At 37.3% G+C, this 72,089-nt stretch overlaps 4 protein-coding genes across 6 annotated transcripts; all 4 read left to right on the forward strand.

Moving 5' to 3' along the window:
• The first annotated feature begins 1,102 nt into the window (after positions 1-1,102).
• Positions 1,103-22,424, forward strand: pias1b (protein inhibitor of activated STAT, 1b). Its single transcript, XM_052582656.1, has 14 exons — positions 1,103-1,236; positions 9,898-10,342; positions 14,509-14,593; positions 14,914-14,961; positions 15,333-15,423; positions 15,765-15,899; positions 15,974-16,079; positions 16,339-16,412; positions 16,715-16,875; positions 17,223-17,353; positions 18,545-18,731; positions 18,996-19,135; positions 19,808-19,848; positions 20,017-22,424. The coding sequence occupies exons 1-14, from the start codon at positions 1,213-1,215 to the stop codon at positions 20,332-20,334; spliced, it is 1,986 nt and encodes a 661-aa protein (XP_052438616.1). The 5' UTR covers positions 1,103-1,212; the 3' UTR covers positions 20,335-22,424.
• A 5,186-nt stretch (positions 22,425-27,610) lies between these two features.
• Positions 27,611-29,122, forward strand: rxfp3.3a3 (relaxin family peptide receptor 3.3a3). The gene has a single exon (XM_052582919.1). The coding sequence runs from the start codon at positions 27,705-27,707 to the stop codon at positions 28,746-28,748; it is 1,044 nt and encodes a 347-aa protein (XP_052438879.1). The 5' UTR covers positions 27,611-27,704; the 3' UTR covers positions 28,749-29,122.
• Positions 29,123-31,714: 2,592 nt separating this feature from the next.
• On the forward strand, positions 31,715-41,692 carry morf4l1 (mortality factor 4 like 1). 2 transcript variants are annotated; one of them, XM_052582525.1, is made up of 13 exons: positions 32,410-32,508; positions 34,139-34,185; positions 34,917-35,261; positions 35,759-35,826; positions 36,001-36,087; positions 36,280-36,360; positions 36,514-36,539; positions 36,798-36,886; positions 36,998-37,099; positions 37,597-37,685; positions 37,855-38,027; positions 40,234-40,318; positions 40,626-41,692. In XM_052582525.1, exons 6-13 carry the CDS (start codon positions 36,302-36,304, stop codon positions 40,708-40,710), a joined length of 708 nt encoding a protein of 235 aa, XP_052438485.1. In that variant the 5' UTR covers positions 32,410-32,508; positions 34,139-34,185; positions 34,917-35,261; positions 35,759-35,826; positions 36,001-36,087; positions 36,280-36,301; the 3' UTR covers positions 40,711-41,692. The 2 variants fall into 2 exon arrangements, with proteins under 2 accessions (XP_052438484.1, XP_052438485.1); XM_052582524.1 differs by lacking the exon at positions 34,917-35,261 and having other exon boundaries at positions 31,715-32,508.
• A 671-nt stretch (positions 41,693-42,363) lies between these two features.
• On the forward strand, positions 42,364-57,270 carry uacaa (uveal autoantigen with coiled-coil domains and ankyrin repeats a). 2 transcript variants are annotated; one of them, XM_052582523.1, is made up of 16 exons: positions 42,364-42,466; positions 43,875-44,002; positions 47,282-47,370; positions 47,863-47,927; positions 48,742-48,799; positions 50,602-50,672; positions 50,827-50,933; positions 51,324-51,505; positions 52,104-52,141; positions 52,643-52,723; positions 52,843-52,870; positions 52,998-53,038; positions 53,966-55,159; positions 55,300-55,428; positions 56,471-56,536; positions 56,647-57,270. In XM_052582523.1, exons 2-16 carry the CDS (start codon positions 43,908-43,910, stop codon positions 56,716-56,718), a joined length of 2,316 nt encoding a protein of 771 aa, XP_052438483.1. In that variant the 5' UTR covers positions 42,364-42,466; positions 43,875-43,907; the 3' UTR covers positions 56,719-57,270. The 2 variants fall into 2 exon arrangements, with proteins under 2 accessions (XP_052438483.1, XP_052438482.1); XM_052582522.1 differs by lacking the exon at positions 42,364-42,466 and adding an exon at positions 42,680-42,953.
• Positions 57,271-72,089: the final 14,819 nt, after the last annotated feature.

The raw sequence follows: 72,089 nt of genomic DNA on the forward strand, positions 1-72,089 counted from the left end.
AGGTCACATAAATAGAATTTTGCAATTATACCTACAATCTATTTTGTTGATTTGTACTTATAGAATTGGTTAAGGTTAGGAAGACTTTAGCCTACTGCATACTGAACAAATCCCCCCCCCCCCCAAATAAATAAATAAATAAACATATTACCACAGTCTCTGGTTTATCAATTAAAGTCTTTGCAATCATGTATTATAAATAAGCAGAATCATTAGATGCAGAATTGTTATTATTATGGCTATGTTCTGATACAATGAAAAAACAAAATAAAACAATTTGATGCTAATACAACTAAACGAAACTGGATAAAATAATAAATCCACACTTATTCCCTCCCGAGTTTGACTGCACTGCTACAAGAAAAAGGAAAGAAAACGTCCGCGAAAAGTCGGAATAACAATAAAAGGTGTGCTTCTGCCATCTAGTGGACATCCATAGACTCGAAAAATAGGATTCAAAATAGTTATTACACTCTGAAACAAATGCGGAATATTTTCATAAGCATTATTGTATAAAGCTGAAAAATCAAGAAGGCAATACTTCTTTAACGTGCCTGCTTAAAAGAGTGTTTGATTCACCCTACACGCTTATGTACTACAAATGTATTCATTTGTTTAGGCTGATGGGATACAAAGTAAATGGCCTAGCAAATAGCCAAACAGCAGAAATGTTACAAATAAGTTACTAGATGTTAAGATTAGATCAGAGTTCAGCTGTCAAACTCATATCCGTGTTTTATTTTTTATTTATCAAAGCCAGCCAAAAGATGTAAAGGATTTTAGCATTGTTTAATATAAATGCATATTATATTTGGTTTAGATATTGAAAGATGGATCATGGTTGTAAAAAAAAAATCGCCAAACTTTGTTTACAATTTATTTTTTACATTTTTTAAATTAGATTTGTGGAAATGACTCGGACTTCCCGTCACTGAACGCAAATCCCATCCGATTTTCTGGAAATTATGTACCGTTACCTTTTTGTTTAATCAATACAACAAAAAATGTATGAATTGTATAAATTGATAAATCTAATCTGGTTACAGGAGATCTGGTCGATGCCATATATTGCATTCAGGCAATGAGAAATCACGTAATCCGCGCGCTACTTTTTGAACTAGAGAGGGATTCCTGCACATTTGAACCCGCACGCGTCCTGGTCACGTGCCAAGACAACGATGAGCGCGATCACGCTTGCGCCAGAGAAACAAGATGGCGGAGAGTGCGGAATTGAAGGTAAAGTATAACCCACAAATTACTTTCAATACAGCCTTTATCCAAGACCTGTTCGGCAATGTTTTTCTTCCGACCCTTTCCTGTGATTTACTTTTGAACGAGGCGCCGTTCCGTATTAATTTAAACGCGCTCTTTGAGCAGTTCTGAGGCCGGTTAAAGGAACAGTGTTATTGTTGTGATGGATCCAGCTAGCTGCCAGCTAACCCGCACAACTACCTGTCTGCTAGAGTAAAAATAGCTGTCTTCCATCTGAATTAGGATATTTATATTGCTAATTGTTGTTTTAACGTTTAAATGAAGGGATTAAATGGTCCATGGGACGTCAGAGGAGTCGGTCGTAAGTGTGAAGCAGCATGTGGGTGGTGCGTAGGCTGCTAACAGCCTGGAGATTCGGTAACGTTACTTTGGCAGTTAGGACTTCTGTTAACCTGATGCATTTAGAAGAGCAGACAACTGCTCAGACTCATGACCTAAATATCTGACAACCAAGAGTGAATTTTGGGCATCATAGACACGTTTGAACCTTTGAACTTAGTATGTGACATCCAAAAATACTACTGTCTCTGTTTATACAGCACCAGATTTTGATGCACTATGACTATCGATAATGGCCTGTTTCTTTCACTGTGATTTCGTAGGAAGTCCTGCATTGAGACAAAAAAAATATATATATATATATATATATTTTAATGTCTTTTGTCGTTGTTGCTTATTTTGATGTAATTTGATTGTGCTTGATTTTCCCACTTACATTTTTTTGTTATAATCATGATGTGGATTCCTAGTTATATTAAATTCATTTGGTCAGCTATAATGTTATTTCTTAAGGAGAGAAACATGTTGACCTCTACTGGCATTGATTCTGTCACTTAGACCGTATACTGTCAAAAGTATCTGTTAGTTCATTTGAAAGAGTTATGGATCAGACCATTTGGCAACAGTATTTTCCAAAAAGAGAAGACGAGGCACCATACCATGCCCCCTTATATAGTAGATTTTTCTTTTTCATAAAATTAGTAGCTATGTTTGGCAATGGCACATTGTACCATGATACTCTTGTTGACAGTAATAAAACATATATTTTTCAGAGAACAAAATGACCTTTACTTATGATAATCCAAATAACTTTTTTTGTTTGTTTGTTTGTTTTGAGCCGTGCGTTTTGGATTTGACATTATAGGAGGCATTTCCTGTTCTGTTTTCAAACAATGACACAAACAATGAGCCACAGATTTAGTTGGAGTGATAGTTGTCTTTAAATTTTAATACCAGTTAAATTTATATGAAAGTGTAAAGTTATGAAATATTGACATTCTAAGATAACTTATTTTCACCTTTTGACTCCAGAATCAGGATTTTATTTATTTATTTTAGTTTTATGTTCAATGACAGAACCTTTTGACCCACCACTGTCTGAAATAACTCATCTAATAAAATCTTATCTTAAGATGATGATCAAATGTACACCTGTTGTAGTACTTCTAGTTAGTGTGTTATTGAGATTTTAATCCTAGCTTTTGCAGTTGCATTGCAAACCTGTATCATATTGTTTGATGTATTGATTAAAACAAAAAGCTCATAGTTTAAACCACTTCCTGGTGCTTAATGAAACTGGTGATTTTTAAGCACGAATTCTCTTATAGTTTTATAGATTCTTATAGATTTATTTTATTGTTATTGTGCATCAGTGCATTTGTGGGTTATGCAGGAAGGAAGTCTGCTTCATGCAGGTACCAAAATTACATCCTTTCAGAGAAGTGCTTCCTATGGTTATGTCTTTATCATAACTGAATCTAGGCTTCTGATAACCACACTTATTGAAACTAAATCAGTAACCTTACTAGTAATTCAAGCAGTTGTTTAATTAAATACACATTTTCTGAGAAGTAGTGTACTATTTAGACCATTGGTCTCAAACTCAATTCCTGGAGGGCCACAGCTCTGCACAGTTTTGCTCCAACCCTAATCAAACACACCTGATCCAGCTAATCAAGGTCTTCGGGATTACTAGAAACTTCCAAGCAGGTGTGATTTGGAGCTGGTTGCAGCTAAACTCTGCAGAGCTGTGGCCCTCCAGGAATTGAGTTTGAGACCACTGCTTTAGACTGTTCTTAATTCCTAATCAGACCATAGAACAGAGCCTGCTATTGTATTGCTTTGATGTTTTTGGAAGTAGTGCTGGAATTATCTGAGAGCCTAAAAAGATATTCTATCATCATTTATTTACCCTCATGTTGTTCTAAACCTGTAAGCGGTTTGTCTCTTATGGTGCACAAAAGAGAAATTCTGAAGTCTGTGCTAGTCACTCACTCTTCATAATGAATGGGTGCAAAAGCTTTCTAGATTAAATTTCTGTTTGTTTGTTTTTCTTCTTCTCAAATGTCTATAAAGTTTGTAGTGCAGCAGAGCTTCGGACAGCTTGAGTTTGATTCCTGGACCTTTCCTGATCCCACAGATTTTGTGGAAACAGAAAACGCACAACAACAAAAATGCCCCCTAAAAATAGAACTTCAAAGAATGTTTCAGTTTTCTAAGAAAATGTTTGTGCTCAAATGATTGCAATGGCTGTTAAACAGTGGATCATGAATTAAAGTATAGCAACCTGCAGGGTTCCCTCGGCCATGTAAACCCATGAAATAACAGCTAACTTTCATTTCTAAGCTTGGAAATATAATAAAATCTAACGTCATGTAAATTTACATAGGTCTAGTCACCTTTTATAGCATTTTATACAATATTGATAGTTTCAAAGCAGCTTCTGGCTCTCCAGGACCGACTTTGTTCTACTATGTTTTGCAAGGTGTCTTTTTCTTTATATATTTATAATCTCTCACTTTTTAGAAGATTTTTTTTTCATGATCTGTGGTACTTGTTTTTAGCTGCTGATTAAGTGAAAGTGAAGTGACGAGTGGCAAAGTATGGTGACCCATGCTCAGAATATGTGCTCTGTATTTAACCCACCCAAGTGCACACACACTAGGGCTGCACGACGTGTTGTTTAAGCATCGATATCGTGATGTACGAATCCACGATAGTCACATCACAGGATGTGCAAGGTAGGCTGTCGTAGTTGATCTGTTATTCATTAACTGTACGGGCCAACTGCTGCCCGGCCCTTGACGAATGTGATTCGCGGATTAATTGCACAGCTTAACCATCATAGAGTGAAAGTTTATCATTGACAGGACTGAAAAACACATGCAAATTTAACAGGGCAGAGAGCGAGAGAGACAGAGAGAGAGAGAGCGTGAGAGAGACAGAGAGAGACAGAGAGAGCGCGAGCGAGAGAGACAGACAGAGAGAGAGCGCGCGAGAGAGAGACAGAGGGAGAGAGAGAGCGTGCGCGTGAGCGAGAGAGAGAGAGAGAGAGAGCGCGAGCGAGTGAGCGCGAGAGAGACAGAGAGAGCGAGCCGTCTTCAAACAACACGAGCGCTGTCTTGCTCTCGCTCCCGCGCGCATATTAATCTATTGACACGATGGTGTCGATGTTTAAATCATTTAAAATTACAATGAAAGTGTGTTCACCCCATTTTTGTTTGTAAGAAAAATCGCAAAATATATCGCAGAAAATCGCAGTAAAGTCAATTGGTTGTTCTTGGAGATAGCGGGTTAACTCCGTTTCAGCGCGCGCTCTGATCGATAAAGGGGCAGAGATTTCAGACCTCCGTTTAAGGAGATCTGTCACAAAACTCATCATCCGCGCCAACATTTTTTGAGCAAATTTCAAAGCCGCACCCGCCCGCCATCCTCTGATTGTTTTGCGGTCTATGGCGATGCAATGCTTTGCTGATGCGAGCCGCAAAAAAAAGCCATTGTCTGTTCTAGAAAGGATGCAGCAAAGATATTTAATGCTAATGTATGAGGCATAGGCCTACGCTGAGTTTCATTTATGATGAGATGCGCTCTAGTTCACAGTGCAGTGCAAGTGAACGCGGCGCGCTGGCGCTTCCATGTCACGGTTATCATTGTCTGCTATATTTGCTTTTTATTTATTAAAATACATGCAATTGGTTGATGAAACATTTATTAAAATTAAGATAAAATTTGTACAAAACGAAATTCGTTTTTAAGAAAGGTTTTCTACAAAGCAAAATTGTATGATGTGGTAAATATCATGTCTGACGATTTACAAAACTTCATTAAGTGGTAAAAACCATGTCTCCCGATATATTGCGCATCTTATGATCCTATCTAAAAAATGAAAATAATTTTTGATAAAAAAATGTTTGTAAAAAATATTTTAATGACACTGTTTTGGCGGTTATAGAGTTCTAATGACGGTGTTCAACTATAACCGCCGGTCTCACGGTTATATACTAACCGTCACACCCCTACACACAACCAGGTCGTGGTATTGAAGGTGGAAGAGAGTTCTGGTTATTCACTTTCCCCAACGACAATTCCTGCCAGAACTTAGACTCGAAACGGCATCCTTCGAACTACATGTCTGATTCTAACCATTAGGCCCCCACTGCCTGAATGGACTTAGCTTTTATAGAAACCTTGTCTTCAGCATCCTGCTGCTTAGAAGGGGTATATTTAGACGTGTGTTTACAGACCCAAGAGCCCATTTCCCATAGGTTATCTGTATCATTGATCTGTATCACATTTCAGAAATTTGGGGTTAGTAAGGTTTTTATTTTATTTTTTAGCTTTTTATTCAGAAAGTACGTATTAACTTGATCAAAAGTGACAGTACAGATATTTACAAAAGATATTTTCAAGTAACACTTGCTCTTTTTTTTTTTTATTATTCAAAGAATCATGGAAAGTATGTCACAATTTTCACAAAAGTATTAGCCAGTCCAGGATAACTGTTTTAACATTAATAATAAAAATGTTTCTTAAGCTCCAAATCAGCATTTTGGAATGATTTCTGAAAGAATGATGCTGAAAATACAACTTTGCCGTTTTCAAAAAAAAAAAAAAAAAAAATATATATATATATATATATATATATATATATATATATATATATATATATATATATATATATTAGTACAGACCAAAAGTTTGGACACACCTTCTCATTCAAAGAGTTTTCTTTACTTTCATAACTATGAAAATTGTAGAGTCACACTGAAGGCATCAAGGGCTATTTGTTGTTATTATTAGTGTTCCTGTAGCTCAACTGCTAGCGCAAGGTTGGGGGCTCAATTCCCCGGGAACACATGATAGGTAAAAATTGATAGCCTGAATGTACTGTAAGTCGCTTTGGATAAAAGTGTCTGCTAAATGCATAAATTTAATTTTAAATTTAAATTAAATTTATTTGACCAAGAAGAAGAGTGATGGGGTGCTGCGTCAGATGACCTGGCCTCCAAAGTCACCGGACCTGTACCCAATCGAGATGGTTTAGGGGTGAGCTGGACCGCAGACAGAAGGCAAAAGGGCCAACAAGTGCTAAGTATCTCTCGGGGAACTCCTTAAAGACTGTTGGAAGAACATTTCAGGTGACTACCTCTTGAAGCTCATCAAGAGAAAGCCAAGAGTGTGCAAAGCAGTAATCAAAGCAAAAGGTGGCTACTTTGAAGAACATAGAATACGACATATTTTCAGTTGTGTTAATTCATAGTTTTGATGCCTTCAGTGTGAATCTACAATTTTTATAGCCATGAACACAAAGAAAACTCTTTGAATGAGAAGGTGTGTCCAAACTTTTGGTCTGTACTGTATATATAACAGAAAACAGTTATTTTAAATAATTAAATATTAAAAAGAGGCTTTTCCCCCTTCTCTTAAAAAAACATTTGAAAAATCCTACCGACCTCAAATTTGTGAAGGTGGACTTAACCTGTAGCTGTGAAAAACCATAAGGTTTAGGATTCCTTAGAATCTCATGAAGATGCCTGAGTGCTTAATCTTCAGGAAGGTTTTTGCACAGCTAAGGGTCCACTTCCTATTCCTTTGTCTTCAGGATTATTGGGCTCTAATGAAGAGAATGAGCTCATCCTAATAAACCATTTACTTAATAGTGTTTGCTCCTTTCTTCCTGATCTCTCAGCTAGCTCACTGTTGTCTAGGGGCTTCAACTGTTGACCAAGAGTCCAGACTTTCAGACAGGTTGTGGGATATTCATTTGCTTTTAGAAGCATGAAAGAAAAACGTTCTGAAACCATTCATGCTATACCAAGCTTCTTGATCTCTTCTAGGTTTATACTAGGGGGCCTTTCCTAACTACAGTAGGACGAGAGCAAGAGTCTCATCATTTGTTTGTGTTAGGAGGTGGGTGGGTGGGAGGAAATTAATAAAGTGTGTTTGTGTCAGTATTTGTGTAAACAGTCCAATTGGCACTTGGCAGTAAACTGGGGAGGGGACTCTGGTCTCTCTGAAGTGGAGAAATATGAGCCTCTGCGGTTCTCTTGTTTTCCCTGGAGCTGTGCTCCACTGCTTTTGTTATGAAAGCTAACTGGCCCAGGCTAAGGCTTGATCTTCCCTTCCCCCACTATTGCACCCTCTTCACCTCTCTACTTGTCCATAGATTTTAATAGAATCCAAATGCCGGTAACATCAACACAGCCCTTTATATTCTCAGAATATCCAAGAACGACAGGGGAGGTAAAGTCTGCACATGAGAAGTGGTTTTGATCCCACACATGTAGGTGCTAACATTTACATATGTGGTCAGACGCCGTACATGAGGGCTGTCACAATTACAGGTCTGCATTGCAAAAAACAACAACAACACACTGCAAATGTTAACTTACTACCTAAAAATCCTACAAAAACCTGACTTGTTTTGCATTTGGCAAAATGAACTTATTGTATCATCACTGACTTGCCTTATGGCCAGTATGACTATGAATGACTTTTGGTTTATAATGAACACTCGCTGAAGCTAATTTAGTGCTAGTCGGTCTACATTGTGTATAAAGCGTATAAATCATAGGTCCTATGAACTGACTGGATAACCTCATATTAAATCACCATCATTGAAAATGAGGCACCTAGAAACTAGTTACCAAAAGTTAGGTTAACTAATGTTTGAGTAGAAATGATGACTCTGTGATTTCACCTTGGAGATATCTATCTGTCAGTAGTCACAAAATCTATTAAAAATACACCACTATATAGAAGTAAAAAAAAAAAAAAACATTCTTTTTTTAAAACAATGTATGTTTTTGTTCAGTAAAGATTAGGAATGCTCTGTTCGATCCCCCCGAGATCGGTATCGGCCGATAATCACATTTCTTGACTCGATCGGTACACACTATTTGGCCTATCTCATGAACCGATTGCAATTTGATGACGTCAACGCCTGACCATGTACATGATGCGTGCCATAAATGATTTTGAGCAGTTATGACAGTTCGAGAAACAATAAAAAATTAGCATTTTGTCATGTATGTTTTGCATGATGATATGATGAATGGATGGTTCATTTTTAAAAGCAGTTTCAGTGACGTTAGAGCTGATCTGCGTCTCACTCCACACGTCTGTGGTGCGTTACGTCTCCACTTGAACCGGAGCTGATCGCAGACGCTCTAGTCAGTTCTTGTGTTTATACTGCACCCGCGGCATGTTTCTGAAGCAGCTCTCCATGTTTCTTGGCTAAAAATAGTCTTTTGTGAGTTGGCACAGCATAGAGAATGGAACAAAACCTTGTGTGAGTCGTAAGGGATAACGGTAACATAAGCTGATCGTGGGCTGCTTTTAAATGAGCGTTTATTTATAAAACAAAATATCTTATCTGGCCATATTAGCCTGCTCAATAGCATTTATCTGGAATGTCACTGTTTTCTGTCACTAAAACTTCTCAATCAGGCGAACGAACAAACATACACATACACAAAAGAAATCATCTGCCTCATGAAAAAAATGTTTTGTTAATATTTGCATCATTTATGATTTATTTTATCCACCTTCTACACACCCGCATATAATCAGAATGAATTTTATTACCCAACCCATGAATTATCCCCAGCCCACTTGGATATATGAAAAGCTAAATATATTTGCTGGTAAATCTCCGTCACTGATCCAGGCTGATCATGAGGAAAATGGTCTGATTCCGATCCCTGGCTGATCTATCGATGCATCTCTACTTGTTGCTAATTTTGGCTACATTGTCTACATTGTGTATACGTCATATAAATTATAGGTCCTATTGAACCGACTGGATAACTTCATAATAAATCACCATCATTAAAAATACCACGAGTTAGGATGATTTAATGATTACGTAGAAATGAAACTTTCATATGTCTATCTTTCAGTAGGTGTAACATGTGGAAGTTATTAGTCAGTATTCAATTCAAGTTTATTTGTATAGTGCTTTTTACAATACAAATCGTTACAAAGGATCTTTACAGAAAATTAAGTTTCCACAATATTTAGTAGTAGCTTATAAGTGGTGACTGTCAGTTTGTGCACGTATGACAGGATTTTTCTGAAAAAATAATACAAGACGTAGTCAGCCAGATGATGAACTATTAACCGCAATTATTATATGATGCAATCACACTTGCAATATTTGTTAGTTATCTTGTTGACTCAGGGTTAGTATCATCTGGGGTCCTCTGAGAGGTCACCATCATCTCTTCTCAGGTGTTCTGGATCCAGACTGGAGCTTGTGTAAATCCTAGTAACATACTAAAAAATAATATATACATATATTTGTATAATTTAACTCCTGTTTGTTCTAATATTTTTTTACAACAGCAAATGGTGATGAGCCTCCGTGTCTCAGAGCTTCAGGTTCTCTTGGGTTATGCTGGCCGCAACAAACATGGAAGGAAGCACGAACTCTTGACCAAAGCTCTACATTTGTTGAAAGCCGGCTGTAGCCCTGCCGTGCAGATGAAGATCAAGGAGCTCTACCGCCGCCGCTTCCCCACAAAGATGGTGTCCCCGACAGACCTCTCCCTCCCTGGCATACACTCCACTACTAGAGGGGCTCCCGCAGGCCTGCCTGCCAGCCTGACACAGCTGGGATTTGATGGGCATGGCTCACCGTCTCTACTACCTGTCGCACTGCTTGGGCCGAAGCACGAGCTGGGCCTGCCCCATCTGGCCTCCAACCTTCACCCAGTCCATCCAGACGTCAAGCTCCAAAGGCTCCCATTCTACGATGTACTTGATGAGCTTATCAAGCCCACCAGTTTAGGTGAGTAATAGGAATGATATCTAACAGCTGACTGTTTGATTATTAAGGTTGAATAGTGTTTCCACGGTAATGAATTTAGAAATGCAGCTTTTCAGAGAGTATACAGCTTGGTAAAGCCATTTCCAAGAAATTTTGTCTCCAATGTCATGTCGTTTGAAGCATTATCTTTGTCCTGAATGAACATTAGCAGTTTTGTTCCACTCTGTATTGCAGTATTTCTGTACAGGAGTTGCAATAAAAGTTACCAGGGATTTTCAAACTTTCTGAAGTCATAGAAAAGGGGTTTTCAGACTGTGGGTCGCAACCCACTTGTGGGTCACAGAGTGGGACAGGGTGGGTCGCAGGGTTGCAGCTAAATTTGTGTTTCAATGACACACACTCACACAGTTCAGTTTAGGGCTGCACGACATACCAACATTAATTACGAATTGCAGTATTATACTGATATTGCTGAATCGATTTTTTTTTTGTTGTTAATTTTCCCACTATTTTTAATTGTTCCAAAAACCTACTTTTTCGATCTCGTCCTAAACCGTTTGCCTGATTCTAATCCAAAACTGGCTCAGATCACATTCAGACCATGCTGGCAAAAAGTTATGGAATTCAAGTTGATTAGTTAAACTCGAATAACACGCAAAAAGACGAAAAGCATGCAAAAATGGACCTGAGGATGTATCTCCTCAACGGTTTGGTGTATTGAGACCAAATTTGTGTGTTATAACAAGCATGACGTGAGACTGCCTGCAGTGTTTTGGCACTGTACCACCTAGTGGTCAGGAGATATGAAAAATGCATATTTTTAATTATAACTTCTGAATTGCTTAGCCAAAAATCACAAGGTGCGCCATGCCAAGTCGAATGATACCTAGTTTTCCCATGTCAGTCATTTTGGGCATTGGCCATTTTTTATTTTTTAGTAAATTGCTACATTTTACGAACGCATTGCTGTATCATTACGAAACTTGGTATGGGTCATCAGCACAATGCACTGAAGGAGCCTGAGAAGTTTCGAGCCAGCGCCACTTAGTGGTAAAATCAAATATTCACTTGATTATAACTTTGGGTGTGATAAACTTATTTTCATGGGACTCACCTTTGCAGACTCCTGAATCCTTGCCGAGTCCAGCAATTGCAAGCATTCCAGGTTTTGCCTTATGGTTTGTGCAACATTGCATTTTGGCTTTTAAAAAAACATTTGCCAATATCCTAAAAAACGTTACTCTGATCGACACAAAACCACCGTAGTAAATTCGGAAACAAAGCGTGCCCATTATACACTAATGCCCAATTGCCAAAAATGTGATAGTTAGTGGCAAAGTCAACCATCATTCATTTTTTTTTCTCTTCTTATATATTAAAATCTGTAATACTAAAACAAAAATAGAAAGTTCACCAAATTGGACCCACGTATGTATATACACACTCTGACACATAAAAAAATTTGGTGGGATTGTGCCTCTCTGTGGCGCTATAATTGAACAAAACATGAAATTGCCATTGACTACAATAGATGATTATGATATAAAATGCCATATTTTATGAATGCATTGGTGTACCATTATGAATGATTGTATGTACCATAGAGACCATGACCTGAAATTGCTCAAAGTTTTGAGACAGTGCCACTTTGTCGTCAAAAGTTGTAATGAAATTTCTAAAAAATGCTAATAGCTTTCTCTGAATTATGCCTATTGTAATGAGACTGGTATTAAAAGATCCCTTTGTGTCATGCTGAGAACAGTGATACCAATGTTGCCATAGTCAGCCAAACTTTGTCCACCATTTCGATTTTCTTTTAAAACCTACTTTTACGGACTTATCCAAGGCTGTTGGTCCGATTTTCACCAAAATCGAATCATATCATCTTCAGACCATGCTGACAAAAAGATATGGATTTTGTATTGATAAACAAAACCGTTTTTCACAATACTACAGCAACGAATTTTGTATGGTTTGGCATATTGACACCAAACTTTGTGTGTGCCATTGTCAACTCCAAAGGACAGAACATACCACATCGATTTGTTAACCTTTTTTTCAAACGTGATAAGCCAATAAATCATGTTACTAGAGGTTGTATTTATTGTTTTTCAGCCGTTTTGACTAAGATCATCCTAAAATGGCTTTAATTACTCATTTCTGCACTTGGTCTGATGCTTGCTTCTGTAGTGCTTGGCCCTGTAATTGCTGCTTGCAGCTATATTATTTTTATTATTATAGGCAAAGAAAAAAGTTAATAACATTATTAACCTGTATTTTTTCTAGGCACACCAGTTTTGAAACAATAATAATGCAGATGAACGCAGGAATGGAAACGTTGAAATCAGCTATGAGTGAACCGATTTGATAGATTTTTTTCATTTTCAAGCCCTGATTAGGACAGCCCACCTATCTAGTCATTTTTGTAAAAACTGTATTTTTGTACATTCTTTAAAGGCAATCTAGGCCTCTTATGAAGACTTCCCCTCCCCCACCTATACAAACATAAAGGTGCTCTTCAAGTGATTTATGGCTTATCAGATTGGACAAGGGCCATCTGTGCTATATTTAGTTGTCCAGCTCCTGCTAAGAATAAAAGGCCAATATCATTGAAGAGGATGTGTCATTAAGCACAGAGTCTGTGTTAATGCCTTTTTGTTTTGATAGTTATCTTGTCAGCAGGTTTAAGTGTTATGTACTTTTTCAGATTTTGGTCTGTGAGATGTTCACATAACTAGCCTGTAGTGTTCTCACTTCAGGACATTTATGATTATAATTATGTGGATTTTTTTTTTTTAAGTGCAAGCCTGTTTTTTATTCTTTAAAAGAAAATTAATGCCAAAGTAAATACTCAGAATATATGTATTTAGACAGTTATGCCAAACGGCATCAAAAATGAATTGCAGTGAGTGCAGTTTGAATCAAATCTAGGTTCTTAACCAATGCTTACCTCATTTTGGAGTGAGGAAGCAGGTTACCTTATTTCAAGTTTAATTTTCTTACAAGCACTCTTCTAGAGTTCAATTTATGTGGAGATTGCCATATAATGAGTGCTTTTTGCTATGCAAGGCAAAGAACCCTGTAACCTCAAATTGCTTTCAGGAAACACAATGGTCCTTCTCCCATATTGAGTTGAAGCCACTCGGACTGAACATTCTTTCTAGGTCAATGTGATGAAAATGATTGGTGAAATCGGAGTTGTGTTTGAGCTGAGAGAGCAACCAGTGTTGATGGATCTTTTGCGCACCAGAGAATTGGCTCACGTCCTCTCCTTCCTCACGAGTACAGATTAACCATCTACCAGCTTCTCACTGTTAAACTCTCTCCACTTTAAGTGGAATAGATTTTCCTCTTCACATGACTACTCAAGTGGTCAGTGTGCAGAAAACGCACCTCTCATTTCAGTCTCTTTCATTGAGTTCAGCCACCTGTGTGTGTGGTGTGGAGCGGAGCGCAAAACGAGGTGCGGAAAGAGCTTCCTCTTATCTCTCTCACTCTCTCTCGCTCCTGAAACCCGTGCTTCATTTAAGAAGATTGGGTTATGTAGCCCCAAGTTATTTTTAGCCATGTTTCAGAGTTTGGCTTTGAACTAAACTGCACAAGCATTTAATGTAGTTCCACAGAAAAGGACCAGAAACCTTGTGTCTGTAACTGAGATGATGCTTTGTTATTGGTTTTACTATAAGTACTTTCAAGGATGCTGTCAAGAAAAATGCAAATATATGTTATATAACCAAAAGTATGTGGACCAGCAGAAACGATTTACATTACAAGGAAACTGGTCCTCCCTAACAGTTTCATTTACAGTAAACACTCGAGACTTAAGAATTTATTTAGGACTAAGAAACAGAAAAGACCCTCTCCATACATTTGCTACAAAGTCGGCAGCACACAGATCTCTAAATGTCATTGGTATGCAGTACATATTTTCTAAATTGCTACATAAATGACTAGTTAGTAAGCTCCCTGAACTGTGCTTTTTCATAAAGCAGTCACATTTAAATGGTAAACACTTTGAATTCCTTATTATTTGTATCAGTGTATTATGATTGTAGCAATGAAAATGACTCCCTAGCTTGGCTGACCTTTCCTTCACAGAGTTCTTCAACTCTCATCACTGTCATTTTATCAATCGAGCGATTGGTTCACCATCTTTTACAATCGTCTCCTCTCTTTTTGTTTTACAGCCTCAGACAACAGTCAGAGGTTTCAGGAAACATGTTTTGCGTTTGCATTAACGCCTCAGCAAGTTCAACAGATCAGCAGTTCAATGTAAGTGTGTGTGTGTGTGGGGTGGGGGGTGTATTAAATTACATAGACGAGGTAATGTGGTTCAAGTGCTTGAAATACCCCAACTAATTTTGAGCTTGTAATAAATTTGAACTAAAAAAGCTATTTCGGCCAGAACTGAAAACCTGCTGAATTTAAAACGTCTGTTTAGCAGTTTATCTTGTCTTTTTATATATATTCCATAGCAGACAATAGTGCTAATCAAACGTGCCCAAGCGAGCGATCCTGTAGAATGTCTGGTATGCTTTTCTCTCCTACGCTCCATCACACATTCCTTTACTCCCACCCTCTTGTCTCGACAGGGACATCTCTGGGACCAAATGTGACTTCACCGTGCAAGTACAGCTAAGGTATGAGAAGACAACAGTTTCCCACAAAAAATCCTCAATGCTCAGCTGGATTGGAAATATCCAGCAAAATAATTATTTAAAGAGTTTTTTTTTTTTTTTTTTGCTTTCCCCCATTGTTTAATGTTTTCTGTTATCACAAGACCTTATGATAATGTAAAACTTAGTGTTTACCATATAAAATACCAAATTCTTTGCTATTTAAAGTGTTGTGCGGTTGAATAATGTATTTGAATGTGTTGTCTATTTTCTGATTTCCTGTGTTGAGGCTAACTTACCCCCATTTTCGTAGCTTTCTTTTGTTTGGGTTAGTGAGAGAGTCTCGGAATTCTTTCCCACACATTCCTAAAGAAATCTCAACACATATTTTTCAGGTTTTGCTTATCAGAGACAAGTTGTCCTCAGGAAGATCATTTCCCACCCAACCTTTGTGTGAAAGTGAATGGAAAACCCTGTAACCTCCCTGTGAGTCTGGCTTTATTTTTGCTCACAAATCATCAGGAATCTTTCAGTCCGTCTGCGAATGACAGACAAATTGTTTGAAACCTTGATAAACAATATACTCATATTTATGGTGTAAGGAAAATATCTCATTACGTTTTGCTCAGTTTCACGGGTAATTAAATGACAAACATTTTTCAAATTTGTGTTTGGCACTTAAACTAGACTTTTAAAGGTTTTCAACATCAGTCTTTTCCCTTCTATTCTAACTTCTATTATAACAAAACCTATTTCAGATTCAAACATTTATCTGTAGTTTATTGTTTTATGTGCTAAACTCAATGACTTTTTGTGGTTGTCCTCAGGGATATCTTCCCCCAACCAAAAATGGAGTGGAGCCAAAGCGGCCGAGCAGACCCATCAACATTACCTCCCTGGTTAGGTTGTCTACAACAGTTCCCAACACCATTGTTGTGTCATGGACATCGGAAATCGGAAGGGTAATAACCATAAATCTGTTTGAAATCTATTTCCATCTTCAGAATGTGTTTTAAAAACTATGTTGTCCATACAGAGTTACTCCATGGCAGTGTACCTGGTCCGACAGCAGTCCTCCTCAGTTTTGCTACAGAGACTACGGTCAAAAGGCATTAGAAACCCAGACCACTCAAGAGCTCTCAGTAAGTTAACTTTAGACTTATCACAGTTGGATTGAGCCTCTATATAGCTGAATGTCTTCCACTTCAAGTATTTTGAAAAATGTTCACTATTTTGTTTAATTAAGCGATAGTGATTATCAAAATCAAATGGTTTTCCAATATCCTGTAAAGTTCTAGAGCTTACTTGAGCTACCTGTTAGCAGTGTGAATTTGATGAGAGGTATTCAGTGTTGTGAATCAAGTGATGTGACTGATTCAATGTTTTGTGCTTTCTCTTCAGTCAAAGAAAAGCTCACGGCCGACCCTGACAGTGAGATTGCCACCACCAGCCTGCGAGTCTCCTTGCTCTGTCCGGTGTGTAATTGACCCTCAATAAAGATTTTATTCTCTTCAAAGTGTTCTGTTAAACCTATTTATGTTCCTTCCGATTCAGTTGCATTAATCATTTTGTCAGAAAAATGATTTCACCAAGGCCACTGAGCCCTGACTATCTGACTTCCCATAATGTGTTCTTTGTCAGTTGAATAATTTTAAGTGATGTAGAAAAAACCCACAAGCGGATACTATTATATATTCATCATTCAGTTATAAAATTTGAGAGCAGTATGTGGCCATAAGAGGTATGCTGACGTGTCCATCTGTGTGTAAATGAACAGCTCGGGAAGATGCGTCTGACAATTCCCTGTCGAGCGCTCACCTGTTCACACCTGCAGTGCTTTGATGCTACGCTCTACATCCTCATGAATGAGAAGAAACCCACCTGGGTGTGTCCGGTGTGCGACAAGAAAGCCCCATATGAGCACCTAATTATTGACGGGTCAGTGCTGCTCTCACCATTTATACCTGTGATTGTGAGCCACCTTAAATCTGCAATCACTTCTGTAATTCTTTTTTTTTTTTTTCTTTTCTTTTGAAGTACCAGTTATTTCCTGTGTTATTCCCTTTTTTATATATATATAGTAAAACATTATAAACATCTTTATTTTCTTATTTTAAACTTAGTTAAATTCAATTTCAGATCAAAATTGAATGCATCTTTACTGGAAAAAAGTATTATTTTCTTAAAAACAAAATCTTTTAGATGTTACTTTATGCCTGTAAATTGGGAATTCTTGGGAAAGGTGTTTTTTTTTTTTTTTTTAAGCTATGTTTGTTTCTGAATAGGTTGTTCATGGAGATCCTGAGCAGTTGTGTGGACTGTGATGAGATCCAGTTTAAAGAAGATGGTAGTTGGGCTCCTATGAGATCCAAGAAGGTGGTACAGGAAGTGTCAGCCTCGTCAAATGGCATTGAAGGTATTACAGCAAAGACTGTTATACTTCTTAGGAGTTATGGAGACAATAGACAGTTGTGTTTCAGTCCTTTAGTAAAAAAATTAGAATAGGGGTGTAATAGTTCACAAAATTCACGGTTCAGATTAATATGACTGTGGAGTCACAGTCCGGCTCGTTACGGGGTATATTGGTTACGTTACAATGTTGGGAATATTTCTGTTTTAAACGATGAATGAGAGCCAATGGATATATATAACACACACACAGAGAGTTATGCCAGTGAGTGCTTAATCTCATGTAATGCACTATACAGAAACTTACTGCTGGAGTAATGATGGAGCTTTCAGCATCTGATGCTGCATATTCTCTCAGAGATCTACTTCAACATGTGCTGATAATGCTATATAGCTAACTATTTCCATTTATTCCCATAATATTTCTAATATTAAATGGTGGGAAAAAATGAGAGGAAACATATTTGGTGTTAAACTGGTTGTTTTTGAAAGTCGGTTCTTAAAATAAAAGCTTTTTATTTCATTGATTTTTATTGATGAGTTTTGATTATTGGTGTTAATCTTTTAATTGTAATTCACTGTATAATAGACCTGTTTTAAAATACTTGCTTTTTTTCTTTTACATTTTAATTGAGGAGTAAATAACCTAATCTTTTTTCCTCCTCCCAGCACATCATTTATATGATAATTATTGCGGGGCAATTTAATTGTAATTTTTATTTAATAATAAAAGTAACTGCATAATAGGCCTAATAAAAAAATAAGAATGTAACAGGCCTACGTTAATTGGAAGTCGCAAATATTTTAATATTGCCAACATTTGATGTTTTTGACTATATCTCTGGCAAGATCATCGTCTTTCGATGCAACCCAGCAAGAGAAGGTTATTGCTGTGCCTTTCGCAGTGCATTTCCTGCGTGCCTGTCGTAACATTATACCACTGGGCATAAAGCATGTTGCCCTTTACGTCATTTGGCCTGCCTTGTTGAGTGCAGTGGCACTGAAAACATTATATTCCACACGCTTTAAGCTCTTTTATTTTATTTTCAAATGTAATAGGTCTATTCCAATGAATCGAAAGCCTCGTACCGAACGTTCAATATGAATACGTTTATCGTTACACCCCTAATTTGCATGGTACAGTTTTAAAACTAGTAAGTTCATAGTGCTTCAGTTTTTTTATGCTTCTCTTTTGAAGACTCTTGTAGGTCAGTAATGTCAGACCACAGGAACAGTTCGTCCCACAGCAGCAACAGTAGCAGTAAGAAAGTGGAGGTGATTGACCTGACGCTGGACAGCTCCTCCGACGAGGAAGATAATGACGAGCCTCCACCTAAAAGAGCCTGTCCATCTCTATCACCAACCTCCCCGCCTGTCAACAAAGGGTGAGAATTTACTTTCCCTTTATTTTGAACAGTATATCTATTGTCTTAACATTTAAACCCTACAAATGGTGTTGAAAGATGTTTTAAAAAGTATATTTGTGAATGGTTTATTATAAATACCTGTTGATTTATATTTTGTGGAATAAATTCACGTTCAAGTGCGTTTTCAAATTGTTTTGATGATATTTTGAGCCATTGTATTTGTTACTTAAAATATGATTTTAATATCTGACTAGTTTTCCTAATTGTTATATTTTGCTGCAGAGTGTTAAATCTGCATCATCAGACGTCTCCACTGGCCCGAGCTCCCAGCATGCCAGCAATGGAGACAAACTACATCCCTCCCCCTCCTCCTCTCCTCCAGGACTACCGTCACTATTACCACACACCCAATGACCTCTCAGGTACTGGAGTCATTTCAATAATAGAATATTTTATGTAGAGTTCGTGCTCATGTGCTTGCGTTGTCATTACAGTTCAAGAGTTTGGGGATTGTAACATTTTGAAAGAATTTGACATTTCTTTCATGCTTCCAAGGCTGCTTTTTAAAATCACAAAAACAGTAAAAACTGTATTTTGAAATAGTATTACTATTTTAACATACTTTTAGATGGAATATATTTCTGTGATGGAAGAAATCATTTTAATTGGCTGATTCGGTGCTCAAGAAACATTTCTTATTGTCTGTGTTGAAAACAGTTGTGCTGCAAAATATTACTATGAAACCTGTGAAACCCTTTTTTTTAGGATTCTTTAGGATTTTTTTTAATGGAAAGTTCAGAAGAACAGCATGTATTTGAAATGGAAATCTTTTTGAAAGGCTTAACTTCCACGTTTGAGAAATTTAATGAATTCTTGCTAAATAAAGGGGTGTATTTCTTAAAAAAAAAAAAAAAAAGACTAACCCCAAACTTTTGAAGGATAGTGTAGTCATCACTGATTGTAATCCATTATTTGCTTTGCATAATTTAAACATGTAATCTTTGTATATTCAGTCTAGGATTTGTTGCAATTACAAATATTTCATAAATATATTAAGCAAATTCATGCCAAACAACTTCTTTCTTGCTCTACAGATCTGAATTTCTTCTCATTTTTACAAGGGGACAATCACCAGGTAGGTTCACTCTCCGATACAGCAGCTAGAGGGCAGCATTGTGCTCAAACAAACCTCTATGTTTAACTAAATCTGGTCTAGATGGATTAGATGCACTAGTGCCAATATCTAACAGTTTTAATTAAACATCAGCATAGCCTTAAGCTGTTCATCTCTACTTCTCTGCAGCATTATAACATGGTCATGGCCGCTGCCGCCGCAGCCTCTGCCTCTGCATCAGCGTCAGAAGACCACGAGCTGCTGCTGAACCGCTTCATGCCCTACGGTTCCTCTCAGCTCTTCCTGGAGCAGTCGGGGTCAGCGGCGAGCAGCTCTCTAGTGCCAGCCAATGGCAGCGGGGGCAGCAGCAGCGGAAGCAGCAGCAGTCTGGTGTCCTCCAGCAGTCTGAGAGACAGCCACCCACACAGCAGTGTGTCCCGCTCGCGCTCCGATACTGCCGCATCCGTAATATACGGCTCCATCCCCGACGTTATTTCACTGGACTGACCCTGCCGGGGGTCCCGCAAAAAGACAAGCCTTTATCACAAACAACAGGAGGACGCAGAAGGAGTTTTGTGCACTCGTGATCAGATTTAGATGTGAATAGGATGGAAGGTGGGAAGAAGGAAAAAAAGAGAACAAAGACTTTTGTAAAGAGAAGAATAAAATTACTGTGTACAGAGAAGAAAAATCTATTTTCAGTTTTACTTTTGTATATAAACAATAGGACGCTGCCTACTCAGTGAGTGACTTCAGTTGGTATTTTCTCCATGGATACTGAAGATGTTTTTCACTGCTCTGTGTGTGTTGTTCCTTGATTCTCTTATTCTGTACCTTTTATACTTTTTTGCTATTTTATTTCACTTCAAATAATTTCAGTCAAAGTAATAGAATGGCAGTCATCGTTATCATTTTATTTTCGAAGACTCTTTCCCTCAGCCATTGTTTGATCAGCGAGGGGGAACATCAAGTTATTTAATGCCATTATCCTGTGCAGGTAATTTATTATTGCTTAAGTTATGTAGGATGTGTGCTGTACAGAAGCATTCCCTTATGCCAATACAGAATCTAGTCATGACATGCTTGAAGAGTGGACAGAGGTCACGTCTTATTCCAGTTGCACATTCTTTCTCATCCATCACCACATTAAGTATGAAAGAAGTGGAGTTTGGTTTCAGTGCCCAGATTTGCTGGTTAGTACCTGAGGTAAACTCTTGTACTTTTTTTTTTGATGATGTTTGTCTGAACTAAACCTCAAAAGATGAGGTGTGGTTCGCAAAAACAGCGCTGAGGGTATCAGACGCTATAGCATACCTCATTTAGTTTGTTGCAGATATGACAGAACGATGTTGCATTAGCCGTAGTGCAGATGTTAATCATTTCCTCAAAACGGGAACCTTGCAGAAGTGTAATATCCCTCGCCAGCAGACCTTACGATCCAAATTTGGTCCCAATATTCCAGCTATCGATCACCAGTTAACAGCTTTGTGTAAAAATGGGTAAACTCACTTGCCATTTCCATTTGGTGTCTCCTCCAGTGAATGTCGTTGTTCCATTTTAAATGTCGAGAACGCCGTGTATAAAATGTCATTTTCTCGAGGTCTGTGTGGTTTGGGCATTAAGTGGGCTACAATTTATAGATTTTCAAAGCGTGCTTGGAAGGTGACCTTATTGCAACATAATCTGTGCTGTCTTTTTTCGTCTGTTTAAAATGTAATATTTATTTAATCTATATATTATATTTTTACTATTTGTTTGATCACGCATTACTTTCATGCATTTATTTTAAGAGCTCTTAACACTTGCTTTGCATTGTACAAGTAGCTAATTATGTGTCTGTGTCTCTCTTTCTCTCATATTTGTACTATATGAGACATCTGAGGCACTAATTCCACAATCATACTTGCTGTGTCACATTCAACTTTGGTTGAAATTAAACAGGATAGCTGCGTGTGTGCATATCCTCTGGCTGCATTGTAACGTGACCGCAGTTTGTCATTGATTCTCATGCATTAAAAAAAAAAAGGATGTGGAACAGCTAATGTTAGGCCTGGATGAACGTTAGCACACTTTTATTCTCTTGATGACAGCCAGTACACAAAAGATTCCACTAACCTTTCTAAATAAGTGATTTTTGTCTCCAGTGTTGCAAATTAACAATTGGATTGATCAACCCATGCTTATTTAATTTATGTATTTTTACCTTTGCACTGAGTTACCTGATAGCACACAAATTTGAGACCGCCATCATTCTACACAAATCGCCCCTTCAACATTGCACTGAAATCATACATTTCATGTGCCCACTGATCCGCTACATCCTTGAAGTATACCACTAGACAGTCAGTCTGTTATAGCTGTACCAGTAACTGGCAAGTATGAACTCTCTGCCTTAAGTTCTTCTCTTACTGTATGGTACGCTATGAGAGAAATCATTATGTACAGGAAACCAATACCAGTTTGTACAAAATATTATATTAATTATTTATTATTTGAATTGGGATACATTGTTTCTTAATGAATGTTACTTGTTTATGTAGAGAGCGGTTTAGCTGTAATAAAACAAATACATTAAAATCTTTTCTATTTCTGTCTTATCTGTATTTTGGTCTTCTTGTTTGACCTCTGGTTGCAGATAGAAGGTTACTTTTTGTGCTTTTTTCAGGGTGTAATGAAATCAGCTCTAACAGGAAAAAAAGGTTATTTCTCAGGTGCTCATTGGGTGAGTTATGAAATATTATTTTAAACTGTTAGAAATACATTGCAGGCTCTAAATCACTACCATAGAAATTAAAAATTGTGTTTTAAAAAAATAAAATGGAATAAAATAATACGATGGTATTATTTAAATCGGTAGATGCTCTTGATTCATTTAATATTTTGGGGCCAAGCACCAAAGTTCATTGCCACTGCCCCCTTTCACTTGAGTCTATGGCAGGAGAGTTATGCAATTTGGCACACTGATAGAGTACAGTCTCATTAACCATTATTAGCAAATTTAGTGTCTCTAACTCAAACTCTTTAGGACCACCAGTTGTGCAAACTTTCACTCATTTATGCTAATAACTTTTCAACATTAAGGGCTAGAAGAAAAAAAAAACTTCTAAACTCTTGGCTCATGCAATTTTTTAATAGTTCGGAAAAAAATCATTTTTTAAACCCGTTCTAGATGGTTTGTCTGAATTTCACCAAATTTTGCTCAGATCAGCTAAAGATCATGCTGGCAAAAAGTTATGGAATTGAAGTTGATCTGTCAAACAGTTCTTAAATAACACATGCATGAATTTAACAAAGAGCATGCACAAATGGATTTTAGACTATATCTCCAAAAAAGGTTTAGCATATTGAGACCAAACTTGGTGTGTGTTATAATAACAATGACCTGAGGCTATTCTGCACTGTTTCAGTGCAGTGCCACCTAGTGGTTATGAGATATGAAAAATTGCTATTTTTGCTAATAACTTCTGAATAGGGCTGCACAATAAATTGCGTGTGATATTTAATGCGCATCTTATAAGTAAAGCCGGTTGTGTAATCAGCGGTAAATCTCCATCACCTGCGTGGTTTCACATGGAGCAGCATTCACTACACACAGAGCCGATGTTCACTGACAAGCTGTGCAAACGTGTAAATATGATCTGAATGGTTTGAATAAAAATGTTTAAATAAATTAGCCTAATGTAGTGAGACTGGTCTTAATATATTCTTTGGATCATGCTGAGAACACAGATACCAATTTTGCCATAGTCAGCCAAACTTCCTGTCCGCTATTATTTTTTTTTTTTTTTTGAAATTTTGAATTTTTTTTCAAACTCCTCCTAGACCGTTGGTCCAATTTTCACCAAAATTGACTCAGATAATCTTCAGATCATGCTGGAAAAAAATAAGGATTTCGTGTTGATATACAAAACAGTTATTGTGTAACACATCAAAAATTTTTGCTAGAATTATGCCAAATTGCCTGAGGCTGTATATCTGTAAATCTTTGTTTATATTGTTTATACAGAGCCGTTGCGTTCCGGAAATCCGCATATGCGCGAGTCGGCATATATTAAAAACGTTACTACTAAAAACTGCACAGCCTTAGCATGATTATGACCACTATTTTTTTTTTACTAAGACTTTGACATTGAATCTAGAGGGTGATCTATTAGACTGTGGCTGTCAAAAGGGTTAGGCTTTACCAAGCTCCGAGCAGATATAAACAAAACACCATTGGCTATTTTAAAAAGGGAGCGGGGCTGCTAGAGGTCCCGCCCTCTCTTCATGTTGCAGTTGAAACTACGTCACCACACAGAATAATGCTGCGTGTTTCAAGGCGCTTTAAATACGTTCATAATCCTGTGAAGCTTTTTTGGGTGTTGATCTTAATCACGTTTATTAACATTAATTCATGTTTCAATCGATGGTAAGGCTTGTGCCGTGGATGTTTTGACATGATCGTCCTAACTTTGACTATGACTTCATGGTCCCACTTTATATTAGGTGGCCTTAACTACTATGTACTTACATAAAAAAATAAGTACAATGTACTTACTGTGTTCATATTGTATTGTAAAACACTTTTGCTGCTATTGAGGTGGGATGGGGTAAGGTTAGGGAGAGGGTTGGAGGTATGGGTAAGTTTAAGGGTGGGTTAAGGTGTAAAGTATGGGTCAAAAGTGTAATTATAAATGTAATTACAGAAATTAAATACAGATGTTATTACATGTAGTTTTTTTAAATATGCGTACAATGTAAAAACATGTATGTACACAATAAATACATTGTACTAAAGTATTAATTAAAATGTAAGTACATAGTAGTTAAGGCCACTTAATATAAAGTGGATCCGACTTTATTCTCTCCCTTTTAATAATTCTGCCTTCCACAGATTGGTTATGTGCCCATGTGGAACACAGATTAGTCCTCTCACTTTAAGAAGTTACTCCGAATGTCAGCTCGTTAGGTGACATCTATCCACACAATCTGTATCTGTCATTCCAATCCTTTCTCACCACCATGGACAAGACCAAAGAGCTGTCAAAGGATGTCAGAGATGTTAGATTTGCACAAGGCTTGAATGGGCTAAAAGAACATCAGCAAGAAGCTTGGTGAGAAGGAGACAGCTTTTGGCACAATTATTCGGATATGGAAGAAATACAAAACAACCATCAATCTGCCTCGGTCTGGAGCTCTGTGCAAGATATCGCCTCGTGGTGTAAGGATGATCATGAGAAAGGTGAGGGATCAGCCCGGAACTACACGGGAGGAGCTTGTTAATGATCTTAAGGCAGGTGGGACCACAGTCACCAAGCAAAACATTGGTAACACACTACGTCGCAATGGACTGAAATCCTGCAGTGCCCACAAGGGACTCCTGCTCAAGAAGGCACATGTACAGGCCCGTTTAAAGTTTGCCAAAGAACATATAATGATTCAGAGAAGGCTTGGGAGAAAGTGCTGTGGTCAGATGGGAGAGAGGGAGAGAAATGCTAACTATGACACCAAGAACATGCCTTGACCATCCCTACAGTCAAGGACGGAGGTGGAAACATTATGCTTTGGAGCTCTTTTTCTGCTAATGACTTCACCGCTTTGAAGGGGCAAATGGATGGGGCCATGTACTTTAAAATCTAGGACGAGTACCACCTTCCCTCAGTCAGAACACCCAAGATGGGACATGGATGGGTCATACAGCGTGACAATGACCCAGGAACATACCTCAAAGTCAACAAAGGAGTGGCTCAAGAAGAAGCACATTAAGGTCATGGAGTGACCTCGCCAGTCTCCAGACCTCAATCCTATAAGGAGCTGGAACTTCGAGTTGCCAAACGACAGCCAAGAAACCTTAAGGATTTAGAGAGGATCTGTAAAGAGCAGTGGATCAAAATCCCTCCTGAGACGTGTGCAAACCTGGTGACCAACTACAAAAAACATCTTAACTCTGTGCTTGCCAACATGGGTTTCTGCACAAAGGGGAAGTCGTGGCCTAATGGTTAGAGAGTCGGACTCGCAATCGAAGGGTTGCGAGTTCAAGTCTCGGGCCGACAGGAATTGTGGGTGGGGGGAGTGCATGTACAGTTCTCTCTCCACCTTCAATACCATGACTTGGGTGCCCCTGAGCAAGGCATCGAACCCCCAACTGCTCCCCGACTGCTCCCCGGGCGCCACAGCATAAATGGCTGCCCACTGCTCTGGGTGTGTGTTCACAGTGTGTGTGTGTGTTCACTGCTCTGTGTGTGTGCACTTTGGATGCGATAAATGCAGAGCACAAATTCTGAGTATGGGTAACCATATTTGGCTGTCACTACACTACAAGTACTAAGTCTGGTATTGTTGGTAGGTATTCTGTCTCTATCCAAAATATACATATACCTACCATAAAAATTACAGACCCTGCATTTTTTATTAAGTGGGCAAATTTCATCAGCAGGATATCAAATAAATATTTTCTCCTGTAGTAGGTGTTTTTTTCATAATATTTGAAAGACTGGGGACAACATTACAATTCTGCTTAGGGCACCCATGTGGCCAGCAGTGTCCATGACACCACATCAATTTGGTTACAGTGCCACTTATTGGTCAAAAGTGATAAACCGTTAATTTACCGTTAATAATGAGATTTCCCAAAATTCTAATAACTTTGATTGCATTCGCCTATTGTAATAAAACTGGTCTCAAAACATCTTATGACGACAACATTAGATACCAATTATATCATGGTCGTCCTACCTTCATGTCCTCTATTCAAATTTTTGTTCAAAACCTGCTTTTTTTTTAACTCCTCCTAGACTGTTTGACTGATTTTCACTGAAATTGAGTCAGATCGTATTCAGACTATGCTGACAAAAAGTTATGGATTTCATGTTGATAGACAAAATCGTTTTTGTATAGCATTGCTACGAATTGGAGGCATTATGCCAGACTACGTTTGAGGCTGTATTTCTGCAACGCTTTGGCGTTATGTGTGCCATTTACCCTTCACACAGAGCACACCACATTGATTTGATAACAGTCAATTGGTCAAAAGTGGTAAGCCATTAAATCACATTACTAGTAGTTGTTTTTATGATTTTTTAGCCATTTTGATTAAAATCATCTTAAAATTGCTTCAATAACTCATTGCTACAGTTGGTCTGATGCTTGCTGCCTTGTTTATCCACTGCTTGGCTCATTAATTGTTGCTAGCAGCTTTATTAATTATGAGAAATTGTTCATCACAAATAAATGCACAAAATGGTACATCTATAGAAAGCACAAACACTTTTTATGCTATAGTAATATATTGTGTATTAATATGATATTAATATAATATTGTATAATTATTAATAATAATTAAATTTATATTTATACATTTCTTTATGAAATATATAGAAATATATAAATATACACACTCTAAAGCAGTGGTTCTCAACTCTGGCCCTCGAGGTTAAATTTCCTGCAGAGTTTAGCTCCAACCTTGGTCAAACTCTAGTGATGAGCTTGTTCAGGTGTGTTTGATTAGAGCTGGAGCTAAACTGCAGGAAAGTGGACCTCGAGGGCCTGAGTTTAGAACGCCAGGAGGAATTCGCGCCCAAACTTGTAATAGAATTTTAGAGATCAGTAAAATGTTTTGGAACGCAGATACAGTCAGAGCACTTATGCACATTAAAAAAAAAACGTATCCCCTGCCTCCCACATTCCCAAGGATTTAAACCCCCAAAATTCCCACCACCTGACATACGTCAAAATTCTCCAACCAATCTTTGCCCTGCAAGGGCGGGTAATACCACAACACGTGTATCTGTGTAGATATTAGTAGCAGCGCACGGCTGGTGGGCAAACCTCTGAGAAAACCACTTCAACAGCTGAAAGCTGGCTGAGCGCAGCTGGACCGCGCTATTGGATGCTTAACCATGAGTGACCCGTTTAACAGCAGCAGCAGGGTGTTTAACCGAACCCCTCAGGGTCATGTCACATTTGGAAATCTGGAGGACATAGACGTGACCGCGGACAGGAGCCCGGTCCTAAGAATCCTGATCTCAGTGGTGTACATTCTCGTGTGCGCAATAGGCTTAGTTGGGAATTCGCTCGTCCTTTTCATCATGAGAGTGAAACACTGCAGACAGAGCACCACCATTAATGTGTTCATCATTAATTTAGCCGTCACAGACCTCCAGTTCGTCCTGACGTTGCCGTTTTGGGCGGTGGATACCGCTCTGGATTTCAGCTGGCCGTTTGGAGACGCCATGTGCAAGATCATACTGTCGGTCACTGTGATGAATATGTACGCCAGCGTCTTCTTCCTCACTGCTATGAGCATCACTCGATACTGCTCCGTGGCTTCAGCCACCAAGAACAGGGTCCGTCCCCAAACATCATTCTCTGTCAAATCGGTTTGCGCATTTTTGTGGGTGTTTGCAACCGTCGCCACCGCGCCAACGTCAGTTTTCTCCACTGTGACCGACGTGGCTGGAGAGAAGCTCTGCTTGCTGAAGTTTCCCGCCGGACATTATTGGCTTGCTTTTTATCATTTGCAGAAAATATTGGTTGCTTTTGTTTTGCCCATGTTGATCCTTTCCGTGTCCTATTTGCTGCTTCTGAGATTTGTGAGAAAGCGAAATCTGAATAGCAGTCATTCAAAGCGCAGGATTCATGTCACCAAATCCATCACAATTGTGGTTCTTTCCTTCTTTCTTTGCTGGATGCCGAACCACGCAATTACATTTTGGGGTGTTTTGGTAAAGTTGAACGTGATTCACTGGGATGAGGCGTATTATATTGTCCATACTTATGTATTCCCCGTGACTGTTTGTTTAGCTCATACTAATAGTTGCTTAAATCCGTTTATATATTGTCTTACGAGAAGGGCTTTGAGAAAGAAACTGAAAAACTGTTTGTCAAATATTGCACCTTGGTTATTAAAGAGGTCTTTTCAGAAATCTGCAAGGCATGCATGAAGCAGTGTAACGAAATTAAAATGAGAAAATAATAATGTATATGCAAAATATGTATATATTATATATGTATATAAAATATGTATATATGTTTTTCTTTTTTTGTCACAATGTATTATAAAACGATGTATTATTATTATGATAGCTATGAACAATGCATTAGCCTACATTTAGTTGCATCAATAATTATTTAGAGGGATTTAATTTATTGAATAATATTAAAGAACAAATGAACGATTAAGCTGAAAATTATATAGAAATATATGGGTCATTATAGGTATTTCTGTCATTTGTAAAAATGAAACAAATGTATGCATGTTTGAAAATTACTATTAAAACAACAACACGCTGTCTTCTCAAAAATATTGTAAAACAGAATCATATCCCCAATAAAGTTGACATAATATGAATAAATCACTGATGTAGTCCACTTTTGACCATATTTTCACATGCTACATACAGAGGGTAAAATAAGTATTGAACACATCACCATTTTTCTCAGTAAATATATTTCTTCATGAAATTTTCATCAGATGTCAGTAACAACCCAAGTATCCATACATACAAAGAAAACAAAACAAATAAGTTCAGAAATTATGTTCTGTGTAATAAAGTAGAATGACCCAGGAAAAAAAAATATTGAACATATGAAGAAAGGGAGGTGTAAAAAGGCATGGAAAGCCAAGACACCAGTTGAAATCTATCAGTAATTAGAAAGCGATCCTGCCCCTAGTCAGTGGGAATTAGTATTGGTTCAGTCTCAACTGAAGGCCTATAAAAAGGTGTCTCATTCCCAACGCATCACACAGGAAACATTTCAGGATGAGTAAAAGCAAAGAGATCTCTCAAGAACTTTGCAACCTTTTGTGGCAAAACATACTGATGGCATTGGTTACAGAAGGTTTTCTATACTTGTTGCAGAATGTTCCATTGGGCACCATTGGGGACATAATCCCCAAGTGGACAAAAAACATTATTTCACCATAAACAGGCAATGACCAGGTACTCCTCGCAAGATTTCTGACAGAGGAGTGAAAATAATTATCAGAAGAGTTGCCTAAGAGCCAAGGATCACTTGTGGAGGGCTTCAGAAAGATCTGTCATTAGCATGTACAACTGATTCAAAGAAAATAATAACTACATTAAGTGATGCACTGAATCGCCCTGGCCTGTATGAAAAAAAAATCATGTTGAAGTTTGTTTAAAGTTTGCTGCGCAACATTTAGACAAGCATGTGAAATACTGGGAGAATATTGTCTGGTCAGATGAGACATAAATTGTACTCTTTGGATGACAAAATACACACCATGTTTGGAGGTCAAATGGCCCTGCACATCCCCCCAAACACATCATGGTGTAGCACTGGCAAAATTTGAAGTTGTCATTAACAACCAAGGCTTTTGTATGAAGTATTAAACACATTTCAGTAAGCGTATTCAATAATTTCCCCCTGAGTCATTCCATTTTATTACACAGAACTTAATTTCTGGACTTTTTTGTTTTGTTTTCTTTGTACATATGGATTACTTGAGTTGTTACCAACATCTGGTAAATATTTTGTGTCAACAGCACCTTTAGAAATATATTTAATGAGAAAAATGGTGACGTTACTTATGGTGATGGTACTTATTTTACCTGCTGTATGAGATGAGAGAACTGCACATCTGCTGACAGAAAGGCAGTACCATGAACATCACAAGAATTCCTTACCCCTCAAACCCATTTAACAACTCTGTGTAACTGGACAAGAGTTTCCTAAGGAGGAAATAGCAAATAATTTTAAAGAGGATGGACTGGAAAAAACAACAACCTTTTTTTGCAACTTTTCATTTAAGGTTTAAGTTTCCATACAAAACTACTGAACATTTAAATGAATTCCTAATGTCTTATAATTATAAAACTATATAAGATTATTTTGTTGAAAGAACATCAGATAAAATGAAGCATATTTATGAACTGTGGACCTCTTAACTAAATTCAAAGATATATTTTAATAGTTAATTAAACTTGAACTGTTTAAGTAATAACTAAAATTCATTGCACCACATTCAGACACTAAAGAAAATCATAATATATATATATATATATATATATATATATATATATATATATATATATATATATATATATATATATATATAATGAAAATATAAGCAAATATTAAAAAAACATATAGCCTACAATAAAATAAAAAAACATTCACAACTGTGAACATTTATATTTTACACTGCACGTGTAAAGCTGTAACAGATTTGACTCAACACACAAATAACTATCAGACAAATGTGAATACATAATACTTCAAATTTAATAATGCTCTAAACGATAATCCTTATGCAGTGCACACATTTTGTGACGCTTCAATAAGTCTGCCGGTTAAATTTTAGGTGTGTTCGACATCGGCTGCGGCTGGATGCAACCGATCGGCGAGAGTAGCCGCGTGCAGGTTGGGAGGAGCTGCAAACGGAGATATAAAGCCGGACACGTTGTGGCTCCCGTAGTTTGCTGCAATTACGTCAGTCGTGGCAGATCACGTGGCGTTTGCTTACTTGATCGCGTTTAAGATGCGTGTATAAGTGGTGTTTTGGAAGGGTGTCTTCCAAAACAAGATAACATATTGAATATATACTTTAGCAGTATGACATGGGTGTTTCTGCTAATACAAAATGATAAAAGTAACCTAAAAAAAAATCCCTGGTGGGTATGTGTTTTTTAAGAAGGTTTCAGCAACAAGATTTACAGTACACTCCAGCTGAGCTCTTTTTAACATTTTAAACATAACACCACTGATTTTCATATACAGAAAAGCACAATTCTGTTGGATTTATATTGTGATTTAGACCAACTATTTGAAAGTGAACAGAATGTTGTCAAGTTGTTAAGTTGAAGTTACAGCAAGCTGTTAGCAGTTTGCTAACCACATGCAGGTGAAGTATAAACACAGCAAAATAAACTAAAGAATATGAAGAAACCAAACAAATGGAGGAACATAATGTATTATGTATCATTTGTATAGGAGCATACATTTATGACCACATTAGATTGTATGCTTTTAAGATTAACATTTTAGTTCTTAAAAATGCTCATTTGAATAGGTTATGCTGCTGAATACTGTAAAAGGTCTGTATAAAAAAGAAAGTCATGCAAAATAAACATACACAAACTTTATATTAACAATAAAGTAAATACAGTAAAACAATATTTAATAAATATGATTTATAAGATGAAGACGACATAAAAACGTATTGAACTGTTTTAAAAGTCCATATGAGAATTTCTGAAACTGAAGCCGACTCGCAATAAACTTGAAACGCACGTCATCGGTGTCATCAGTGAATCCAGCCAATCGTGGATCAGTTGTGTCGTCATCAGAACCTGTGCAGCCGCTCTTCAGAAGCTGCGCTGGCTGAGTTCTCCGGCTACTCTCGAATCGCTCTCGTGGTACTTTGACGGCACACGTCACAGTCACGTGGCGTCAGCGCTGTATCAAGTCGGACAAAATTTCTAACCGGCATGCACTGCTTCAAGTCAGCCGACGATCGGTTTGCGCAAAACTGCATGAAGTCGAACAAGCCTATTGTTTATTATAGGAGTCACCTGACAGGGGCGCCAAAATAGTGCGTCATAGAAACGCAGAGCGGCGCCTTCACCCTGTGTGAATTAAATCGGAGCTGGCAATGCCTGGATTTGATTTTCCAGCTATTTTTATTGTTTAATCTGTGAATGGCGCCTAAACAGGACCCTAAACCTAAATTTCAAGAAGGTAAGATTCGCTATAGGAAAGCTTTGTCTCCTCTTACGGAGTCCTCAGTTGCTCGGTGTATCCTCTCATTCAGCCGCGCAAAGGAAGCGGGCGCTGCCTCCGCACAATGGCGCGTGTACACAACAAGATGTGTATAGCAGTTTTAGCCGAGCAATGCTAATTGCTTTCTATGAATTGTGCAGATTTGTTTAGCAGCAGTCAAGCGCATGCACGACTGCACGTTAGTGCTTTCTAGTGCTTTCTGTTATATGTAGCAGTCTTTATACATGCACACAGAGGTGTGTTCCTGAAACAAAACATTAGCTGTTGTCTATGTAACGTTAGCCCATTAGCTTGTAGCAGGCCTGGTTTACAGGAAGCTCCCGTTATTGCATTGAAGTCCTGGGGGGAATGGTTATATATTACCATTCATAACATGCTAGGAATGTCGTGTTAGAGCTATTTTAAATTATTTATGTTGCTAATGAAACGATACAGGCTTCAACCCAAACAACCGCTAGAAAGGTCCGGTTACTGAACGAAGCTTTGTTCGGAATCGAATCTTTTTGAATGTGGTGTGGCACAGTGACCGTCTAAAATGATTAGTTCATTAATTAATTGCTTCGATTCAACAATTGATTAATTGAACAAGTTATCGTGTCTTAAGATTTTTAATTAGCTGATAATAAACGCAGAGAAAAGCGAGGATTTATTTGACTGATGGGGGAGTTTAATAGCTAAAATAATTACAAATCAGACTTGGTTGTATACGTTACATTTTTATATCGGATTGTCTATTTACACTAAGTGCAAATAGTCCTTATTGTTGGCAGAGGCTATTTACATTAATTCCGCCCATTAAAGTTGATTCGGTTAGTCAATATTACAAAAGACGGTCAACAGTCATCAGCCCCAGTGACGCAGATGTGACGCGATTGACCTGGGGTCGAATCTGAGGGAAATATAATAATCCCAATATTTTGCCATCCATTTATTAATTTGAATTAAGATTTGCACTCAATAAGTTATTATTGCATACTGTTTTATAATGTACTACAATACTGAGGTGCAGATAATTGCCACTATTCGCTATAAGTAGTATAAAAAGGAGAAGACCGTATTATTTGAACATATTGTAAATAGAATCTATAGCTATTTGCACTTAGTGTAAATGTCATCTTTTGCTAAGAAAATATGCTATTTTCTCTCAGTGTAAATAGCATCTAATTGCTATTTACACTTAGTATAAATAACCTCTATCACTGTTTACACTTAGTGCAAATAGCCGCTGCCTTTTTATATATACACACAGACACACACAACTTATTTAGTTGAATAAATAGGATTTTATTAAAACTTGCAGAACCATTTTAAGCCAAGACTTCATGTGAAACTATTTAATAGAAATGCAAATTATGTTTCGATTTTAGATACACAGGCAGAAAATGGAAAATTACAATAAACACTTATATTAATGTATTTTTAAATAAATTTGTTTTGTGTTTTATGACTTGTTTTGAATGTATTTGCTAAAAATATACACTATAAACATGTGATCATGTGCTTATACACATTTTCATATGATTAAATGCTTTCTTTATTTGCCTACCTGTGGAGGATATTACAAATGAATGTTTCTGATGTATTTCAGGTGAACGAGTGCTGTGCTTTCATGGGCCATTGCTATACGAAGCTAAGGTATCTGTCTGAATCATCCATGCCGTTTTGCATCCTTCAGAAGCCTGTTTGATATTTTTAGGTAGCAATAACATAAAAGGCAATATCCTTTTTTTAGTGTAAATGTAGACTAAGTGTTTGATGTAGTGGTTTTGTAGACTAGGATTTATCCCTTTGATATTGTTTTCTGCATTAAGTTGAATAAAATAGGCACAGCAGCCATTTAACCAGGTGCATCTCAATAAATTAGAATGTCATGATTCATTTCAAGCTCATTTATTATCATAATTCAACCCATTGTGAAACTTGTGTATTAAATAAATTCAGTGCAAACAGTAGTTTAAGTCTTTGTTTTTTTTAATTGTAATGATTTTGGCTCACATTTAACAAAAACCCTCTAATTCACTATCTCCACAAATCAGAATACATTTTAACATTTTTAACATTTTAAGTGAAATGTTGGCCTTCTGGAAAGTATGTTCATTTACTGTATATGTACTCAAGATTTGGTAGGGGCAGCTTTTGCTTTAATTACTGCCTCAATTCGGCGTGACATGGAGGTGATCAGTTTGTGGTACTTCAGAGATGGGATGGAAGCTCAGATTTCTTTGTCAGTGGCCTTCAGCTCAACTGCATTTTTCTCTTGACAATAGCCCATAGATTCTCTCTGGGGTTCAGGTCTGGTGAGTTTGCTGGTCAGTCAAGCACACCAACACCATGTTCATTTAACCAACTTTTGGTGCTTTTGGCAGTGTGGGCAGGTGCCAAATCCTACTGCAAATTGAAAACAGCATCTTCAAAAATCTGGTCAGCAGAAGGAAGCATGAAATGCTCCAAAATTTCTTGGTAATTGGGTGCAGTGACTTTGGTTTTCAAAAACACAATGGACCAAAACCAGCAGATGACATTGCACCCCCAATCTTCACAGACTGTGGAAACTTAACACTGGACTTCAAGCAAATTGGGCTATGAGCTTCTCCACCCTTCCTCCAGACTCTAGGACCTTTGTTTCCAAATGAAATACAAAACTTGCTCTCATCTGAAAAGAGGACTTTGGACCACTGGCAACAGTCCAGTTCTTCTTCTCCTTAGCCCAGGTAAGATGCCTCTGATATTTTCTCTGGTTCAGGAGTGGCTTAACAAGAGCAATATGACAACTACGACAAATTCCTTCACACGTCTGTATGTGGTGGCTCTTGATGCTTTGACCCCAGCCTCAGTCTATTCCTTGTGACGTTCACTCAAATTCTTGAATCGCTTTTGCTTGACAATCCTCATAAGGCTGCGGTTCTCTCAGTTGATTATGCATCTTTTTCCTTCCACTCAACTTTTCTGAAAAACAAACATTTCTATTTGTTACTCCTTGTGAAAGGAGTCCATGATTGTCTTCTGGACAACTGTCAGATCAGCAGTCTTCCCCATGACAACAACTTTTCCATGACATTCTAATTTACTGAGATGCATGTGTATATGTGTGTGTGTGTTTTAATGTTCAACATTAGTTAAATTGTATCAGTTATCTTGGATTTTTTTTGAACCGTCATCTTCTGAATGATGATTTGGATGTTTATACAAATGTTGTCTTTCCTCACAGTGTGTAAGAATCAATATCAAGGACAAACAAGTGAAATACTTTATTCATTACAGTGGATGGAATAAGAAGTAAGTCTGTGCATTCAAGATGCTGGTTTGAATGGATGAAAATTCAGTGGTAGTTAGGACACATTTAAAATCCCCATGTTATACAAGTTAAAATGGTTAATGTAGTTAGTGCTAGTTACCATGTGATTTGGTCACCTTATTCTAAGAATGTGTGTAAAATGTGTTTTTTTCTAGCTGGGACGAATGGGTTCCTGAAAGCCGTGTGCTCAAATATGTGGACAGTAACCTGCAGAAACAGAAAGAGCTTCAGAAGGCAAATCAGTGAGTAATAAAGTTTAGAAACAACAAGTGACACTAAACAGATCTTTCAAAGAAATCAGTTAAATTCACACAGCGCTTCTATGTCCCTATTGTTTTTTTGTTATTCTAGTGGATCAAGAAATGGTTTATGCCATCTGTGATGCATGTTTATCTTTTATGAGAAAAGTTTTAATGCAAAATATTGTTTTTCAGAGACCATTATGTTGAGGGAAGGATGAGGGGTGTCGCACCGAGCAAGAAAATCGCTGCTGTGCAGCAAAAAAATGTAGATGTGTGAGTGTTACTTTGTCAGCTTTAACTGTTTGAAGTGCCCTCAAATGAACTCTGCTTCTCGCTTCTAGATTTTTTTTAAAATGAACTGTCAAAACTGCAAACTCATGTTTACTGGCGCATATTTAACCGCTGGCTTTCTATTCATTACTCTAGAAAAACAAAGAAGAACAAGCAAAAGAGTAAGTTCCTATTCCCTATGCAAATCCTGATGTATTTTGACCTGCCAAAGCAGTTTGATTGAACCTTCTGAGTATAGATGTGTTTAAATAACAAAAGTTAAAGTTTTACAGTTAGTTTACACATCTGTCATGTTGTTCTCCAAGTTGTATTTGTCAAAATGTTTAAGTAGTTGCAGATGCAATAAAATTCATACATTATCTGGTTTGAAGTCATTGATTATTAACCGATAACAATCTCTCGTCTTGTTTGCTTCTCAGCGCCAGGGGCTGGAGAGGGCACTAGCACTGGGGACATGCCTCACCCCCCACGCAAGAAGAGGGCACGTGTTGACCCAACTGTGGAGAGTGTATGTCAGTTCAAAGCCTGTTTAAATTATTCAGAGTCTCTCCTGAGTTGGTGTTTTAACAGAAGTTAAAAGTGAGACTGGTTTTGACTCCTTAACTGGTTTTGTATGCAGGAGGAGACTTTTATTAACAGAGTTGAAGTGAAAGTAAAAATTCCCGAAGAGTTAAAACCATGGCTGGTAGATGACTGGGACCTGATCACTAGACAGAAGCAGGTAACAACAAACATCCTCCCATGCTTTATTCAGCTTTATTACATAATACATTACAGAATGGTGTCTAAAGCAGCAACTAGACAATTATATGATGAACAATTATTTCCAGTTGCACATTTGCAGAAAATTTCCTGTATATCTGCGTAAACTTGTCATACAATCACATTTTGACTTTTTAATTATTATGCTGTGTTCACACCATGGTGTAATTAGTGTAATTAGATGTATTTAACTATGTGCTTGTCACATTTTGATCCGTTGTTTATTTTTTCAGATGCATGCATTATTCAGACATCGACATTAGTCATTAGTTTTATGCATTATTGACATAACAGATATATTACAAAAGTAGTTTCAGAGTTTACAGGTTATAATTATGAGTTCTATCAAGAGATTAACCTTTTACAGTTTGGAATCTTGTAATTATGCTAATTCCAACATGGTATGAACACGCCTTAATGTGCATTGTGAAAATATTTCTTTCTTTTTTTGTTTAGCTTTTTCACTTGCCTGCAAAAAAGAATGTAGATGATGTCCTTGAGGACTATGCAACTTACAAGAAATCAAGAGGAAACTCTGATAACAAGTATGTTTGTATGCCATATGTAAAAAAAAAAAAAAAAAAAATTCTTACCCAGTTAGTTGAAATCACCTTTGTACAAATTATTCATTTGTTGTGCAAATCATCCCTGCTGTAGAAATTCACAAATAAGATGTAGAGAGAGTTTCTAAAGCGATACTTGATCTTTATTCAGGGAATTTGCCGTAAATGAGGTGGTTGCTGGAATCCGCGAGTACTTCAATGTCATGTTGGGCACGCAGCTCCTCTACAAGTTTGAGAGGCCGCAGTATGCAGAGATCCTAGCAAACCATCCAGATACATCCATGTCGAAGATCTACGGAGCTCCACACCTGCTGAGGCTTTTTGGTACAAACTTGCTAATGCCGGTTATATTTTTAAACTTAATTTTACCTTCAAAATCAGAGCAACCAGTCAATTTCAGATATTTTAGAAAAAGCTAAATGTTAAATGTAAGCTTTGAATGCTACAAACCTGTTATAGGAAGATGCATGATAGTCCATACTCATAATCACATCCTCAAAACTTAGGCAACATCCACACAAAGCCAGAACTTTCTCCATCCAATCTTTTTTTTCCCTCGTCTCTAGAAATATCTGCATCCACAAGAAACCGACACAAAACAATGTAGTATACATGCCCGACCAGTATGTGGCGCTGTAATTCTGCCACAGAGATGCACTAAAAATTGAGAAAACGACTTGGAATATGCGCATAAACCTTACGCGTGGAATACAGACAAACATGGAAAAATACATTTATTAATCTGTGTTAATGACAATTGTTCAGTGTTTGTTCATATTTTTGTTGCTGTTACGTGATGTAGCGCTGCCTGACTAGGGGCAAGACCTGGGCTTATGATGTCAACGCTTCAGAAAATATACGAATACGCTGTCCTAATGAAAACGCAATGATGGGATTTTCAGATTTCGGTTTAAAGTGAAATTGACGTGACATACAGCCAAGTATGGTGACCCATACTCAGATTTCTTGCTCTGCATTTAACCCATCCAAAGTGCACACACACAGAGCAGGGAACACACACACACACCATGAACACACACATGGAGCAGTGGGCAGCCATTTTTGCTGCGGCGCCCAGGGAGCAGTTGGGGGTTCAGTACCTTGCTCAAGGGTACCTAATTCGTTTTATTGCCGACCTGAGACTCGAACCCACAACCTTAGTGTTAGGAGTCAAACTCTCTAACCACTAGGCCACGACTTCCCAAAACACCAGATCTATGTGGACCAAATGCCTGTACGATACAAAATGTATGCGTATATAGGTAAATTAGTCTCCGTGTGGATAGGGCCTTAAAGGGGGGGTGAAATGCTATGCTATGAAATGCTATTTCATGCATACTGAGTTTTTTACACTGTTAAAGAGTTGGATTCCCATGCTAAACATGGACAAAGTTTCAAAAATTAAGTTGTACGTTTGAAGGAGTATTTTTGTTCCCAAAATACTCCTTCCTGTTTGTCACAAGTTTCGGAAAGTTTTTTCGAGTATGGCTCTGTGTGACGTTAGATGGAGCGGAATTTCCTTATATGGTTCCTATATGGGTCCCTTCTGCCGGAAGAGCGTGCGCTCCCGTATAGTGAGGCTGAGCAGCACAGACATTTCACTGATCAGAACGATTCATTGATCAGAGCGAGAGCGTCGCGAAAAGTCACAAAAGAAGTGTGTTTTTGTTTGCCAGGGCAAGACAACCCTGCACAGATTACCAAAAAAAAAACAGCATTAAGGGACCAGTGGATGGAGTTTATTTTTACAGAGCATCAACGGAGTTGTGCAAGTGTGCAAGAGTTGTTTGTTCCCTGCATTTCGAAGATGCTTGTTCACAAGGCCCAGTTTGACAACGGATTTGCGTATAGTTTATTTCTTAAGGATGATGCAATCCCAAGGAAAAAGGGCCACGATCATGTGTTTGAACCGCAGGCGGTGCTTCAAATATCTCTGCCTCCTTGTTAGTGCGTCCCCTCCCATGCCGGAGACCCGGGTTCGAGCGCCGCTCGGAGCGAGTCGTTGCTGCTGCTGCTTTCGTTCAGTTTCAGCCTCTGGATCTGATTGTGGATCATAAATAAACGGCTGAATCTGACTGTAAGCCATGGTTTGTTTTGGATGATGGGTTTTCCCTCACGGTAATGTCAGAGCCTTTAATATGTTTTTCAACGGCTCTGGGTAATGTCACAGCTTCCACATGCTCTCAACGCAAAAGCCAAATCGCGCTCGTGATTCTTTAGCTCCGCCCACACGTCACGCCTCCAGCCGGTCTTGTTTTTCCGGGAAAAATCGGTACAGACTATCTTTCTCTTATGAATATAATAAAACTAAAGACTTTTTGGATTTATGAAGGATGCAGTACTACTCTAAATGTACTCAAGATTAACAGGATATTGAGTGAAAACTAGCATTTCATCCCCCCTTTAATGTTATCATGAAAATTTTGTAAATTAGTTCTGGGGGGCTTTAATTGGTGTTTGTATCTCAGAGAATGTTTCAATTGACATTAGTAATTTGATAATTTATAGCCTATTTTGTGTCTGCTGACAGTGAGAATTGGAGCAATGCTGGCCTACACACCTCTGGATGAGAAGAGTCTGGCCCTGCTTCTCAGCTACCTACAAGATTTTTTAAAGTAAGCAGAAATCTGTTTTAATAATGTTGAATTTGTTTTAAGAATTACCGTCAGGTTAGGAACAAGACATTTTATGATGAACTTATTCATAGTTTTTTTTTTTAATAGTTTTCAGTGAAGCTGGCCTAATGTCAAGCCAAAGCTATGTAGATTATGAACTATTGAAACTTTTTTTTTTATACATATATATATATTTAGTATTGAACTAAATTTATTTAAAAATGGATCTGTATACATCACTTGCAGAAAGTAACTGACTTTTAATGCTCGATTTTTTTTTTTTTTTTGACTTTTATGCTCTGTTTAGGTATTTGGTGAAGAATTCATCGTCTTTGTTCAGTGCAAGTGACTATGAGGTTGCACCTCCGGAATATCATCGCAAAGCTGTCTGAGGGCAAAGCCAGTGAGGATGCTTGGTGCTACGTTCTGATCCTCATTTTATTTTATTTTTTTAAATCCATTCATCAGTCTTGTGGAAGATCTTAGTGCCCACAACATCATTCAATATTGATTCAGTACTTTAAGGATGATGTCTGGTATTTCAAATGAGGATTAAATCTCTTCAGAAAGCTGCTGGTAATTGCACCCATTTTATTGATCCATTTTTTAATGTATTATTGATAAACAGAACCTGGTCATGTATAGTTGAAATGCTGCATCATTTGTTTTTGTTTCGTATGTCTTTTTTCCTTTTTTTTTTTTTTTTTTTTTGTCAAATGATTAATCGCGATTTATCACATCCAAAATAAGATTTTGTTTACATAATACATATATGTGTACTGCGTTTATTATGTATATATAAATACACACACCTACAGTATATATTTTGAAAATATTTACACGTGTGTATATACATTTTTATATTTATATATAAATATTTAATATGTAAACTAAATATTTTTCTTAAATATACATGCATGTGTATGTTTTTATATAGACAATAAATATACACAGTACACACTGATGTATTATGTAAGCAAAATCGTATTTTTGATGTGGTTAATCGTGATTGATCATTTTTGTTTGATGGCACTATTATTATTATTTTTTTTTTATCAAACACGTCAGTCAATAAATTGTTCTTTTCAGCTATGACTGCTGCATTTTTTTTCCCCCCTACATGACTTTTGCCAATTTTCTTTTAAAAATGTTGAATCGCTTTAACGATGGCTCACATCTTACTGTTAAATGTAAAGGTCATTTAGCAATATTAATTCAATGTTGTGCAGCAGATGCCATCACTTCTGAAAAAGTATAGTCTTTGTTTTTTGTTCTTTGCTTGCTTTAATCTAATATACATTTGGGCGGTTTGCAATGACAACTTTTGAGTTTGTTGTCTTGAACATTATGACATTAAAAGAGGATGTTACTGTACTGATGAATATATAATTTTTCAGCAGACTGCAAATGTTCAGAAACCGCCCAGCAGCACTGGTTAACTTGAGAGTGTAGCTCAGCATCACCTAACAGAAGCTGAGCTGCAGTGACCGTTAAAACACTTGTAGAACTGCTTTTTGAGAAACACAATGGCAAAGGCAATGGATACACACTATTTGGGCGGCTGCTTTACATAAAACATATTTAAAGGGTGGAATGAATGAGGTATTTCAAGAGGCTCATGTTTGAAACTGGTTTGTCTACTGGGTTTGGTGAGTTCCCAGACTTGAGCAGGAGCCGCTCAATCATAAAATTACATTTGACCTCAAAGAACATAACCCTGGCGTTTAATGTATCAGAAGCAGCATTGGTATTATTGTTCAGTCATTCTGTACTTCGACAAAGAAATGAATCTCCTTATGTTAATATGTTTAGAGGGCTGTTACATGATACCACAAAGTGGATGGGATTCGCAGGATGTGATTCATAACATACATGAGTGGCCCTTATGTAAAAAAGCTGCATAAAGTTTGGGTCATAATTAGAGGTGCAGGAATCAATGTGTTTATTTGTTTTCTTTTTGGGCTTCGGAGACAGTAAGTGAAAGAATTTGGAAGCCATACCAATAAGAGACACACACACACACATTTTTTTTTTACAGACAATAGGTGGCGCTATAATGGATAATTTATACTTTCACTACAACTTGACTAACTCTGGAACCTGAAAAGATACTGGCCTTTATTTTGTGAGCGCAATGTCTAAAACCTGGTACGTATAGACAATAGGTCTTACTTACATGTTTATTTAAATCATATGATGAATTACAAAAGAAGCATATTTCCAACCAATCATTGATGACGCAACTGTGTTTACAAGTTCGCAAACAGGACTAGCTTGCTGACAGTATTACTCGAAGCTGTATCCAAAACAAACACTCATTGTCGAGCTGGTTTTGAAGGCATGTATCGACTCTGAGGAATCTGTAGCCCGCAAATCATGTGAATCAGCTTTTCTACGGCATGACCTTCATACAGAGACTCCCAGACTCGCCGATTGGCTCATAGTTACACAGTTTTCCTGACGATTGGTTCATGGGAGTGCGTCAGGTCTCAATAGAGCCTGAACCTTGTAACCGAGGGGGGGAATAAAGTTAGCAGGAAAACTTTGACAAGAGACGCAAATTTGGAGATCTGGACAAGTGCACGGTTACACTGGAACTATGAAAAGTTTCAAACAACGACTTAAGAAAAATGAGGTAAACATTGGACACAAGTTTTACTGTTTCGAAAAGGACTTTGGACCAAGCCCATAATATGTCCTCAATCTCAGCGTGTGTAATAATTGGGCGTTGTATGGTCAATCTGCGCGTGGTTGTACTGTAAATTGCATATTATCTTGCTAAACACCAGGAATGGATTGTTATGTTTATGTCTATAGTGATAAGGACTTTACTACTCTCCGGACTCGTTTATCGTATCTTCAGAAATTACGCAAAATCTCAGTAGTTGATTTTATCGGTGCATTTCACATATGCTTCTAGTAAAACACTTTGCGCATGAGTGAGTGAGATAATCAGAGATTGTTTACTGTGCGGTTGCAATGGAATACAACTGTAGAATCATTTCACAAATATTGTTTTTAATGTTATCATATTTCTTTAGGATGTGGTAGATCAAGGCTCTTTGAAAAACTGTAATAATTCGGCCATATGGAATTGTAATGCGGTCATCAGACCTGGAACTACTTCATAGTGCGGTTATTGAAAATAATAGACAGATTAGAACGTCTGACAGCCAATCAAAATCAAGAATTCAGCATCACCTTGGTGTAAACCAGAGCCATGAACTACAGGATAGTTCTAAAAGTGCTGAATGCTGATTGGCCAAAACAGCTTTCCAGCTTGCTCAGTATAGTAGCAATGCAATTTTTTTAATTATGCACAGCAACATTGTTATTTTAGGAGGAAATATAGCATATTGTGGAATGTATGTGGATTTACATTTATTATTATTTTTATTATTATTATTATTTATTAAAACAAATAAAGTGTTTATTAGCAGAGCCAAACATGCAATGATTAAACTGATTAAGCTACACTTCCAGTGATGGCTCTGTTGAGCTGCTGTAGAATAAGCTGTGAAATATTGATTATTTTTTATATTTGCCATCGTCTCAGAGCACAGACTGGGGAAAGTATGATGAGCGTCTGATGAAGGCAGCAGAGAATGGAGATATAGAGAAACTCACAGCCACACTCAAGAAAGGAACCAGCCCCACCAAACTAGACCCTGAGGGCCATTCTGCGTAAGTGCCACTTTCAAATGACCATCTCTTACGTGATGCTAAAAATTACTATCCACTGTACAGAGGGCAGTATTTAGTGCTCTTTACTGAGAATAATTCCCCACATAAGTATAATCTATATTTCCTACCTGTATGCAGCAAAACTGACTGACATAACATTTTTGCAAAGACAGCTAATTTTAAAGTCAGTCAGCATCCTCTATGGATCCGTGCACTACTGAGCTCATTCCAGCACTATGTTTTGAAGTGGAAGCGAACCCCTCTGTGAAGGGCTCTAGGATCAAGTGGTCTTGCGATCTTTGATTTGATGTGAATCTCAAAAGCATATCTCTTTCCTCCCTGCTGGGACTCCTGTGCTTACTTCTTTTAAATGCATTTCATCACTCATCTCTTGCCACAAAAGATAGCTTTTTAATAAAAGTGCAAATGTCCAGCCAGGGAATGAGGGAAGGGATTTCGATAGCCCTATTTTTTGTTCCCTCATCCTCCACTGCAGTGCACAATGCCTTGATTGTTGTTGAATTTATTTCCAGTAGCTGCTTCTGAATGAAAAGTAGGGAGTCTGTAGCACTCAAGTTTTGTAGTGTTTTTCTTCTTTTGCATTAGAATTGCCTGGAACATAAGTGTCACATGTACACTAACCCATGTCTTTTACTGCTAAACAAATTCTGAATTTCACCCTTAATGCTATTTTGGTTTAATCTTATATTTTACCCTTAAGGATAAGCTATCTAGAATGCCAAGTTTGCTTTGTGCAGACTTCTGTATTCCTTTATTGTATAATTGACAAAGCTTTCACAATCTGTAATTAGATCTTTCCTCCATGGGCCTGCTACACACTTTTTTTTAAAAATAATGTAAAAATATGTTGTTTTCTGGTCTCCCCGCCTTGCCTGGCTAAAACCTTTTTAATTTACGTAATTTTCACTCGTAAGTCATCCAATTTGAGCGTTTCGTGTCAATGATTTTGCTTTGCAGCTTGCTATTTTAATGTTTAAAATTATTACTTTATTCTCAGAATATTATACATTTAATCTCATATTGCAAAGATTTGTTGCCACAACTTTGTTCTGGCAGGTTTGAATTTATTCTCCAAATGTTGCAACTTTAAATCTCAAAATTTCTCAGACTTTTGACTTTATTCTATTGTTGAATTGCTACGAGTTTATTCTCATATTATTGATATTCTCAAAATAATATGACATTAATCTCATAGTCTTATTTTGTAACATTTTTATAGCATAGCAAGATTCTTTCCATTTCCATCCTCTCTGCTTGCTTCATAGACAGAATATAATTAGATTTTTTTTTAAAAAGGGGAAAAAAAAGTGTCTTGCTAACTTCGAAAACAGTTCCCAATATTAATGTTTGTTGCTTCTATCATTTGGTTTAGATATTATCTACTTTTATTTTTTACTTTTCAAAATGAAAGAAAAAGGCAATTACAAGGTTTTAACAAGTGCTTCATTTTTCATACCTGACTAGACAGCATGATATCCCATTTACGGTACAATGGAGCCATGTAAGGCGTAAAAGAGGTTCATAACTGTTGAAAAGTTGTTCTGCAGAGTAAACAAATCATCATACAGTAAATACATAATCATAAATGTGTAGCACAGCGGTGCTCTGGTGATAATATGTTTATGGGAGAGAATTGAACATGGTGTGCAGTATTAAATGCAGCCTGTAATTTTCCTATTTTTCTTGTCTTATCTCTTCAGGTCAGCTGTTTTTAAAGGGGTTGTTATGCATTAGGTGTGTCAGGCTATGACAGGATTTCAGTCATGTCCTGTTTTTTTAAAAGATTTTATACCTGCTAACATTTTTCTGTCAAAAAGAATATATGTATTTTCTTGCCTGGACCTTTCCAGTAAAATGGAATAAGGAACGTTTTAATTTTTCCTGTGCATTCCTTGAAGATTTAATGTTATGCTCCACAGTGTGTCTATACTCATTCCTACATCTGGCTGATCCTTCTTTTGTCCTCTATTTCACTTTTCAAATACCAGCAGTCTTAGTGATTTAATAAACACTGATGCCTCATGCCTATTTTGTATCTAAACTCAAGGAGTGGCTGCGTCTATTTTCTGTTGAAACAGGCCTCGGCTGCTATGTTACTGCATGTTTCTTTTCATGTTTCTTGGCTCTTAATACATCCTCATATAATAAATCACTAGTAAACTCACCTATATGTTGTCGATTTTCATAGAAGTATGATAATATTAATTGTCTGAATATATGCACTGATATACATTATTCATGTTGCATTTAAAACCCCCAAACTAAGTTAACTTCAATTTATTACAATTAATCCCTAATCTAATCATGACAAACTAAATACCGTTGGAAAGGTCTAAGACTTTTAAATAGATATTTTACCACTGTTTGTTGTTAAGTGTTGTTATGTAGGAGCAGTAATAGATTAATTTATGACAAGAGTGCACCTCAAAACAAATAGACCAGAACAGGAGCTCTGACCTTTGTCACAAAGAATCTATTTGTTTCCTTTTTTCCCATCACATGTTTTAGTATTCACCATATGTATCATTTGAAAGCTTAAAACCTCAAAATTCATCCTGTGCAATCGGATATTGCGTTACCATAGAAATGGTTCTTTAATTCTTTAATTATTTTAGCAGGCTCCTCCCCCTTAGTGCAGGGTATCATATTACATAATGTAGCTATTATGGTCTTTTGGAATTAAAAGTTTTTAGAATCTTGAAGAAAATCTTTAGAATCTTATTAAGAATCTTAACAAAATACAAATCATCGTAAAGCCTCAAGATTCCATAATTAGGGGTTATTTTGTGATAGGAAATGTATAAGATCTATTAATAATGTATAAAATATAAGAAATGTATACATTTGTGACAGATAAATGCATAAAAATGTGGTATAACGCTGAAACAGAATAGCATAGTAACCTGCATTTTTTATATATCAACTTCAAATTTGGAACACAACTTATTTACACATATAGCTTTAATTGTATGCTGAATATGGATTAAAACCTGTTTTGTTAAATATTTTACAAAAAAAAAAAAAAAAAAAAATGTACAGTACATTTTCTTTCCAGTAAGTTTAACCTTCTATAACTTATTTTTTTTCCTTTCGTTTTTTCACTTCTGCAATAATCTGTTGATTGTCTTCTTTACAAAGAGACCAACCTTAGGTCTGTATTCAGTTAAGAGGTTAAATACATCAAATGAAACTGTTAATGTTATTGATGATAATCATACTTATATCTTTTAATAATATTAGTTGTATGTTATTTTTAAGGTTTCATGTTGCTGCTAGCAAAGGAATCTTAAATAGTCTAAATGTTTTCCTGGAGAACGGTGTCAACGTGAAGGCTGTAGATGCTGCCGGTAAGACTTCCTTTCTCTGAATATTTATATAAAAATGCATAATTTAAGTAGGAATACGTGTAATATTCTGTGGTAAAATGACCCCACTGAAAAATTGGGATTCTAAATCTAATATAAACAAGAAGGTTTAGACTGAAAAATATAAAGCGAAGAAACATTATTGCTTAAAATGAATGAGATTCTGCACTATTTGTAGGTCACTAATCAAACTATTAAATAAGCAAACTTGTGAAATTGATGCTAATTATACAAGTGACCAAATGTTGTTGTTTCTATTTAAGCCCAAGAAGCTCTTTGGATCATTTTCAAATTGTGAGAACATGATCATCAGGCTTTAGACAAACTTGTAGAGGTTATGCAGCTGCTGCTGCCATTACAGCAAAACAGTGACCAACCAAATTATGAAAAATAGAGTATTTAATATGTGCATTTCAGACATTTGTACTTAACTGTAAGTTTGTTTGTAAATGTAATTGTTGTTCTTCTTTGCAGGTAAAACAGCTTTGCATCTGGCTGCAGCAGGCGGTCATTCCATGTGTGTGCAAAAGCTACTGCAGGTACCGTCCACTGCTTTCCTCCAATAACAATCACAGGAAGAAAGACTTAATGAGAAACCACATTGGAATGTCTCAGTGTTGACATCTAACCAGCCCCTCTAGCGATTGCTCTGCCAAAGACTGCTCAATGCTTTCTTTTCTTCCCCTACCCTCTATGGTTTGTGTTTTATGTTTAAAGCCCTTGTTTATTCGTTTTTTCTTTCTCCGGACTTTCTTTTGCTTTTGATCTCCACATAAAGCTGAGCGCTTATGGCAGGGCTGGAGCAATTTATTTCTCATTTTTGTATCATAGCAACAATTCTTTTTTGCTCACAAACGCACCGTTAAGAATGTGAGGTGTGTTAACTGGTATGAAAATGTGAATTATTTTTCGTAATGCTTTGATGTGAATGCAGCAGTAATTAAATGCAAGTGAAAGCGAAGGAAATGAGTTTCAACGGGCAGTCAATTGCATTAAAGTAGCAAAAAAATAAAAATGATGATTATTAAAACCATGAACAATGTAAAGTATTAAAAGAAGTAGAAGGGGAAATAAAATGCACCCTAAGCATCAGTGAAAATTCCATATAAATGGAATCTGATGACTGAGCCAAATTGCACATTTATATTTGCATGCATGATGAGAGCATGTGCTTTAATATGGCATTTATGCATTTTACATTCTCCTCAGCATCTTAGGTTGTTGAGCAGAGAAATATGTAGCCGAACTTATGCGAAATAAGTAATTTAAGATTTGAAATCACATTTTATATCAATTCAGAATGTATAATATTGCTCAAGTGCATGTGTTAATAATTAATTTCTTTTACAACAGTGTAAATGTCCTGTTGACTGCACAGACCTGCAGGGTCGAACAGCTTTGCATGATGCAGGTATGTGAATTTTTTGCTTTTTAAGATGTGACAAAATTGTATTTTAGTGGAAAATATTAGATCTAGACATCAAAGCGTTCATAATAAAATAGAATTAAATAGAATTAAATATTTTATAATTTTTCATTTGTTTTATTTATTTTATCATTATTCCACTTAAAATGTTAGTAAAGTTTTCATAATTTATAAAACCACATTTGCATTTGTTTTGCAGACTACAGTGCATCATTAAAGTTTCATATTATGCAAACAACTTTCTCAAAATGAAACATCCTGAAAGTATAAAACAATAACAAACCCTGCTCTTGAACTGTCCTCTCGCTCCGGAAGCCTGACAGATTCGGTTTTTTTTTTCTCGTTTGCTGTTGTCTTAAACATTTAGATACACTGTTAACTGTAAATGCTACTGCTTATGTTAGCTTTTAATATACACAAGTCCATGTTTAATGCTTCGCATAGCTATGTGAAAAATATTTGTCTCTCTATACATATAAAGTGTATAATTGGAATTTGGAACAGTTTATTGGATATAAACAGTTTATAACAGTATATAAAACATGACAAATATGGATTCAGTATTGTATATAAAAATAATGAAGACATAATCTGAAAAACCAAGCCATGTGCATTATAGGGAATAATATACTGAATATTTTACAGTTGGTTTGTTACTTTTAGATCAAAAGGTATTGTTGTTTAATGGATTTATATTATTGCATACACTAAAAGTTGTAAAATTATTATAAAACACACAAAATTGTAATTCTAAAAACTGAGCCTTGTGCAATAACAGCGATGTTTTTCGGAAAATTTTAGTATTGTTTAGTTTTATATTAATGTCACGTTATTAAATTAAGTAATTTAAATGGTTAATTCTTTTTTTTTTTTTCTAGAAATTAAGCTTTGTGCAATGTAAAGGTCATATATTTATGTGAGTTATCTGAGTTAGTTTGGCCTCAAAACATAACGGCCACAAAGAGTTTAATTGGTAAAAAAAAAAAAAAAAATTGTCTAATGAATGTTAAAGGTCAGAATAACTTTGTTGTTTGTGACATGAACCTAGGAAGTAACTCGTAGTCCCTACGAGCCGTTTTTGTAGGCATTAAACTGCCACAATTATTAAAGACAATATCTCCATTTGCATTGAACTTTCAGCATTGTAACTTTGCAGATATTGTTTATGCTCAAACAGCAACATTACAAACTAACTTTAAAAAAGTGTAATCACAATCAACCACCCCTTTAATTAAGATCAAATCCACTATTTAGAAAAGACTTGCATGTGTTCCAAAGCCTTAAAGATGATTGTTTCTTGGCAGCAGAATTGCTGTTTGGTTTGAGAAGATGACAAAACTATGTATAGTTAATAACATGCTCCACTAACAACTGCACAACAGCAACATATTTTAATACCACACTGTAATATTAGATGGCAGATCTTTGGTATGCTAGAATCTAAAATAATTAAATCGATTTGAAATTCTATATAACATGTATGTACATGTTTTAGGATTCTGAAGCAATAAACTTTTTATAAGCATGGGCCCTCTTATACCTCTTATAGAAGTGTTTAATTGAATTCACTTAACAATTCATGTTAATGCATTCTTGACAATGCATTCTTTCAGTTTCCTTCTTTGCATTTTGGGAGTGTGTGTCAGATTTATTGTTGTTATTCTTTTGCGCAGATCTTTCATTATAAATTCTTCAGTTACTGCATGGTGATGCATCTAGGACAGATATAGTGTCTGACTGTCAGGTTTGATTGGAAAATTATAATGTCTTGTCTTATTGTTTTTTAGCATATGTAGGCTGCAAAACCGCCATCAAAATGCTCTGTGACAGCGGAGCATCTATTGATGCCGTTGATGCTGTAAGTAAAATAGGTTTTGAAACAGAAATTCATTTCATACAGCGTGTATGTATAAGAAGCTATTTGAGATAGGGAGATAGAAGAATTGATTTTGAAATTGAAACCAAAAAGATGTTGCAATGTATGTTGCATTGACTTTTGGTACCTTTTTCAGGATGGTAGATCTCCCTTATTGCTTGCTGCTAAGATGAGCCAACCAGGAGCATGCCAGATGCTTGTGCAATTTGGAGCACGCTCTGTTCTTCGAGACAAGCAAAACAAGTAATTATTTTAAAATGATTAGGTTTTATCGTCTTTATTAATGATGCATAAAAAAAACATTTCTCAAAAACATTTGTAAATTTCTCATTATGCGATTCAAGGCATTAACGATAACAGTAGAAACAGCATTCGATTTATTTAATAAACAATGTAATAATATAGTTTAGAACAGGGGTTGCCAAACGTGTTAGCCCCTTGGTGTAGAACATGAACTGCTCTTGATGTGTCATGTAGATAAAGCTCATGCAAGTAAAGACATCGCAGAAAGTATCGGTTTGATTTGACATTATTATTGCCACACCAACTGATCAATTTTGTTTCTATGTTCCATTTTCCTGACTTTTTCCTTTATTTTACAGTATTTTCTGTATTTGTGTGTGTTCTGACTAGGACCGCACTTATCTTAGCTTGTGAGAGCTCTTGTAAAGAAGCACTGGATATTCTCCTGAAGACTAAGGCAGATGTTTCTGCAGTAGACATATATGGCCATGATGCTTACCACTACGCCAGACTAAGTCAGAAACAAGACTTGATCACACTTGTGCAACATGCCTTGGAAAAAATCACTAAAGGTAACATGTTACTTGTCAAACTTTTTTCCCGTTTTCTAGCAATATACATTTGAAAAGTGCAGTGAAATGTTATTTCACTATGTCATTGTCTTAAGAAGATCATATAATCTTGTGACCAGCAATGCTGGTTTTTTTTCGGAAAGGCAGTGCAAATTGGTGGTCTTGTTACCCTTACATGTAGCAATTACTGAACTTGCTCTTGCAGGCAGCAGGCCAGTTGAGTTTTAAATTTAGACCTGCTGTATCAACCATTTGAGGGTAATGTCATGTCATTTAAGAGAAGTGGCTGATAGATTCAGATCCAGCTGTGCTCACAGAAACTTCTCATATCCTAACACTAAAAGGAAATCATTTTCAAGAGGTGACTGGTCTGTATTTCTTTTCCGAGAACTGTTTTATTTATAGAACGAGGCTTTTCTAAGAGAAAGGCTTATTCCAAGCAAATCAGCTGCTTATTGTTAGATGGGCACTAGGGTCCCTGAAAGATGCTTATTCAATATCTCAAGATAATTAAATGCAACAAATGCTTATCTGAAATGTTGTGCATTACAAACAGTAACATCATGTTCAAAAATATTTCTCCCAAATTTGTTTTCAGCTAAAGAAACTGCCTCTGTTTCACAGAAGATCCAACAGGTAACACTGACATTTAGCCGACTGTTTAACGCATTTGCATGCATATTCACAGTCAAGTTCAAGTATTTATAATCCAAGACAGGAGAGACAGTTAACAGCATCCGAAAAAGTCATTGGTTTGCCGCACTCAAACTGACTTCATCTGTTTATTGATCTTACTGCCATCTAGAGTCTTAAACACTAATCGCAGTGGACTTTAATTAGAGCCATCCTAATACTGTACCTAGAGACTTGATAACGATTGGCGCTACTGTCTCCATCTCTGCAATGATGGAAATCAATTTGATGAAATGTAATGTTCTTCTCCAGCTGTCGATGGAGAGGAAAACTGATTCTCATGCTCATGTGAATAATTCATACATTTGTAAAATGATAGTTTCTTACTACTAACACATAATAGTATTTGATGTACACGTACCGTTGGGAAAAATAATTTATGATGTTGAATTTAAAATGTATGGATGTTTTTGATTATCATAGTGTTTTTCTTTCCAAATGCAGGCGAAATCCCCATCCACAGGGATTGGTCGGACCAAATCAGGATCGGTAAAGACTGAGAAACCTTTGTCAGAGCCACTAACAGTGAGTTTCTTTATTTAAATTGAGGCTATGAGGTAGTCTTTTTCCTCATTACTGTAGCTGATTGTGGTCCTGCGATCAGTTGTGGATGTCATCAGTAAAGGGCTGTGTCTGAATTACAGAGGGAACATGGCAGTCACTTTGCTGAAGGTAACTTGGAACACATGTTTTTATTTTATTTTTATCATGGCAGAACATCAGGACTGCAATCAGTCATATCACAAAAGCTTTCAGGCCTGGGCTCTTATGTTTTAAACATGTTTTCTGTTCCCTGAAGGAAAAGGTGCCAAACAAAGTCAGAATCTGGATTGTATACAGGTACCCTGTCTAACCTGACTTGATCTATGTCTGCTATGTTCAGCCAAAAATTTACATTTGATGAGCATGTACTCTCCCTTAGGCCATCCAAGATGTAGATGAGTTTGTTTCTCCATCTGAAAAGATTTGAAGTAAATAAGAAGAATATCACTCTCCAGTAGGTGCTCTGCAGTGAATGGGTGCAGTTTAGGTTTTCTTATTACAAACATGCAGCTTTTCGCTTCATGTTTACTGATGAACTGGAGATGTGTGGATAATTCTGATGGCACCCATTCACTGCAAGAGGATCTATTGGTGATCTAGAAATGTAATGCTAAATTTGCATTTACCTTTGATTCATTATTCCTTCAATGTCAGTGGCATTAATATGTGGATTTAATGTGTCCTTGATATCTTCCACAGTTTGTCCTTATATTAGGCTATTAAAATATATTTAACATTAAAAGAATGGTTCACACAAAAAATAAAAACTGTCATCGTTTACTCACCCTCATGTCATTTCAAACCTGCTTGAGTTGCTTTCTTATGTTGAACATAAAAGAAGATATTTGGAAGAAAGAAACTTATACAAGTTTGGAACGACAATAGGGTGAACTAAAAAATCAATTTGTATATTTTGTGTGTGAACCAGTAAAAATATAAAGGTACTTGTAATACAAAAATTCTTATTTAGAAGATGTAATGATTTTCTTCTATATTTGTATATTTTAACAGTAGTAGTAATAATATAATATAATATAGACTTTTACGCAGTTCACCAACTAATATAGTTAAGTGGTTTTTAAAATGAGAGATTAAAAGGTCGTATCCTCACTTGACGTGAGCCATCAAAATATATATATATTTTTTTACTGCAGTTCAATTAAAAAATTAAAACACACAAACAATGTATTTCCTACTTTATCATTACCTATGTGAATGATTCAGGTCAGGCCCACACAGTCAGCTCCTGTGCCAGTGAGATCTGCTCCAATGGAGTTATTGCCTGGTGAAGTGGAGGCCCTTAAAAGAGAACTAAGAGATTCAAGAAGAAGGCAGGAAGCAGCAGAGGCGGAGGTGCACAGGCTGGACACGGCACTGGCTCTGCGTGCTCAGGAGTATGAAGGACTGAGGAGAAGCAGCGAGCAAGCTCTGCATGCAGCCCATAACCGGTCGTGGGAGCTGGAGGAGGCCCTGGGCGAGGTGCAGCGGAGGATGGCCGGCTCGGAAACCCGAGTGAGACAGATGCAAGCTCATCTAGTGGCTGTCAGGGAGCACTTGGTGGAAGAACTGAGAGTCCAGCTCCAAGAGGTCAAAGGTCAGCGGGAGGCAGCCATAGCCGAACTAGGGAGGATGCAGAAGGAGCTCATCCAGAGCAGGAGGGAGGTGGAGCAGCAGAAGGAGAACCAGAGCTCCTTAATGCAGGAACTGAGCCGGATTTCCCATGAGCTTCTCAGCAGAGAAGAGCAAATAAACACACTGAGGACCAGGTTAGCGGAAGTGGAGACACAGCAAGCTGAGATGTTGTGTAAAGAAGCTCAAACCCCGTCAGAATGGTGCCCCACACATGAGAAGAGCACCATGACTGACCTCACCACAGAAACCCCTGAACCAACGATAGATCTGGAGAGCTACATTAGCAAGAATGAGCACACAGTTATAACTAGCTCACTGAAAGATGCACTGCAGCAGGCTGAAACCAAAGCTGACGAGTCTCTACAGAAGTACCAGAGGGCCCAGGAGGAGAACCAGAGCCTGCTGAGAGAACTTCATAAACAAAAGACTGAGCTGGACACCATCCAGGAGGCTCTGCAGGCCAGGTTTGTTCCTGTCGCCTTAGTGGAGGAAAAAGAGAAAGAGGTGGAGCGACTCAAACTGGCCCTTGAAGAGATGGAGAAGCAACAAAACCAGGCCAATGTGAACATCTCAAACAATAAGGATGAGGGTGTTCAGACAGAAGAACCAATGCAGCCATGCAAAAGTGAAGTACAGCATAACCAAGTATCTTCTTCTACAGTGAGTGACAGACCGGGAAGTGAAGTCACTAGAAGTGAAGTGAAAAATGCGCAGCTATCTGAAATAGAAACCAAAAGTAGCACAACTGAAGTCCAGGGGAGCACATTGCAAGATCAAGTTGAAAAGGTGATTATTGCTTGTATATTAGTTATATAAATTTTTCCTGCAGATCCAACTATCCAAAAAACCCTGATCATCTTAGGGTTTTGCACAGGGCACATTTTTTTGTCTTCAGTAAATTGAATTACATATATTCTCTGTCTCAGTCATCAGTGGAGCATGAGGGACAGAGGTTATATCAGGTCAACCTATCAGAACCCATCAGCTCCTGTGGACCATCACAGCCTGACAGCTCCCTGCAGGCTCAGGTCCAAAGCCTGCAACAGCAGCTAGAGGTTAGTTACTGATTGCTCTATCCTCTAGGGCTATTTCTTTGAGGTTTGGTTTATGTTGGTACTTAAAGTGCAGATTGGCTCAAAATGAATAATTGATAAGATTATTTAGTATATTCATTTTTATAAAACTTAAAACGATATTCCACCCAAAAATGAAAGGTCTGTCATCATTTACTCATCCTCATGCCATTTCAACAGAAAATAGGATATTTTGAAAAACGTCTGTAACCAGTTTTGGTTCTCATTGTCTTCCACTGTATTTTTCTTTGTCCATCCAATTGGAAATGAAACATGCTTGTTTTGGTTACCAGCATTCTTCAATATATATAATACAAAATCATATAACAGTAATGCAACAGTAATACAAAAGTAATATATTAAGAAACCCAGTAAAATAAAAACACATGATACAGTCCAACAGTTACTGGAGTACAAATGTATTTGTAATACTAAGAACAAATTTTGATCAAATTATTATTAGATTATGTTTGGTTTTGATTCTTGGAATATTCTGTTTCTTGTGCTGTGTTTATGGAGAAGAGAAAGCACAGCATATCCATATTAACCAGATTTAAATTCAGTTTGCTTGTAGAGTTTTTGTGCTGTTGCACAGACAGACATCTATTGTTCAGCTCCATGGGGATGCAAGTATGCTGGCAATATGTTACAGTAGCATGTTTCTTAGCAACAAGGGCACCAGTGGACATGAAACATCCATGAGATGGGTGGCTGGAGAGGTCTTCACCTTGGCAGACTTAGCAGAAGCAATTTTTACAATCCCACAGAGTAACATGAAATTGTCCTGTGGAATTAGAAGAAATCTGCTGTTACTGTGATCAAAAAAAGCATTACAAGTGAATCACTCTCCAGAGACATCTTAACTTCTCTTAAAATAACTCTCATTTGTCCCCAATGCTTTTATTGTAATCCAACAAAACAGAGCACTTTATGACCTGTATTCTCAATTTCTATATGAGATGTAGGTTTATGCATGGACCTGATGGGAGATCTAATGTATTCTTTTCTTTTCTTTTATTGCCAGGACTGTGAAAAACATTACAGGCATGTGCTTTCAATTTACAGAACACGATTGCTCAGTGCAGCACAGGTAGCATTTTATTTTTGTATGATGTATATGGTCTTAAGTAAATGTGCTTTCAAAAGTAGACCCATGGAGATGGTAGCATTTATGTTTCAGAAGCTGTTTTTTTTTTTCAGGGTTACATGGATGAAGAGGCCAAAGTGGCTCTGCTTCAGATTGCAAAGATGAGAGAGGAGCGTGTGTGTTGAGCATTTATTGTGCTGCTGTTACTGAATGTGTGTGTGTGTGTGTGTGTGTGTGTGTGTGTGTGTGTGTGTGTGTGTGTGTATACGCTACTGCTAAAAGGAGTGTGGTCTTATCTTATTTTTTAATTGTCTTTGAAAGAAGTAATTCTCACCAAGGCTGCCTTTATTTGATAAAAATACAGTAGAAACAGCAATTTAGTGAAATTAAAAATTTGTATTTTCTGTAATGCAAGTGCTGAATTTTGAGTAGACAATACTGCAGTATTCAGTGTAGTAATCCTTCAGAAAATCATTCTAAAATGCTAATTGGGTTCTCAAGAATCATTTCTTATTATCAATATTAAGAACATGTGCTGCTTAATATTTTTGTGAAAACTACTTTTTTTCGGTTCAAAGTTCAAAACTTATTAGTAATTAATTCTTTAACAGAAAAAAAAATCTAATTTGGTGTAATGTTTTTAATGTTTTATGTTCCCCTTTTATTGTGAAATGTCTTCTGCAAGTTAACAATGGTCCTTTTTACTAATTTAATCAACAAATAAACTATAAATCATATTTGGGTGATTTTGTGTCTGTTGTTTGACGAGGTGTAATGAAGATAAAAACTGCTGCATTGACGATACCAGAGACAATTTATATGACGATAACCGCCAACAAATGAGGTTTGTGTGCAAATTCATATCTTTTCCTGGTGATGACGCGCTCGTTGCAGTTTTTATGTAAACAAACAGGCGTCAGAATAAAATGCAAGATTGTCATTACTTCAAGTCAATTAGCCAATTTCGGTTTGTTTTTCAAAAAGCTATCGAATCTATTTAGGAGACTTACATCACTCAAATCATATGGGATTACTTTTATGGCACTTTATGTGGTGCTTGACAAATGTAATCACCATTCTCTCAGCCATTCTTATCTTTCCCGGGCAAACGAGGGGTGAGTGACAGAATAATTTTTATTTTGAGCCAGCTTCTGCTGTCGAAATTGCTCTTGCAAAACATTGTCAACGTTTTGGATATAACTTTATTTTGGGATATTGTACGTGCCACTTATTTTAAATGAAAAAATAAATAAAATAAAAATAAATAGAAAATACAATGCATTCTTACTGTTGCCCTCTTGATATATAAATGAACAACTTCACCTCAAAGGTATAGTTCACCCAACAATGAAAATCATTTATTCCAGTCTTTCTTTAATCTTTTATCAAAATTACTCGATTAATAAAAACACTCATGCCGATTTGCCTTGAGACCCTTCTGATCCAGTTCCTGTGAGTCACAGTCAGCTCTAATTACAGTCCGTTTCATCAGACCGTGTACAAAGCCATGTTCTTTAAAGTGAAGGGATCAGACTGCCCTCTTGTGTTCTGCACTAACTTACACTGTTGATTTTGATGGAACATGTTAGGGGATTTGTGTTCTCTAGGGTAAATAGTTTGCTGTGAAAATGAGTGTTGGATGGTAAGTAGTCAGCTCTGATGTCCTAAATACTTTACTGGTGTTTGTATTAATTAGGCAAAATAATCGACATCTGTAAAGTGGAAGACACTGTTTATGTACTTAATGAAATCTGTCCCTTGGTCTTGGCAAGAAAAAGTTGTGCATTTTTTTTCCATTAAGAGGCCTGACAATAAACCCCAATACACAGACTGCACAAACACTCAGCATATGGTTTTGATTTCAGCACTCAACCAAAAAAAGAAAAGAGATTTGTTGTTAAACACTGACCTCAACACAACCATCCATCAAGATTTTTATTTGTGCTAATACGATTTATTGTCTACACTGAGGTTTGGCTGAGCCTCACGCTTGCACAGACCTGTTTTTTCTTCTCCTCTACGATGAACTGACTGTGGTCATTGTGGTTTCATTCAGTTTCTTGGCTTGGCTGTTCATGTTGTAACCGTAGTTTATCAAAGCTCATGACACTGAGAAGAGCTTTTTGGCACTGCGTTAAAGTTTTATTCCACTGAAGTCTTAAGCTTTTGCACAGGAAAGAAACATAATACCCTATTAATTTTAAAGGAACCCTGACCCTCCCCAAATACAACCTAAACCCCCACCATCCTCATCAATTTGTTCACTTGAGACCCACTTCCCTCCCTAGCTAATATTGTCTCATATTTAATAGGGGAGCGAACCACAACATCGGTTTCATGTTTAGTTCTTTGTGGTCTGATCTGTATAAGCTGTTCTCAGTAATTACGGTGAATACTTTTCAATGTGCCTGGAAATTTTCCTTTAATCAGATTTCCAAAGCACTAACCAGAACCAGATGCCCACTTGGTTTGTCTCATATTACTGTGTGCTTAGAGATCACAACGTGGTGATCGCTTTTAACAGTCCGCTAACATATACTGACTGCTGACGACCCCACCTCTTCCCCTGAGGGGGCGTGACCTCTGGAAGTGATGCTGCTTTTACTCACGATCCTGCACTGGTCAGATCCATTTGAAAAACACATCGGAGCCTGAGAAGAATGCTCTTTTTAGAAGAAAATTTTGCATCTTTCTTCATATAAAAAACTTATCTTTGTAAAACTTATATAAATAAGTGAATATATATTTTATGTGTAGTATATTTATACTAAATATACTGTTTATGTATAGTATATGTAGTATAAATAAATATTTAGTTATTTATATCAAACTTATATATTATTTATTTAAGAAGTATGCATCATAGGTGTATTTGATGTTAATTTAAATGTATTAGTTGATGTATTAAAATTAAATAGAAAATGTATTACAATAACTTGAAAACCTAAAATAAATGAAAACCTAATGGGGATCAACATTGAGAATACTGGGAATTACAAAAAAATAAATATAAAGTAATAAAGTAAATAAAAAAATAAATCCAAAGTAATTTATGTCGTAAGAAATTTTAGCTTCATATATATATATATATATATATATATATTTTTTTATAACCTAATCTAAACAAACCAGTTATCTGTTTTTGCACTTCATATATATATGTGTGTGTGTGTGTGTGTGTGTGTATATATATATATGTACTATTTGTAAATTACTGTAAATTATACAGAAATTCATATATGTATTTCTGTATAATTTACAGTAATTTACAAATAATATATGAAAATGCATTCATATAAAATAAATTCAGCATTTATTTTCATGTATTACATTTATTTGGTATTTCATGACAAAGAGGAACTTAGCTCAGAATTTTTACTTTATACAGTATGTACTGTAGGGATTGTTTTATTATGACCCTTTGCATATAATGTCCAGGAAAGCAGCATCAGAGAAAACCATTTCATTCTTTAAACTGTCTGTATTGGGGATCGTGTTTCACAGTGGTATCACATCTCTTGGTAAGATTTTTCAGTCATGGTGTCATTATGTCTGTCTCTGATCATGCCAGCCATGTTCAAATTAGTCCTGCTTTGGCCATTCAAGTGCTTCTTAGAGCTTTGTGTCATCTGAGTTGAAGGTTTTTCCCCCTCATTAAGCTACGGTTAACCACCAATGGATCAAGGCCCTGTTCTCATTCTCTCTGCTTCTGTCCCTGCCCAGCACAAATTACACATGCCTGGAGGAGAAGACATCCCACATTCACACGTCTCACAGGGCGCTGACATTCCCTATCTGTTACAGCACTGCTGTAATGGGAGAAGAGAGTTAGAGCGCTCTTCACCCCAAACCCTCACATTAGTGTGTGAAACACTGGAACGACGCAACCACAGGGCATATGGGATGTATTTATAGCATTGCTGGCTTATATACTCCGCTGACAGAAATGTTGGCGATATATTCCAGTCCTGATTATGTGAGATGAAGTTGTTTTTATCCCGTCAGGCTGTTGTCAGGTTCTGCTGTAATACTTTTACAGCAGGGTTTCTGTATCAGACTCTCCCCCACATCTCTCTCATTATATAAACCACATAATGAGGCAATCATCTGTCAAATCCTCAGAGATCTTGTTAGAAACTGTCAAAAGCAAGAGATCTTTTTTTTTTTTTTTTTTACAGTTTTTGGATAAGAAAATGCCTGCTAAATGCCTAGAGTTTTCTTGCTGTTAGTGAATTTATATTAGCTTTGTAACCATCTCTATATGCTAGTGTTTGCCAAAAGTTGACAATAATTGTTTAGCAAGTCTTTCTCTTTTAGGACATTCTTGATGACACATCTTGGACTTAAGGATGTATTCAAATGTTTGTCCATTAATAATGACACTCTAGAATAAGTTATTTTCCTTTTTCCCAAATAGCGATTGGAAAATTATGGAATAACAATAATAATAGTAAAAGAACTGAACCGCAGAACATAACTTTATATTGTCAAGTGTTTTCAAGGAGTGTAAATTTACTATTAAATGCTCAGTTATTGTTGAGCACTGACATTTCTTAAAAATATATTTTACCCTCCAAATAACAATGAAATTGTGTCTCTACAAGTTAAACTCCTCAAAAAGAATGACATGTTAGGTGACCTCACAGAAAAGGTCTCAAGTCAATGTTTGCTCTCATTTTAGTCAGGATGGTAATTTAACTCTAACCAACATGATGTATTTTGCTGTCACCTCACAGACCCAGCTTAACAAAACACACGCATGGGCATTACTACATTATTTAGGAAGCTGAAACTTTATCCAGTTTCCTGTGACATGGGGTGGTGACCTAGTGGTTGAAGACTAGGGCTCCACAGACGGAGGTTCAATTCCCAGAGGTGCCTTAGAAATTGGAGAGTGAGTGAGATCACAGTGCTGTCTTCTTGTCATTGTGCAGTTCCCTCACATTCTAAATAATGCTGCTGATGATGTAATTTGGTAATGAAGAAAAAAAAATGAAACATTTCTAACATGCATGCATTTTTGGATATTTGTGTATATAAATACTGTAAATGAGTATGTGTGTGGGTGAGTGGTTCATTGCTGTGTTTATGTCTGCATGACTGATCATTTGTTTTGGAAAATACTTTTGCCGCAGAAAGGGGCTGTGGTCTCCTCCATCAATTACAACTTAAAAGATCAAACCACTCTCCTCCGGAGGGAGAAATCTGCAAAATATAAACAGGCTGTTAAATGGAGAACTACATCTGTGTTCATTTCTTTCAGCCAAAGATGGCCACATTTGGTAATCCGTACTGAAAATGTTTTCAAATTGCTTTTTGAGAGTGAAAAAATACTTTTTAACCTGTCACTCCTTTCCTATGGGAGTGCTGCAGTGGAAGAGTGTTGATGTGAACATCCAGAGATTCCCCATATACTCACTGGCTCCCACCCGTCTTGCATCACATCCTTAAAGGACTGTAGACATGTTTTGAGAGGCATCTATGGTTTTAATGGAAGCCATGCTCTTTAGAAAGTTATAAACACTGTTTTTGAGATTGAAAGGGCTGCTGTGGGTCTTTTTATGGAGCAACATTGTCTTCATTACTTATGTTGTTTTAGAGACTGGAAACTGCTAGCCCTTTGAAGGCATTAATATGTGAGATGGATTTGGATGTCACTTAAGTAGCAATAGATCAAGGAGCAATTACGAGATACATGTCAGTCTACGCCTGAGACGTCAGAGTTGTTGAGCAGTCTATGCTGTGATTTGGAGATTCGCAGTTTGCGTAGCATAGCACTTCAAAGTAAACCCTAACAGAACACTTTCTATCACATGCTGATGTGTAACACTGAACGGATGACATTGATAATGGCATAAAAGGACAGGCTGTATGAAAGGTGTTTTAATGAAGACTGGAACTAAAAATAATCCAGCTCACCTCTTTAGGAGAATGAAGAATTGGGCCTTTTGAAGTACATGGGGGTGTGTAAAAGCTCTGTATGTTCTGAGTGTTTGAAGAGGAAAAATATGCTTGACAGTGCTCTCTCTCTCTCTCTTTGTCTTTCGCTCCTCATTAGTCTGCATACAGGGTAAAAACAGCCTTTAATGTCACCTTTACAAGCGGTCTCGTCTGCCCCTTTCATCTCAGATCCTCTACAAGTTTTCATCACTCTGATCCTCCTGTGAACCTGAAACTTTGATTGAGCCTTTGTGCTACAAATTTGTCGGTGAATTGAAATGCAGATTCCCTGATGAGTGACTTTAGGGGTGAAAAAGAAATTTGCTCGAGAAGGTGATTATCCACCTGTAAAACACAAGGAAAAAATTGCCGTAAAAACAGGTTGCTCGTGAATTCATGTAGTTTGCATTGAGTTTGTGATTGCATGTGCAGGTGAGAATGAATTTGCTTCATTCCAAAAACTGATATAAAAGACTGTAAGAGGAGAGAAGATGAAAATTGCAAAGTAAAAAAAAAAATGACTACAAAGGGTACCTTAGATCTGTTGCTTGACCTTCTATCTATCTATATAATATCTATAATTTAAATATTTTAATATTAAAATATTTTGTTGAGGTGAGTTGAAGAGCCTAAATCTAGCATTTAATTTTGGTAACACTTATTGGATTAGGTATAATCCACTAGCAATACAGTTTTTATGTCATTTATTAATTTTGATTGCTGCCTTTATAAGTAAACTAATATACACTATATTATTTTCATTATCCTTGTTAATTAATGTCTAATTTATACAACGTGTTAATATTAAAATGTATGGTATATTGTAATTAATAATTATAATTTATAAAATAATAACAATTATTTGTTCCATATATAAATATTCCGGCACTAGCTTTCCCTATTTGAACTATCTAGTTTAGACAAAATGAAGATTTATTTTTATCTGCTGTACTTTTCTTCTCCCGCAGAGAGCAGACGTGTATTGCAGTGAGACATGTTTTTTTCAGCGAGAATATTCTATCAGCCCAGCAGATGGCAGCATCAAAAGCTCCAGCACTTGTGTTGCTGCTTTAAACAAAGGCTGATGAATTTGCTGGTGCTTTAAAGGAGGAATGAATTAAGGTAAGTGTGTCAGTGTAACATTAGTCATTGGCTACAAGGTAAATGAGAGACAATTAAACAAAACATTTGTTTAAACAATAAAAGTGTTCAGGCTGATAACACTGAGAAATCTCCAGACATGTTATACATATGCATAACATTACTACCTAGATATTACATGAAGTAATGTATTATTGGCCAAACTAGATCATTGGTTATGGCCTGATTGTTGTTGCTCATGTACCGGTTAGTTTGCAGTGCGTGTGGGGATAGCTGAGGTGCAGTGGAGAGTGGAGACGGAGTCAGTACTGTGACCCCCCTGTAAACCACAGACCTCAGCACTGTCGGTTTGCACATTGACAGGCTCCACTCCCTGTGGGTTTGGCTGGAGGTGGCCTGGAACTGACCCACAGCCTGTGGGCGCTCAGGGGAGGCAGGGTTAGTACTTTGGCTAAGTGTAATGTGGATAACAGTGTGTGAGTTAGCAAAGCTGACGTTTCTTTCCCACAGATTTCCACTGAGGTTACAGCTGGGATCTACTGAATATTTTTTAAGCGTAAGAACCAATGAATAAGTATGTGGTTTGGGAGGAAGGGCAAACATCTGCAAGACTCTCTCCAAATACACTAAAGAGCATTGAATTAAACGTGTTTTTAGCCTAGCCCATTATATATATTATATATACCTCAACATCCGTTTCTCAGAGTTTTACAGATAGTGGATGTCTTGAAAAGCTGTTGCTGTAGAGTTGAAGTAGGGTGAGGATTTATCGAACAGTTTAGCTCTGGACGGGAGGTATGTTAGCAGGAGAGCAGTAATCCCGAATATGCCCTCCCCTGCGGATCACTAGAGGAGCACGTTGGAAAATCACTGATGTCCTTACAAATATTTACTCTTGCCTCGCAACATCTGCTGAATTTATTGTTGTAAAATCCCCCCACCATTAAGCGCTGGATTGGAGTGTCCAGATGTTCCTAATAACGGCTGCTAGCTTAGCCATGCTGGAGAAATAGAGGTGCCCTTGAGCAAGAATGAACTATTGTTGGTTTCAGCCCATCCCTGCCCAGCTGGATTAGAGGGAGCACAAGCAGTGCAAGGGCCGTTTATTAAATGCGATCTGTTGTGGTCAGGCTTAAGGTGGGCATGGATCACTGGTATGTGGCTGTTTTTGTCTGGGAGCACTTCTGCCCTCTGCACCACAGCGCTTATGTGTGATCTGAATGAAACCGCTGGTATTTGGGTAGAGGGCATTAATGATTTATTCTGCATCTGTTAGCCAAGAACGTTTTGAATAATAATAAGTCCCCCCAAGATGTTTAATCATCTGATACCTTTGGACTGGAACATAGAGTCTGCCTGCCTGCCTGCAAAGTTTGTTTTATCTGTCTCTCCTCAGCACGGCGGATAGATAGGCCTCTTTGGGATTCTGCTGATCGTGGGCCTGCTATGGGACTTCTCTGGTGAACACAAAGCCATTAGTTATGCTCTATGTACCAGGGCTACAGAAAGTTTTTAAACTTGTCTTAAAAATGTATTGATTTCATTGCATATATAACAAATTATACTAAGTGACTTTTTTTTCCCTTTACCAGCAGTAAAATACAGAAAAAGATTTGCATGCGTAACTGAATAATGAATATCTGCATATATATACAGTATATGTATATAAATGACAATTATATTTGACTTCTAAAATGTAAAGTTTATCTTTAAACTTCAAAATCCTAATCCTAGTTTGATAACACTGTTAAATTCCCTTTTTGCTAATCTGAAAGTGAATATTGTTTTGTGTGTGTGTGTGTGTGTGTGTGTGCTATGATGCAGTGCCTTCGCCCGTATCAACTGATTTGAGTTTTATTTGGACTAAATTGTTTTGAAAAATATCATAGGAAAGAATTTATAATATTTGCCATTGATCAGCTCTCAGCATGAAAATAAAATGAAAAAAAAAAAGAACAGAAAAAGACAAATATAGGTTTATCGATATCAGGCAGAATTTTACTATTGGTGCATCCCTACACTTTATTTAATAATTTATCACAATTTATGACAGCGTTGTTTGGGGCCACTGTATATGGCCCTGTTCTTCTCATCCAATGCTGGAAGCAGTGATCTACAGTTTACACAGAAAATCGTTTTGGCTTTTATGTATACAGCATTTCTATAACCACATAAATCTCTAACTTTCTTCACATGTGTGCGCCCATATGTTTAGGTATTTGCGTATACATCCTTGCGAGCACACATGACAGGCGTTTTCCTTGTAACTTGGAACAGACTTGTCAAGGGGGATCTAGCACCCGTTAGTGAGAGGAGAAGGATGGATGGGGCGGGGGGTGCAGTAAATTATTTGTGCTGGCAGATGTTCACAGACCCAAATATGCGTGAGCTTGTGGACCTGGCAGCTCTCGCCTCCTTCCAAACTTGCAGCTTTTTCATGATGCATGCGGGAGCAGTTGTTATTCTGGCGGCGTTACAGAGTGCATTAATCTGAACTGTCATCACCCCCGACCGCTTTTGGTGGAAATTATATCACCCCTTTATTAAGGGAACTCCAGTGAAACATTACCAATGGCGGTAAGGTCAGCATTCTTGGCAGTTCTGTCATCATGCTTCTGTGCTTTTACACTGGCCTTTCTGTGCAGCGTAATGTAAACCTTGGATGGAAAGTGCAGACTGTGAGAGGGAGGAAAGCAAGGACAGCCACCTCTTATATGCAGCGCTTCCTGGCGTTTCTCTAGCCATTCCTCTCGTATTTGTTTAAAAAACCCACGCAGTGATTTGATTCCATTTTAAAGGAACGCTCATGCCAATGGCATATTGCTGTAAAGTGCCAATATATGTGGTTTTGGATGCAGTTCAGAATGACTCAAGCTACTGTTGTGGTGCCTTATTAAAGCAACTCTCTCTCTCTTCTCTCTCTCTAGTTGTTTAGCCAAACCATTTGAGCTGATGATTTCACAATTCATTTGAAAGCGATCTTTCTCAGGCCAGCCCAGCGTGCAAATCCAGTTCACTGCTTCTTACCACAGAGTGGTTATGGGAATATTCTCTTACTGAGTGGTCGGTCAGTTTGACCATTATTGTTCAGTACACATGCTTCTCATCACAGCTCAGAAAGGCAGATGGAAAAACTCTTCGTATGAAAGAAATAATCAGTGGTTTATTCAGCTATCCCTTTGAAGAGACCGTAAGAAGCCTTCTCAAATACAGATGCGCAGTTTACATCTATACTTAGTGTCTGTCGATGGTATGTTTTGGCAGTTCTGCCGGACGGGCTGTCGTGCTGTGTAAATTGCATAAGTATTCATCGTGTGATGCCCATTGTGACCTTTGGTCTCTCTTCCTGTTGCGAACTAAAGCCATTTAGCCTGTCAGGGCCTCAACCTTTTTGTAAATGTCACTTTGAGGGATGTGTGAAAGCCATAACAATAGCCATCGTGTAATCAAGTTATCAGCAATGCCCAGAAAAAATTGCAATTATCATAATAACATATCCAGCCAGTCACTTACTGTCATGCTTGTTCTGACTACGCACGGGGGGAACGGGAGGGGAGTCTTTTCTAAAGGAGGGCTTTGGCAGTCTGCCACAGAGAGCGCTTTTCCCTCGAGGCCTCTTACTCACCAGTCAGAGAAAATGAGAATTACACATATTAAAGAGGGTAAACGGCAGTAATCACCGCACTGGGAGGAGGCAAGAGGATTCACGGGGCTGCTGAACGTGTAGTGCTGCTTGGTTCACACACACACCCTTTTGGAGAAACGAGCACTGCTTTGCCCCATATGCTCTCAAGAATGTGTTCCATAAACTCCATCCACTTGTAGGCCAGCGAGTGTTACGACTTGTTGTTTTAGGTGTTCTTAGTGTCAGCCCGTAGGTTTGTTTCCAGTCATTGATCTTAGATGAAAAGAGCACTGGTTAATGTACATGCGGTGTTTTCCATCACTTTGAAGGATTTGCATATGTGAAAATACTTGAAGTACTTCTGTTGGTATATCAGCATGTGAAGCATGCATTCGATTTAACTCCGCTGTGTAGTGATGCCAGATGCCAATTGTGATTTATCTTCTAATTCTTATCAGTAAACTCGGCCGATCAACACCTTCAGTTTCAAGAAATATAAATAAAATGTGTGTTTTATTATACAATGAAACAAATAATGTGCAATTATTCAATAGTAAAAACGTCATTTTCTCCCATGATTGATTGAATATGTTTAAAGCTAGACTGGCTGCTGGTCAGCAGTCCGTCATAATCTTTTATTGGTAATATTTTACTTGATATGATTTGATGATGACTTATTAAAGAGCATGAATGACTTCCATTCTGGGTTTGATTTTTTCACAATAAATGAATAGAAATAAGTTTAATAAATAATCCATTCATTTAAAAGTAAAAATGTACCCATGGTTGGCTTTTTTCCAATGGTTCCAATTAGTGTTGTTAATCACACAGAATGGAATTGAATAAATGTGTTTAACAATGGCATTAAACACCCTGAATTCATCGCATTCGTTAACTTTGACAGCCATAGTAGTTCTATTAGTATTGTTATAAATGCTGTTACCACTATATATCTGTTTCCAGTGTTGCGTTTGATCTCTGTATCCTGTGTGGTGGTTCTGCATGGCTCGCATCACGGCAGGGCTGGTGAGAATTCAGTCCAAGCGTGAAATCATCTGGCTTTCACCAAGCCCTTTTAGAGCTATGATGTTTCCTCCGGTGCAGTCCTGAAAACATTGACCCCCAGGCTGCTCTGCTTTCCTTGGCAGTGACTGCGGGGCCTTTACAAGGAACAGCCTGTTTATTTGTTTGGTCCATAGAGTTCACTCAGCGTGGGCTGTGTTTGCCAGGTCACTAGAGCCCAGCTGAGTGGCGGAGAGATCCGGGGAATGGCTTGGACTGCTGTGGCGGAAAAGGGGAACAGCTGCATGGCGAATCCCGCACTCTAACCCTTTAATTTATTGCTCATCCCCACGTGTGTGTTCCCCATATCTCTCCATAAGGAAGATGCTAGTGGCTAACGGCGGACCACCCTAACCTCGCTGGATCGAAGTCTTCACCACGAGCCACAGATAAGAGGCCTGGAGCGGATCCAGGTGCATTAGAGCTGGGTTGAGCTTCTGACACGAAACAGCCCTCAGGGGGAACCGCAGGCATCCATAAATATTTAGGCACCAAAGAGGTTTATGGAGTTTGTCGTAAAAGGATTTATGATGGGCCCCGAGTCCATCCAACAACTTGGAGTGGGGGCTTTTTCAGGACTTTGACTTAATGCACTGCCGAGCCGCACTCTTCACTGAAACATCAGTCGTGGCTCAGGAGAGGTCCGATCCAAACAAGCACTTTACACACACCAAGAACGCAAACAACATATCGGGTCCAGCTAGCTTTTCACAAAACAGGTGTGAGCTTATAAAAGGCTCTTTACCTGCTGCATGAACGGTGCATTCTGGTATGCAAAGAGATCGACAGATGTTTCGGCCCTTATTAGGACAACACAGGAATCGCATGCTGTTTATAAGAAATTGTGGGGGGTTTATTGCATGTAAATTATGGCTTATGCCCATTTTTGGATGTAAGAAGAACATAGAGCACTGTAAAAAAAAAAAAAAAAAAAACAACACAAAAAAAATACACAGCTCTTAATAAGTAAGTAAGTTATAAGTAATTATTTCTTAATACTTATTTGTAAATGCTAGCAATTTCTGAGTGAAAATAGTTTGAAACTCTGCACCTTTTTTTCTGTATTCTGTACCTTATTGCTTACTGACCAATATTAGTGTTATTAGTGTATATTATTTAAATACTTAATATTTTTGTCTTTGCCAGAGAAGGACAATCTTTCTTAGGTTTACCTACATTAGAGTGCGAGTGTGAGACCGTCTCTTCAGTGAATTGCGTTCATATTAAATCATCAGAGGTGAGGTAAGGTTTGTGCTATGTATAAATGTTTGTATTTGAATGTTTATAATGTTATGTATTCTCACCTACCAATATGTTAATCGCAATGAATTCAGTGAAGTTATTTTGAAATCTTTAGAGTTTCCACATTGCTTCCTTCCAGTGAGTCAGTCTGGCTCTGTTGCCAGTAAAATATTTTCTGGTCCAACTAATTTCCCTTTGAACTATTTACTATCTCGCCTAATCTGGTTCAGTGGTTCATGGTGCCAATGAAATCGCAGAAAGAATAAGTGAAATTGAGTGAATTAAACAGATGCTCCTATTGATATGGGGGCAGTTCTTGATGTTGATTTACTGCATCTACACTGCCATCACATATGGCAGATGTTAAAGATGATGACATTCTAGAAAATAGCCCATTCTGAAATTGAAGGATTCTTATTTTGCGAAACCTGATTAAAAAAGAAAATACTTACAATATGAAAACCGTGATTTCTGTTTTACAGTTCCAGGATTTGATATGTGAGGCATATCAGGACTATGTATTTTATGAATGCAGGCTTCAGGCCCATGTTGTTTTATTACCCATGGGGCCCACCTTAATGTACACATTGACCATTATCATTCCGTAACAATTGAAAGCGAAAGTCATTTTTAGATGAATCTAACCCTTCAGACAATTGCTACTCCAATATCCGGCAATGTAACTCAGGCTGCCTTCTGTTTTCTTTGTCAGTTATCAGACAGCGGTATAATAAAAGAGAGACTTGGGCTAGTCTTTTATATCAGGAAATATGAATTATTGAGCTGTCTGAAGATCAGGCTTAAGATTACAAGGGAACACATCTCCAGCAGACATCATATAATGAAAGAGATTTATCATTTTAATATGTGCATGCTGCTGATGTAAACAGGGCCTGTGTTAACAAAGACCCCAGGAAGGGTCCTTATTGGTGAGGGGTCTGGAGCGAGCAGCAATATTCCACCTGTGCTACCCCTGTTTTCATTAGACCCAGGCTCATCTTGAACTATATCATGGAAATGTCAATCACAACCCTTTTCTATTTTATGTTCTTTCTGAAGGTATTCTGATGACTTAAACCTCACACTTTAATTTTAATTACCTGCTACATATCTCTCCCAGCCCTCCAGATGTGTTAGTTTTCATGTTCATTCATGAAATTTATTAATTTATTTTACAACCTTAGTAAATCGGTGTTGCGTGGCATAATCTGGTTCATGCATTTCATACAATATAATTTTTTTTACTTAAAATTTATTTAATAAAGCTGCCTGTGCTGTGCCACTATTTCCATTCTGTCTGTCTTGCTCGCTGTATTGTGGATTTGAAGGTGAAATGTGTAATTTCTGATAATTAATTAATGGCCAATAAATGGTTGGTAGTAAAATTCCTTTTTTTCCCCTTTTTTTTGTCTAAATAAGTTTAAAAAACAAGTGAATTTAGGTATAACAACATTATAAAGTATAGTACAGTACCTTATCAAAAGGTACACCTTTATACAGTTACCTGGTATCTTAAAGGTAATTAGTACCCAAGATGCCAAAGTGTACATTTTAGTACCCAAAGTGTACAAAAGTGTACCTTTTCAAAAGGTAATTTCCTGTAAGTCTACAGTATGGGAAATTTACATTTTATTTTTAGATAACAAAACCATGTACAAATATCCAGTATTAGCACATACTATAGATATCCACTATTTACCAAAATTTGTTCAGTTTGTCTGACCAGCCAGACACAACAACACTGACTTAACAAATTCTTCAAGTTGCAAATCTAACCACTGAAAGATGATGGAAGTGTTTTTTGTTTGTTTGGGGGTTTTTTTCTCCCCCAGTTATGTTTGGTGAGACTAGTGGTGTAGAAATTGCAGACTTCATGTTTAAGTCGCTTAGAAATCAAGTTCACTGCACAGCTTCTGCACGCTCTGTATCTTTTCGCATAATTCTAATGCTGACTCCCCTCCTCCTCACCTCCAGTCATCTGTCCATCTCTCTCCTTGGGGTCAGAGGTCCTCCCTGTCGCAGATTGCCAGAAGATCAAGAATCCTCATTATCCTGTTAACTGTACATTTATCAAACAAGACAGTGGGGCTGTGGTGCCCCGGTCATCATTAAGGTTTAATAGAAAGGGGGCAAAATGGGCGAAGGAGCAGTAAAAAGCTGTAGCAGGAACTAGCGTTTCCCTTTAATGTATCTGATATCCCTGACAGGATTATTAATCAGGAAACTAAAAGAAATTTCTGGACCTTTTGCTCCCAGCTTCCTCACTTTAGAGTCTTTTAGCAAGTGGCATTACATAGCAACTGACAGGTCATGAGGTCCACCGCTAATTGGTTCTATGGGGTTTTGAATAACAATGAGCCGAGCCCAATTACCTACCGTAGCTACAGAGAAGCACAGATGAGAGAGTGTGTAGGAGCCCAGCAGACTCAGAGAGTGGAGAATCGGGGGGGTGGATTGATGGGTTTGAAAGAAGGGGGGAAAGTTACGTTTCATCCCTGCTGTGCCTCTCTCTTTTTCTGTATCTCTATTTCTCTGTAAGGGCATTAATGAGATTTTCAAATCAACTGGCATATGCTCTAATGGAGA

Source organism: Carassius gibelio, chromosome B18 (genome assembly GCF_023724105.1).
Source record: "Carassius gibelio isolate Cgi1373 ecotype wild population from Czech Republic chromosome B18, carGib1.2-hapl.c, whole genome shotgun sequence".
In the NCBI taxonomy this organism is placed as follows: domain Eukaryota; kingdom Metazoa; phylum Chordata; class Actinopteri; order Cypriniformes; family Cyprinidae; genus Carassius; species Carassius gibelio.

Excerpts from the sequence above, each read along its gene's own strand:
- rxfp3.3a3 (XM_052582919.1), top strand. The coding sequence starts at position 27,705 with ATGAGTGACCCGTTTAACAGCAGCAGCAGGGTGTTTAACCGAACCCCT.
- pias1b (XM_052582656.1), top strand. The coding sequence starts at position 1,213 with ATGGCGGAGAGTGCGGAATTGAAG. Across the intron at positions 16,876-17,222 it reads GAGCACCTAATTATTGACGG|GTTGTTCATGGAGATCCTGA; the intron begins GTCAGTGCTGCT and ends GTTTCTGAATAG. Across the intron at positions 19,136-19,807 it reads CACACCCAATGACCTCTCAG|ATCTGAATTTCTTCTCATTT; the intron begins GTACTGGAGTCA and ends CTTGCTCTACAG.
- uacaa (XM_052582522.1), top strand. The coding sequence starts at position 42,918 with ATGAAAAGTTTCAAACAACGACTTAAGAAAAATGAG. Across the intron at positions 44,003-47,281 it reads GACCCTGAGGGCCATTCTGC|GTTTCATGTTGCTGCTAGCA; the intron begins GTAAGTGCCACT and ends GTTATTTTTAAG. Across the intron at positions 48,800-50,601 it reads AACAGCTTTGCATGATGCAG|CATATGTAGGCTGCAAAACC; the intron begins GTATGTGAATTT and ends ATTGTTTTTTAG.
- morf4l1 (XM_052582524.1), top strand. The coding sequence starts at position 32,469 with ATGGCGCCTAAACAGGACCCTAAACCTAAATTTCAAGAAG. Across the intron at positions 36,887-36,997 it reads TTGACCCAACTGTGGAGAGT|GAGGAGACTTTTATTAACAG; the intron begins GTATGTCAGTTC and ends TTTTGTATGCAG. Across the intron at positions 38,028-40,233 it reads ACACCTGCTGAGGCTTTTTG|TGAGAATTGGAGCAATGCTG; the intron begins GTACAAACTTGC and ends GTCTGCTGACAG.